Genomic DNA, 72089 nt, shown 5'->3' on the forward strand with positions numbered 1-72089 from the left:
ACCCCTAGCTGCCACTGCTATTCATTGGCGTAAAATAAAATAAAATATTTCGCTCCGGATGACGCAGCAAAGTATTATCTGTATTTTGATTTAGCGTACTGATCTTAAAGGTGCATTGAAAAATTTGATACTCCGACTGATGCTTCTGTTGTTGTGGAGTAACTCATGCAGCCAGCTACGGCTCTTGGATTTTGTGTTACGTTATTTATGTAGTTTATTGTAAAAATTCGGTCACAGTCCCTGTGATCACTGTTACGTTGCAATTATGGCTTTATTTTTTGGTGATTTGGAAAACTTTTTTTTGGTTTGGACATGTTTGTTTTGTTGTAGTACGGAGTTAGACTGACGGCCTTAATCTAAGTTTTCTTGTGGTTGTTGTGGTTTGACTTGCATCCCACTGGGATTTTTTGCACACAGCGTTGGTGTACGGTGCTTTTTTCTGGAATATTTTGTTGTTTTTTTTCATGGATTTTCTGTTTGCACAGTCACACATAGTCACTTTAAGATGTTGTTCTTGTTCGTGTTTTTTTGTTTGTTGTGGTGTTACCCGATTCAAGAGCCGAATGGCTCACAGGGCTATACCAAAATAAATATAAACTGAAAAAACTGAAACTAGTGGGTGATGTATCCTAGCTAGAGCGATGACGTCATTATATCTGTAGATTTGGGCGGTGGCTCGCGCTCACCCCGGAGTGACGTCATGTCGCTTTTATTTTATAGCGAGGGGCGTGCTTCGCGGAAATGACGCCACGGAGCCCCGAGTCAGGGCAGGAAATAACCGCGGGGGGTGGGAGGAGAAGAATCGATTTCGATTTTCAAACGCAAATAGATTACTACGCTCGAGATAACGTACATCGAATGACGTATTCGATTGCTTTCGATTATTAAACGCCGTGATTTATCCCGTACCTGGGACGCTCTCGAACCAAGCGTTGAGTTGGTACCGTACCCACAAAGCGCACGCGCACAAAACAGCAACCGATTCCCGCGGCCGTGCAATCGATCGGCCGCACGAAATCGAATTTCGTGAAATCGAAGGGGGGGGAGAGCGGACTGACGCGTGACGTCACGGAGACACGCGGAAGTGAAGCGGTGGGAAGTGGCTGAGCGGCAGCGGACGTTCGTGCAGCGCCTCGTTTCTTCCTCCTCCTCGTCTCCTCCTCCACCTCGTCTCTTCCTCCTCCTTGTCTCTTCCTCCTCCTCCTCCTCGTCTCTTCCTCCTCCTCCTCGTCTCCTCCTCCTCGTCTCCTCCTCCACCTCGTCTCCTCCTCCTCGTCTCCTCCACCTCGTCTCCTCCTCCTCGTCTCCTCCACCTCGTCTCCTCCTCCTCGTCTCCTCCACCTCGTCTCCTCCACCTCGTCTCTTCCTCGTCGCCGCCGCCGCCCGTTTGCCGTCATCATGCCGGTGAGACGGGGCGCCCGGGAGATGGAGGAGCGCTGTGTCTGGCTCGCGGCGTGACGGCGGCCCCCGTGGTCGACGCTGCCACCACGCCCCGGCCCCGGCCCTTGGCAGCGGGGAAGCGTGCGGGGAGCCTAAAGGGGAAAACATATGGGGCCGTCCATAAATGACGTCACGCACCTAGTAGGGGGGTGGGGGGGGTTAAACATGATGGTAGACTCGCGGACGAGGGATTCATATTCTTGGTTCTTTCGGTAAAGTCGCCACCGCGTAAGAAGGGGAAACAATAAAATAATAAAAATATAAAAGCACAAAAAAATTCTCACGACGTTTCGACTGCGACGCGAGCAATCGTCATCATCAGGTGTAAAAAACAAAAACCCCCACGGCATAGAAATATTTTTTTCAAAAAATTTGAATTTTTTTTTTAAATGTGAAAAAAAATTTTGCCGTCGTGAGAATTTAATTGTTTTATATTTTTTTATTTTTTTATTGAGTCTTAACGGTGTGCTGTGGTGTACGCTGGGCCTGCTTTGCACCACACGTAGCGGAGAGGGGAGGGATCTGCATGCAAAGCGGAAACGCGCAGAGGAGGAGGAACACGGACGGAGCGTGGAGAGTTCTAGAAGAATCACGGGGGGGGGTGGTGTAGCGGATGGGTAAGCATAGAGGGAGTCATCATCACCGTCATCATCATCACGGTCCTTTGCCCCGTAGATTTCCCACTGGACATTTCGTAATTCGGTTCCGCTTTCCGCAGCGTTGTGCCATTATGGTCGGAGTAGTGCCACGTCTAATAATAGAGGTTTTCCCCCGTTTTTTTCTGGCAACAAAACTGTAACCTTTTTTTTATATATACAAGGATTCATGTTACTGCATTAACCACAATACCTGCAGTCAAAATGCAAACAAAAAACATGCTATGATAGTATATGTGGCATTGTCCTTGAAACTGATTGGTCCACACCAAGGGACGGCTTTCTTTTGAGCCTCGACCCAATTGGTGCTCGACCAGATGACGCCAAAAGGCGTACAGCTCAAAGACAATGCCACTATACTCTTTGGTTTTATTCGGTAAAGTCACGTAGGTAGAAATAAAATAAAATCAAAGAAAACAATTAAATCACGACGTCTCGGAGGCAACGCAAGCTTCCGTCTTCAGGTGGAACAGTCACAGCAGAAGATCTGTGTTAAGTGCACAGCCCTCAGACGATCGGGTTTATATATATATGTTAAGGGTGGGTGGGAGGGCTGAGTCAAGCCACCTTTTGTTAAGCTGCAGGGGGGTCGGGAAGAGGCTGTGGGTGCCAACAAATGCGGGTAAAACCCCTTTTTGTTGTGCTGACGGGGGGTTGGGGGGGGGGGCAGGCGATGGCAGGCGAGTAAGCCCCATTTTTGAAAACGAAAAGATCTAAAGTTTGGCATACCACCACTGAAGATTGCTGTACAATTAAAAGGCAGCAAACGTTTGGCTTGATTCATAACATCTTTCCAATGGTTGCTTAATTTGAAACCATCCTCTCGGTTGAAGTTGTGTCTGTGTTTGTATATCTGGATGGCCTCGTGGACAAATCTCTGATGATAACCGGTAGGTTTGCAGAGTACCTTGACATCGGAGAAAACAATATCATGATAACCCACAGCGTTGTAACAGTGATCAGCTACGGCAGAAGAATTCTTTCTGCCGTGTTTCAAATCTGATTTGTGCTCGCGAATTCGGTCAGAGATATGTCGCTTCATCTCCCCGAATTCGCGAGCACAAATCAGATTTGAAACACGGCAGAACGAATTCTTCTGCCGTGGCTGATCACTGTTACAACGCTGTGGGTTATGATATTGTTTTCTCCGATACCAAGGTACTCTGCCAACTTACCGGTTATTATCAGAGATTTCTCCACGAGGCCATCCAGATATACAAACACAGACACAACTTCAACCGAGAGGATGGTTTCAAATTAAGCAGCCATTGGAAAGATGTTATGAATCAAGTCAAACGTTAGCTGCCTTTTAATTGTACAGCAATTTTCAGTGGTGGTATGCCAAACTTTAGATCTTTTCGGTTTTTTTTAAATGGGGCTTACTCGCCCGCCATCGCCTTCCCCCAAACCCCCCCGTCAGGACAACAAAAAGGGGTTTTAGCCGCATTTGTTGGCACCCACAGCCTCTTCCCGACCCCCCTGCAGCTTAACAAAAGGCGGCTTGACTCAGCCCTCCCACCCACCCACGCCCCTTTCTGACTCCTCCCCCCCCCCCCGAACCTATATATAAACCCGATGGTCTCAGAGCTGTGTACTTAACACAGATTTTCTGCTGTGACTATTCCACCTGAAGACGGAAGCTTGTGTTGCCTCCGAAACGTCGTGATTTAATTGTTTTCTTTGATTTTATTTTATTTTACCAACGTGACTTTACCGAATAAAACCAAAGGGTATGAATCCTTGCAGTCACAAAAGCTTCAAATCTAGAAACAATGCACTATGTTTTTGTTTGCATTTGACTGCAAGTATTGTGGTTAATGCAGACATGAATCCTTGTAAAAAGGTTTCAGTTTTGTTGCCAGAAAAAAGGAGAAAAACCCTATTATATTTTGGAACTGGCAAAGGAGATCTAATGAGATAGTGCCACATCTCTCTGGCACCAATCTCAAGAGGGGGGTATGGGGAGACACGGGGGAGCATTGACGAAGCATAGAGCATAGAGGAAGCATTGCAAAGCGTAGCGGGAGCATATTCTTGGTTCTTTCGGTAAAGTCACGATGAACGGAAACAATAAAATAATAAAAATATAAAACAATAAAAGTGGCCACTTTTTTCAAATTTTCTTGCTGTGGTTTTCACACCTGATGATGATTGCTTGTGTTGCAGTCGAAACGTCGTGAGAATTTTGTTGTTTTATATTTTTATTATTTTATTGTTTCCCTTCTACGTGGTGACTTTACCGACAGAACCAAGAATATAAATCCCTGCGGTCACGAAAGCTTCAAATCAAAATTTCGTAGGGGGAGCGTTGACGAAGCATGGAGGAAGCATTGGTGAGCAAAACGGGAGTGTAAGGGAAGCATTGAGGAAGCATTGCAAAGCGTAGGGGGAGCGTTGAGAAAAACCAAAATACGATCGATATTCTACCAAGTATTGCCCACTGAAGCTACATAAGCAGTTTTTTCAGAAGCGACCTGGCCACAAATGATAGCCCAATGAAGTGGCCTATCACGTGGCAATTTATAGCAGCCGAATACTCAAAACGCATGATTCTAAATATGAAGGGAAAAACCCGGAGGACTCGGAGAAAAATCCACGCAACCATGGGGAGAGAGACACCGCAAACTCCAAATAATACAGCAGGTTGTCAGGGTCGGGAGTGCGCCCTGTGTGTGTGCGTGTGTGTACGTGTTGGTGGAAGTTTTGGCATCTTTTCACGCGAATGCGGTGTTTGTGATGGTACACATGCTTGTGTGTTGTGGGGAGCGGTAATGTAGTGGTTTGCGCGCTGCGCTACGAACCCCGCACGGCCAGAATTCAGGACCCTCAGACAGTGGCGAATATTTGAACCGGTCCAGGGCCTCCCCTAGGTCGACCCGTCCTCAAATGAGTACCCAGAACGGTGTGTAAACATTGCCACTTGAGAGACAAGTTGTGGTGACCACCCACCCCGTCGTGGGTGGTCAGCACAATTTTCGCTAACAGCACTTGTCCCGAAAGTATGTTAATGCTATACGGGGGATCTTTGTCTTTTCGGATTCTCCATGGGGAGCGGTTGCGTAGTGTTTATCGCGCTGCCCTACGAACCCGGCGACCCGAGTAAGAGTCCTGCTCACGGCCAACATCAGCGGCCGTGAGCAGGACTCCAACATCATAGTCGCTTGCTAGCATCTTTGTGTGCTGTGTGCTCAGGCCTATCACTCGAGCCTGCAGGAGTCCGATAACCGGATGGTGGGGAATATGTCTTTACTCCCACTGAAGACCCAGTTCAAGGGCCCTGCTCCCAAAGAAAGTGAGTGAACCCCTGCACAATGATTTGCACACACCGCGGTGACGTTACCACAGTGATAGGTGCACCATGATGCCACGTAAAGTGTCGAAGGCTCACTGCTGGCAGGAGGTCATGGGACAGACCCAGGTGTTATGGGTTAGCTCTTAGAGATGACTGACAGATGCTCTCTCACCTGTGCCAACTTGCTGCATTGTAGCCGCCCAGTACTCCATTCATTGTGAGTGTCATTCTTCTGCCAATCGTTGTTGTTGGAGGGCAACTACCTCCAACTGCCCAATAGCATCCTTTAGGAGCCTCCTCCACAGAAGCTGATCTTGATCGCATAAGTACCAGCCATCGGCAAGTCCACTCAACTCCATATCCTCTTGTATCACATCAGCCCTTCTTTTCTTTAACCTGTGCCGCACCCTGTTTAGCCCCTTCTATCCAGCCAAAAAGAAGTTGTTTGGGCTTGCGGTGGCTGGGCATGCGGGCGATTTGACCCAACCAATGCAACTTCGCCTGCCAGAGAGCTCACTGATGGGACTGTGTCCAGATCTTTCAAGGATCTGTGAGCTCCTGACACAGTCTAGTCTGGTTATATCCAGGATTTATTGTAGGCAGGCCAGCCTAAAAGTTTCAATCTGGCCCAACACTGCATCACTGACTAACACACACAATATCTCAAATGAGTTTGATGCTTTCTGAATACAAACGTTTATGGAGTGACCGTCTATCACCAAAATTGGCTTCTCTCGCCTGGAAAACCACCACAAGCTGACTGTGGAAGCTCTGACATCACTTCTTTCCAAACACAACTTTCTTGCGAAGAAATCGTTTCGCATGTAGCAAATGTGGAGTGTTCAAATTATCCAAGATTGCCCCCCCCCCCTTTCCCCCCCTTCTCCCACCTGCATCCGTCAAGTTATTCTTCCCCTACCTTCCCCTCTACCACATAAGAGTCCATGTACCCCGCTCGCGGTCCCCACTGGGGGCAGTGAGCCAAACCTCTTCCCTCCTCGAAGTGTCGGAGCGCAGGAGAGTGTCTGGCCTGCTGCCCGCGGAGTTTCTGTATATCCCCTCCGCCGCATTACGCTTCGTGTTCTGTGACGGGCGCTTACTGAAATATAAATGAAACGTAATTAAATGCAGGGTTGTTTATCGAAGGCCTTGGCTGGAAGAGTGCAGGCTCTTGGCAGTGTTTAGGCACCGAGGCCAGACACTGGGGGTCCCTGACTTGAGCGTCTCCTCAAACAACCCATTTCCCCTTTTGAGTGTTAAAATAGAAATATCTGTCAAAGCGATCCCTGCTCTCCAATGCTTTCCAATGGGGGTGGGGGGTGAGGGGGGGGGAGAAGAATGTAAGTTCGATTTTTCTCAACGAATTTAAAGCCAACGTTTAACGTCTGTGTGCGCTGCGTTGAATATATCGGTGCATGCTGGGGATGTGAGGACGTTCATGGTAGGAAAGGGTGAGCGACTTAGGGGTTCGCAACGCAAAGTGGTAGGAAAGTGTGTAATCATCAAGCTGAGTTTGCAAGGAGTAAGGTAGGATGGAGGAAGACACGTTTCTGAGATCCTGGTATTTGTTTGGCACCGAGAGGGAGGTGATCGTGGGGAAGATTTGAAGCCGGATGGTAGTGGTGCTGATGACGTCACAGCGGCTCATTGGAGGTTTGATATTGACTTGTACGTGATTCTGTGTGTGTTTGCGTGTGGTACTTAGCTAGGGAGATGGACATCATTGATGAAGCCATCATGTACTTCAAGGCGAATGTGTTTTTCAAGAACTACGAGATCAAGGTGATACGTCCACCACATTTGCCATCGCCATCCTCGCCTGCATCACTATCGCCCACCATCAATGTCATCGCCATCGACTCCATCACCATCTACATCGCCATCATCCAAACCTTTATCGCCATCACCGCCATTTATATTAGCCATCACCAGTTTATATGTCCACATCAACTCAATCAGCATCTATTATAAAATATATCGCATCTGCGGCTGGATTGTGTGTGTGTGTTCAGATTCAGAGGGATCGGTGGTGTAATGGTTCGTGCGCCGCACTACAAACCTGGAAACCCGAATTGTCAATGTGTGTCTCTGTGTGTGTGCATGTGTCTCTGTGTCTATCTCCGTGTCTGTCTCCATGTCTCCGTGTGTCTGTGTGTGTGCGATAGTGTAAGGGTTAGTGCGCGCACTACAAACCTGGAAACCCGAATTGTCAATGTGTGTCTCTGTGTGTGTGCATGTGTCTCTGTGTCTATCTCCGTGTCTATCTCCATGTCTCCGTGTGTCTGTGTGTGTGCGATAGTGTAAGGGTTAGTGCGCGCACTACAAACCTGAAAAACCCGAATTGTCAATGTGTGTCTCTGTGTGTGTGCATGTGTCTCTGTGTCTATCTCCGTGTCTATCTCCATGTCTCTGTGTGTCTCCATGTGTCTGTGTGTGTGCGATATTGTAGCGGTTAGTGCGCCGTACTACAAACCTGGAAACCCGAATTCGATTCCCGCTCATGGCCAACACAGTGACGATTATCTGAACTGGTCATGGGCCTCCCTTAGGTCGACTCAGCCCTAAATGAGTACCTAGTGCGATGTGTAAACGTCGCCTCTAGGGAGATCAAGGCGGCCGGGCGTGGTGCTGGCCACCAACCCCTTCGTGTGCCGTACTGGCCTTCACAGGTGCTCACTAACAGCACTTGCTGCAACAGTCTTTTAAGGCTATACGGGGGATCTTTGTTTTTGTGTGCGTTTTCAGAATGAGGCAGACCGCACTCTGATCTACGTGACTCTTTACATCACCGAGTGCCTCAAGAAACTGCAGAAGGTGCGTGATGTTGGTGATGATGATGTTGGTAGTGGTGACGATGTTGATAGTTTGTTAATATTGGCTTAGTTGATGGGATGTTGGTGTTGATGGTGGTGATGTAGCGATTGGTGCGCTGCGCTGCGAACCCGATGACCCAGGTTCGATTCCCGCTTATGGCCAACACCAGTGATGATTATTGGAACCGGTCCTGGGTCTCCCTTAGGTTGACTCAGCCTCAAATGAATACCTGGTGTGGTATGTAAATATCACCACTGGGGAGACAAAGGTGGCCGGGCGTGGTTTTTACAAGCCACCCCCTCGTGTGCCGTGCGGGCCTTCATAGATGCCCGTTAACAGCACTTTCCCTAACAATCTGTTAAAGGCTATGCGCGGGATCTTTCATGTTGCTGATAATGATGACGACGATGCTTATGGAGTGGAAGTTGATAGAGTTGATGTGATATTGGTAGCGATGATGTCGGATTATCACCGTTGACGACGACGTTGGTGGTGACGGCGTTCACAGTCCTGACACTGATGACGTTCACGTTGATCCCGTTCATGTTGCTCGTCAGTCAGCGTTGTTGTGCCGGCATTATTTGCATTGGTCTTGATGTTGTTGGCCGCTGACGGGTGTCGATGTTGTCGATGGTGTTGGCGCAGTGCACGTCCAAGGGCCAGGGAGAGAAGGAGATGTACTCCCTGGGCATCACGAACTTCCCCATCCCCGGAGAAGGCGGCTTTCCCCTCAACGCCATGTACGCCAAGCCCAGCGGGCGCGCCGAGGAGGGTGAGGCACCGCCGCGCGGCCGCGCTACCGCACCCGACAACCCCCCGTCCGCTACGCGCCCGACTTGGAACGCGTTGTCGCGCCACGCCACGACGCCGGGGAGCGCGGCGTGGCAGGGCAGCCTGACACGAGGGCACGGGTTGTTGCGACGCCACGTGACAGCGCGATGCCACGCAGCACACTGACGCTGCGACGTAGCACATCGCGGCGTCACGACGAGATGCCGGGGAACGCAGCGTGGGGGCGCCGCGGTGACGAGATGTTATCTCCCTCGCCTGGTACGCAGTAGGGTCGTGGGTTTGGTGCCGTCCTTGACGCCTGTATAGTTTGAATTTGCGTGCTCTCCCGTGCGGGTCCTCCGCTTTTGCCCTCCACATTCACAAACATGTGCTGAGGTTATCTTGCTTGCTACTGTACATTGCCAAGTAGTGATAATTCGCTTTGATGATGAGCTACAACGTGTGGCCAGGTCTCCCTCTGAAAAAGAGCATATAGCTCGGTGAGCTTTACCTGGTCAATGAAATAGTTTAGTTTTACTCTAGGATGACGTAACATAATGCGGCAACACGGTGTTATGACGCTACCAGCTTGGCGGGCACTGCCTCACTGCCCTCTGCGGGTCCCAAAAGCAGTAAGGTACTGAGTGAACACCAGTGAGCAGTATGCTACAGTGCCCGCTTGGATGTGGTAAAGAGAGATAGAGAGAGAGAGAATTGGCATTGCCAACAGGCAACAAACACCTACCGATTCGCACAGTTGGCAGCGCACGGCGCAAAAGAAGTTCAACATCGGTGACAACGCAGTGGCACGTGACAACACGACATGACGCGCCGCCGTGGCACAGGGCGGCACAGAAGTGCGAAGCGTTGGGCTGAAGTTAAGCGGTTCCGCTAGAAAGTAGACAACCGTGCTAACCGAAGGTGGGGGTGTCTCCTTGGGTGTGGCCACAGCGCTCCCTACAGTGCTGCGCGCACTGTGTTGAATGTGTGATCAGTACACCTGTAGAGGTATACGCTTTGATTCTGTCGGTAAAGTCACGGAGGTATAAAATGAAATCGGCAACGACGTTTCGGGCGCAACACAAGCGTCCGTCATCAGGTGGGAAAGCGTGCCAAAGAGTGTGGAGTCCTGCGGTCTGTAGAAGTGTTGAGGGGCTACTTGTGTCTGTGCCGTTCACTGCACACTGTGCTTGCTGTGCGCTGTGTGTGCTGCACTTGTCTGTGTACTGTGGTTAATAGTGACTGCGTGTGCTGTGTTTGTAATGATGATGAGAGGTTACCTGTGTACTGTGTGCAGAGATGTTGAGAGGTTACCTGTGTACTGTGTGTAGACATGATGAGAGGTTACCTGTGTACTGTGTGTAGACATGATGAGAGGTTACCTGTGTACTGTGTGTAGACATGATGAGAGGTTACCTGTGTACTGTGTGTAGACATGATGAGAGGTTACCTGTGTACTGTGTGTAGACATGATGAGAGGTTACCTGTGTACTGTGTGTAGACATGATGAGAGGTTACCTGTGTACTGTGTGTAGACATGATGAGAGGTTACCTGTGTACTGTGTAGACATGATGAGAGGTTACCTGTGTACTGTGTGTAAACATGATGAGAGGTTACCTGTGTACTGTGTGTAGAGATGATGAGGGGTTACCTGTGTGCTGTGTGTAGACATGATGAGAGGTTACCTGTTTGCTGTGTAGACATGAGAGGTTACCTGTGTACTGTGTGTAAACATGATGAGAGGTTACCTGTGTACTGTGTGTAGAGATGATGAGAGGTTACCTGTGTACTGTGTGTAGAGATGATGAGAGGTTACCTGTGTACTGTGTGTAGACATGATGAGAGGTTACCTGTGTACTGTGTGTAGACATGATGAGAGGTTACCTGCGTGCTGTGTGTAGAGATGATGAGGGGTTACCTGTGTACTGTGTGTAGACATGATGAGAGGTTACCTGTGTACTGTGTGTAGACATGATGAGAGGTTACCTGTGTACTGTGTAGACATGATGAGAGGTTACCTGTGTACTGTGTGTAAACATGATGAGAGGTTACCTGTGTACTGTGTGTAGAGATGATGAGGGGTTACCTGTGTGCTGTGTGTAGACATGATGAGAGGTTACCTGTTTGCTGTGTAGACATGAGAGGTTACCTGTGTACTGTGTGTAAACATGATGAGAGGTTACCTGTGTACTGTGTGTAGAGATGATGAGAGGTTACCTGTGTACTGTGTGTAGAGATGATGAGGGGTTACCTGTGTGCTGTGTGTAGACATGAGAGGTTACCTGCGTGCTGTGTGTAGAAATGATGAGAGGTTACCTGTGTCCTGTGTGTAGAGATGTTGAGGGGTTACCTGTGTACTGTGTGTAGAGATGATGAGAGGTTACCTGTGTACTGTGTGTAGAGATGATGAGGGGTTACCTGTGTGCTGTGTGTAGACATGAGAGGTTACCTGTGTACTGTGTGTAGACATGATCAGAGGTTACCTGTGTACTGTGTGTAGACATGAGAGGTTACCTGTGTACTGTGTGTAGAGATGATGAGAGGTTAACTGTTTGCTGTGTGTAGACATGATGAGAGGTTTCCTGTGTACTGTGTGTAGAGATGATGAGAGGTTACCTGTGTGCTGTGTGTAGAGATGAGGGGTTACCTGTGTACTGTGTGTAGACATGATGAGAGGTTACCTGTGTACTGTGTGTAGAGATGATGAGAGGTTACCTGTGTACTGTGTGTAGACACGATGAGAGGTTACCTGTGTCCTGTGTGTAGACATGATGAGAGGTTACCTGTGTACTGTGTGTAGAGATGATGAGAGGTTACCTGTGTACTGTGTGTAGACACGAGAGGTTACCTGTGTACTGTGTGTAGAGAGGTTACCTGTGTGCTGTGTGTAGAAATGATGAGGAGTTACCTGTGTGCTGTGTGTATACATTTTGAGAGGTTACCTGTGTACTGTGTGTAGAAATGATGAGGGGTTACCTGTGTACTGTGTGTAGAGATGTTGAGGGGTTACCTGTGTACTGTGTGTAGAGATGTTGGGGGGTTACCTGTGTGTTGTGTGTAGACATGATGAGAGGTTACCTGTGTCCTGTGTGTAGAGATGATGAGAGGTTACCTGTGTACTGTGTAGAGATGTTGAGGGGTTACCTGTGTACTGTGTGTAGAGATGATGAGGGGTTACCTGTGTACTGTGTGTAGACATGATGAGAGGTTACCTGTGTACTGTGTGTAGAGCTGATGAGAGGTTACCTGTGTGCTGTGTGTAGAGATGATGAGGGGCTACCTGCAGCAGTTGAGGCAGGAGACGGGGCTGCGTTTGTGTGAGCGCGTGTTTGACCCGGCCACGGACAAACCCAGCAAGGTAAGATCACGCACAGTACATACTCACAGTGTGTGCACATGCACAAAGTATACCAAATAAATATAGACAAAGATTCCTCGTATAGCTAGCTTGTAGCAGACTGTTGGAGCGGCAAGTGCTGTTAGTGAGCAGCACCTCCGAAGGCCGGCATAACACACGAGGGGGTGGATGGCCAGCACCACGCCCGACCGCACAGAGTATACGCACACACATACTTACACTGATACACAAATATGCAGGGAAACTGTTGTGGTGAAATGGTGAGCACCGGGGACTTGAAATCCACAGTTAGCAAGTTCGATTTCATCTCCTGGCACGGAAATTGAAGCAAGGAGCAAGTTACATAAATCCCCCCTCCCCCCATTCACTGCGTGTTTACCCAGCAGTATAAATGGGTACTCCCACCTCTTACGAGATGTCTGCGCAGTGTGGAAGACTGGGGCGGCTATCCACCTCCTGGAGGGCCTCGCTGGAGCTTCCCCTAGTGGAGAGCCTTCACCCTGCAGTGGCGTGTGCACGCAAATTCCAGGGCTGCCCCCTTTACCTTTAAAAACATACGCGCGCACGTGCACCGCTCATTCATAAACGTGTGTGTATGTTGAAGTTCTTTCACACCGTATGTAGCCAACATGTTCATACGATACACACGACGTGGTATGTCCAACTTGTACACACATGCAGAGTACATGCACGATCTTGCACGTACTCACACGCACTATATGCTCGTGCACAACGAGTCCTGTACACGCACTACATACGCGCACACTTATTTGCACATATACATAAATAATATATAATGCACATAAATATCATAACATGTACATAAATCGCGTGCATTCCTGCCCCTTTCAAACCTTGACTAGATGAAAGCTTCACCATTCCGTATTGGTCAAGGGAGTTAGTTGTTCGACCATTCTTCACTTTGCTGGGCAATGCTGGTTGGTGAATAATAGGATCCAAGAGGAGGTCGGATATCACGCCACACTGATATTATCCACGGCCAAGCATCGGACTTCTTAGATCACGGGGTTTGTGGCGCACACAAGACAAAGATTCTCCAGTTTCCCCTTTGAATGGCACTTTGCCCCCAAGGGCCTGCTAAGGCTATACAGGGGATGCTCCGTTTTGTTTGTCCATGTGTGTGCTTCATTAGGCCACTTGTGTTGTGCACGCATTTTGTGCATTCGTTTGCTCGTTTAGTCTCACGAGCGCTTTGTGTGCACGTCCATGCGCGCCTGTGTGTACGTACATGCGAGTGCGCGTGCGTGTTTCCGTTTGTACGCATGCGTGCGGGGGAGCGGTGGGGGCCGGATTTTGCGCGCGTGCTTATTCGGATTTGGAGGGAGCGGTGGTGCAGCGGTTAGCGCGCTGCGCTTGAACTTGGCGACCCGAGTTCGATTGTCCGCTCACGGGCCAACACCAGTGACGATTATCTGAATCGGTCCTGGCCCCTCCCCTAGGTCGACTCGGCCTCAAATGAGTACCTATTGCGTTGTGCGAACATCGCCGCTAGGGAGACGAAGGCGGCCGGGGCTTGATGTTGGCTCCCCCACCCCCTCGTGTGCCGTGCCGCCCTTCGCAGCTGCTCACTAACAGCACTTGCCGAAACAGTCTGTTAAGGCGACACAGTAAAACCTTGGATTGCGAGTAACTCGGTCTGCGAGTGGTTTGCAAGACGAGCAAAACATTTTAAATAAATATTAATTTGATAAACGAGCGAGGGTCTTGCAATACGAGTAGTAGTACGTATCGACGCTTTGTACTGCCGAGCGTCACGTGATCACAACTGACATACGAGTGCTTTGATATACGAGAGCTTTGGATTACAAAACACGTTTCCGGAACGAATTCTGCTCGCGATCCAAGGTTTTACTGTATGGGGGGGGGGGGGGGGGGGATCGTTGTCTGTCTTCTTCTCAGTCGGTCAACCCACGGCACCTGGATCTGTCCTCTGACCTGCCAGCGGGCGTTAGACACTTCACGAGGCCTTGGAAGTGCGCACACAGCCTGGCACAAGCGCCGTGGCGATGTCACCGCCACTTAGTGGCAAATGGCGGTCGCTTATTGTGTCCTCGTGCGTGCTTGCGTTATACGCATTTTGTGTGCGGTCGTGAGTGCATCCATCAATGTTTGTGCGTTTGTATCCGTGTGTGGTGCGCGTGCGTGCGTGTGCGTGCGTGCGTGTGCGTGTGTGGTGCGTGCACGTGTTTATCGGTGTTGCAGTGGTGGATGTGCTTCGTGAAGAGGCAGTTCATGAACAAGTCCCTGTCGGCACCGGGACAGTAGCACAGTCCGGGCGGCACGGCGGAGACCGCGTCGGGCGTCACCCTGAGGCTTACGACAAAGCCCCGAAGCCTGGTTTCACACGACTCTTTACACCCTGCACTCAACCCAGCTTTATCCTAAACCCCGGCCCTAATTAATAAAACCCAGCTTTATCTTAAACCGCCCAACTCGATCTCAGCTTAGCTCTAACCACGGCCAATAAGCTTGGATTAACATTGAACCCAGTCCGTTGCTTGCACAATTAATCCTGGTGCTAATGCCAATTTAACGCATGTCTGGTTCTAACCCGGTTTATATTAAAACATACACCCAGCCCCCCTACCCTGGCTCTGCCCAGCATTAACCCCAGCTCATACAGACTTTAGCCATCAAAACCCGGCTTTAAACCTCTCAGCTCTAAATAAATAAACCCTGAATGTCCCTTAAACGGCCCTAAAATCTCTCTTTAACACCAAACCCAAGTCCATCCCTCTCCGCCAGACCAAGGTTTGGGCGATGTTGCCGCGGTGAGCAACGAGGCTGGGGTTGGGGTTAAGGGGCGATCGGGCGACGACGAGATGGGGCGATAAGGTGGGGCGATGAGAGACGTCTCCAGGACATGTCGTTCATCCAGCGTGTGTGTTGGTGTGCGTGTCTGTATCTTTGTACACTTGCGAACAATTTTTCAATAAACTCTGTCTGCTCGTTTCACAGCTCGATTCACTGACATGTTCCTTGTGCGCTACTGTGGGGGGGGGGGGGGGGGGGAGTCGTCGGTGCTGTTAACGTGGTAGTCGTGCACTTGTTTAAAAACGCACCAAAGCGCGCTCATCGTGGTGGTGCGACGCTCGCTTCGACAAACACATCCTGACCGAGGTTTTAACATTCCCATTCCACTTCTTTATTAACCATCAATTCCACCGTTCGTTCGTAAATGTACTTTTTTCTAGTTTTTTCCATTAAACCTTTTTAAAATGATCATCCCAAAAAAAAAAACCGCAAAAAAAACTCTACAGGGCAAGCAGCATGGAACAAAGCGGCGGGGTCCGCAACGAGCGACGGCCGGACATTATGAACAAGCCGGGCGGGGCGCGCACAACGCGTTACACACGCACTCGCGCGCTTTAAGACGTCTCGGGGTCTCCTGGCGGGGAGTTTGAACGCGGTTCGGCCACGCCGGGGGCCCCGTTGCCGCCCCGGCGTCAACTAGAAGCCTCCCCCACCCCCCCCGCCTCCCCTCGCCTAAAAACAAACGGGGAGAAAAAAAAAAATTTTCTCGCAACGAAAAACTTTATTTTTTTTGGGCAGCGACCAAACGCCCCCTTTTGCGTGGTTCATCGGGCATTTCAGTTCGGTTGCCGGCGATGATTTTTTTTTGTTTAATAAATAAATATTGTCTGGTTTGTTTCAAAGAGGAGAAACGGAAACGTGGGATTTTTTTTTATTTTTACGTCATCGGTGGACATGAAACTGAGAAGGCGAAAACTCTCCGAGGCCCTAAACCGTCGCCCGCCAAGAATATATATGGCACGGCGTCACAGTGGGGGGGGGTAGCTGTTTGTCCCGCATTGACCGTGCGCAGAGTGCGAGGTGGTTAGGGTTCGGGATCGGGGGTTGGGTTGGGGGCAGGAAAGAAGTTTGAGAGATTTGCATTTGAAATGCTTGAACTTTTCTCAGCATTTTCTTACACGAGACCCACACCCTGCTGATGAGACCCAGCAAACTCGATATCAACGTTTAACCCAGAAGAATGACCGACGGGGTCTGAACGGGATGATATTTTACCCATCGAGCAACTAAACAAATCTGTCCTTTTACATAATTACCTATTTTGTGATTCGTATCGAATTGTACGTTTGTGCATTTTTTCCCTGATGAATAAATATGGGCGGAATCACCGACGCAAGTCTGATCCCTCCCTTCCCCCCCCCCCCTCCCTTCCAGTGTCTTCCCAGGCTCCAGGCTCCGGGTTGTGGCCTCGCCCTGCCTCAGTTTTCCACTCCTCGGTCTCCACCTGCAGAGAGAGAGAGAGAAAGGGGGGAAATGCAGTCAGGGTGGCAGCAGTTGAGGCTGTGCAGGTCGGCTCGCCGCTGGGCCCATGACCGTGGAGGGGCGAGAGTTCGATTCCCCCGGCAGTCATCGTGTGGATGTTCCTGTGGTGATGTTCGCGGTGTAACCGCTGTTAATCCGACACCAGCTGTGTCCAGCCCGTCGTCTTAACAGATACCTAGTGTCACAAACAATCGACGTTTAAGGATGCAGCAGTCTCACAAACAATAGGGATGCAGTAGCACTCATCTCCGCTGGCAATTTGTAGCCAGTGGTGGAAATTCCACATTCCCATGGCGGGACAAGTTTTCCCATCATACCACCTTATTGTGGCTTATTTTGTCGAACCATTCCAGGGCCTGTGCTTCAACTGGAAACCTTCCAATAGTGAGTCCTGCATTATTACCGGACCAGTGGTTATTGATGTACATGGCCACCGCCGTGTTAACGAGTCTCAGTGAGAATTAAGATGGCGGCCCAGTGTCGTCTTGTTTATCACGCAAATGCCACTGGGAAACATTAATCTTTGTGTTACTTCTCAGTAATCTGACCCTTTGCCAACTGAGGCCATCATCATCCCACTGCAGTGTCAATAAAGCAGTAGAATGCAGTACCACTTTGCATTCTAAACTTTAAAATAAACATCCTCCGCCATAGGAAGGTGGAATTACCTCCACCAGCTCAGTACCCTTAGCAAAGACGACTGGCGCCCAACGCTCGTTGTATATAGGCTTTGTGTCATTATCATGAGCGTCTCCCACACGGAGATGATGCTGCTGCTCGTGCCAGTTGTGATTATGTTTCAGGATCTTGGTAAAACAACGCAAGGTTCGTAACATTTATATCCGTGGTGGGGATCCTTTTTCTGGATTAGGCCAACAATAGGACTTTCATATGCCCTTGGTGGACGAACTTTTTTTCCCTCCACATTTAGAAACATGCGTTTAGAGCATTTGGCTGCTATAAATGTCAACGTAATTGATAAGCCACTTCGTTGAGCTATGATTTGCAATAGCCAGGTTCGCTTCTGAAAAAGAGCTGTATCGCTCGGTGGGCCTTACCTCGTAAAAAAAAATAAAAAAGGGGGTTCAGTTTAACACGCACCTCAGAGATAGCCAATAATGGCAGGAAAAGCAACCGCGTGTGTGTCGCATACACGTCGCGTCCTCAACTCCCGAAATGATCTGCAGCCTTGCACGTGGGGGGGAATCGCTCTATCCCGTGCAGACGGAACAGGCGGAGTCCACATTGTGCCGCATTTCACCCGGCGAGCCAGGGTAACGGGGCAACCTTGACCCTCACGAGAAGGGACTTTCACAACACCAACCCTCGCTCGCTGCTGCTGCCTCCACAGCGCTGGATTCCATATATAGATAGATCCAACCAACTGGGACGTCTATGCTCTTGATAGACCATCATGGAGGGCCAAAATAAACAATGGAACTCCGCATAATACAGTAAAACCTTGGATCGCGAGCATAATTCGTTCCGGAAACGTGTTTGTAATCCAAAGCGCTCGTATATCAAAGCACTCGCATGTCAGTTGTGATAACGTGACGCTCGGCAGTACAAAGCGTATACACGTACTACTACTCGTATTGCAAGACCCTCGCTCGTTTATCAAATTAATATTCATTTTAATTTTTTTGCTCGTAATTGCAAAACACTCGCAGAGCAAGTTACTCGCAATACAAGGTTTTACTGTAATAGGGTTTTTCCCCTTTTTTTCTGACAACAAAACTGAAACCTTTTTTACAAGGAATCATGTGTGCATTAACCACAATACTTGTGGTCAAAATGCAAACAAACAACACACTGATAATATGCATTGTCCTTGAAACTGATTGGTCCACACCAGAGACGGCTTTCTGTTTGAGCCTCGACCCAATTGGTGCTCGACCAGATGACGCCAAAAGGCGTCACGCAGCTCAAAGACAATGCCACTATCAAAGTAATGAGGGCTCGGGGTGAGCATCTACATCAAACAAGGGGAAAAACCCTATTATTATATTTTGGTACTGGCAAAGGAGGTCTAATGATGGAACTCAGAATTTTGAGGCCTGGGCGAAGAGAGTTGATGACAATGTTAAAGAGCACGCCGCAAAGCACGTGCACCAGAGAGAGAGAGAGAGACAACGACGAGTGGGGGGCACCAGGATGGACCATCCTGGTGCCCCCCACTGTGCCAAGATCTGCAGCTCACGGATTGGCCTATTCAGCCATCTCCGGACCCATGGACAGCCAGGTCCACTTCACAACACAGACACGTGGTGACACCTGGAGGGAAACCATACTCGACTACGAGGGGTCCCAGAAGAAGAAGAATAATTCCAGGCATCGTGCGACACAATGCGTTTGCAATTCTTCCAATATAAACAATCGCCTTGCGAACAGCAAAAAAAATGTTGGGTGCGGGGGAGGGGAAACAAGCCGACAGGTGAAGAACGCGCGACAAATCTCGATGCTTTCTCACAATTGGCCCACATCGGTGTGGATGCATGTCAAAGAAGAGTGGTGGTGTTTCTATTGAGTATGCTACACTACCACTGGTTTACATCGGGCCCGGGGCTATGAAAGTGGGGAAATTGTTTCGTCGGGGGGGGGGGGGGGGGGTGCTACGGTGGCGAGATGTTAACTACCTCGCCTGGTATGCAGGAGGTCGTGGAGTTCAATTCCGACCCTGACGCCTGCTGCTGTATATTTGGAGTTTGCGGTGTCTCTCTCTCGAGCAACACAGGGCGATCCGTTTACAGACAGCAGTTGCATTTGGAGGCTTGCCCCCTCCTTTCTCTCCGCCTGATGAAGACCGCTTGTGTTGCGATCGAAACGTCGTGGTTTTTTTGCTTGAATTATTTTCAATTTATTTTTATTTAATTTGATTAACTTTTATTTTATTTTCTATCTACGTGACTTTACCGGAAGAACGCAGAATATGTACCATAGGTATGTTGAACTTCTTTCGCAACGTACGTAGCCAACCGTGCTAACCGGGGTGGAGTGGGTGGCTATGAACCTGGCGACGCCCAGCCACGGCCAACATCCGTGGCACGAGATATCCGAATCAGTCCTGGGGGCACTCTCTACGGCCTGCACTGAGCAGGATGGTGAAGAATGGTCAAACGAGACCCCATCCATGACTGACACGACGTGGGTAAGGAGGCAATAATGCAGCAGCGGATTGACAAGGGGCTGTAAATAATTATAATTATTTAATTTAAAATATATATTATTTACAGCGGACTGACATTGTGGACAATTGGCCCACTTATGATAAGGTGGGCAGAGAGATCTTCTGACTCGTAGCTGGCGATCGTGGCTTTAACTGCGATGTCTTAAAGCACACACACACACACCGGGCAATATCAACAGAGCCACGCTCAGCTTTGTTCGTGCTCAAATGGACTCCACCCCAGGGCTCAAGAGGAGCCGAACTGACAACCATCCCTTGTCATGCTTCGAGGGATACAACAGCATTGCCCAAAAAACCCTCCTCGCAGACAATAAACCACAGGCACATTTACATTCCTCCAGTTTTTGTTGTTGTTATCGTCGTGCAAGCAACCCGGTGGTTCCTTCGCCAGCAAGGGAGAGGAAAGGCAACCGAAGAAACTTCGGGAAAACAAACAAAAAAGAGAGCCGAGCCGAGCCGAGGCGCGTTCGAGCGACCTTGCCGCGGCTGAAATCTGACACGACGCAATTGCTCGGCTGACACCGCAACAAGGCATTTCTCAAACGTGCAGCATCAAGGCATGGGGCAGACGCGTCGAACCACGTGCTAAACGCAGAAACATTCGCAGGGGATCAACGCAGACGAGCCCCCCCCCCTCGCCCCAACCAAGGGCTCTCCTGCACGAGATGCACGTTCCGTCATGAAGCACGTTCCATCACACTGCGCGCACCAGGCGGGGTGGGTGGAGGGGTTGCAACCCCAACGTGGCCGGCTCAACAAAATGCACAGAGCCGGTCCGGGGCGAGCCTTGGCAGGTTCGCAATCCCGACCCCGTGGGTCTCCGGGTGCAGCAATTGCATGCACGCAACGTGGCAGGCATTGCAGGCAATGGGGTGGGTGGGGTTCGGTACCTGGAGTCGAACTGATGTTTGGAGGTGGTTAGGCTGTGAGGGGCAGAACGCACGCGTGGAATGGGAGGACACGCGGTGAGGTTAGGGTTTCACACAGTGCACACACACAGCACACACACACACACAGTGCACACACACACAGCACACACATACACAGTGCACACACACACACAGTGCACGTGGTAATGTTTACACACAGTACACACACAGTACACACACACACAGCACACACACAGTGCACGTGGTAATGTTTACACACAGTACACACACAGTGCACACACACACACAGCACACACACAGTGCACGTGGTGATGTTTACACACAGTACACACACAGTACACACCCAGTACACACACAGCACACACACACACAGTGCACGTGGTGATGTTTACACACAGTACACACACAGTGCACACACACACAGCACACACACAGTGCACGTGGTGATGTTTACACACAGCACACACAGTACACACCCAGTACACACACAGTACACGTGGTGATGTTTACACAGTAGACACACACACAGTACACACAGTACACACACAGTACACGTGGTACTTTTTACACAGTACACACACAGTACACACACTGCACGTGGTGATGTTTACACAGAGCATACACACAGTGCACGTGGTGATGGTTACACACAGGACACACACAGTACACACACACACACACAGTACACACACAGTGCACGTGGTGATGGTTACACACAGCACACACACAGCACACACACAGTACACACACACAGCGCACACACAGTGCACGTGGCGATGTTTACACAGTAAACGCCGTAGTCTAGGTTATGTACACACAGTACACACACAGTACACACAGTGCACGTGGTGATGTTTACACACAGTACACACACAGCACGCGTGGTTATGCACACACACCGTTTGATGGCTGGGATGGGAACGAACACAGGCGTAATGTATAGACCTCGGGGTGTATACATTAGATTAATGATCATTCACGCGTTTGGGTTTCCTGCTCGTACGTGGTACCACGCATTTGTGAGTCATCTCACGTCAGTCAACCCACGGCACCTGGGTCCGTCACCTGACCTCTTGCCAGCAGTGAGCCTTCGACGCTTCACGTGGCTTTAAGGTGCACCTAGCCTGGCACAAGCCACTTTGTGGTGAAGGACGGTCGTTGTTGTACAATGTCCTGCTTTATTTTTTGGTGATTTCGAAAGCGTTTTTTGGTTTGTACGTGTTTGTTTTGTTATAGTACGGAGTTAGACTGATGGCCTTAATCTAAGTTGTCTTGTGGCTGTTGTTGTTTGACTTGCATCCCACTGGGATTTTTTGCACACAGCGTTGGTGTACGGTGCTTTTTTCAGGAATATTTTTGCTGGGTTTTTTTCATGGATTTTCTGTTTGCACAGTCACACATAGTCACTTTAAGATGTTTCTCTTGTTCGTGTTTTTGTTTTTTTGTTTGTTGTGGTTGCACCCGATTCAAGAGCCGAATGGCTCACAGGGCTATACCAAAATAAATTAAATGAACTGAAAAAATGAACCGTACAGTGTACAACGCGTCCTATATGGGGAGCGGTGGCGCAGTGGTTAGCGCACTGCGCTACGAACCCCGGGAACCCGAGTTTGATTCCCGCTCACGGCCAAGAACAGTGGCAGCGAATATCTGAATCGGTTCTGGGGCCTTTGCCAGATCGACTCGGCCTTTAAATGCGTGCAGTTTTTATCAACATCGCCACTAGGGAGACAAAAGCGGCCGGGCGTGGTGCGGGCCATCCATCCGCGTTGCGTGCCGTGCTAGTCTTCGTGCGGTGCTCGCTAACAGCACCTGGCCCCCCACAAAAGTCTTGTTGAGGCTACACGGGGGGATATCTGTTTTTTTTTTGTGTGCGAGACCAGATTTACCCAACTTTATGTGACATGAAGAAGGGCCCTTGGCCGAAACGTCGCCGATTATTTATGTTCTGCTTTTAATGAACGACGTTAGAGGTGATAGACACAAAGAAAAAAAGAAACTTGAAAGAATATGCGCATTTAAAAAAATATATATATTTTACTTGTGGTCACACTGATTGATCTGGGCACTGAGAACGATCCATTCCGGTTTTTTTTATTCTTAATGTCCGTGTGTGTGTCTGTTGTGCTGTGCTTTAGGTTGGCACAGTAGGGGGCACAGGTGGTGCACCAGCCAGTCATCTCAGTCAGTCGACCCGTGGCACCTGGGTCTGCCCCGTGACCTCCTGCCAGCGGGCGTTCGACACTCCACGTGGCCTCAAGGTGCACATAGCCTGGCACAAGCGTCGTGGTGACGTCACCGCCACTTAGTGGCGAATGGCGGTTGTTGTTGTTGTGTGTTCAATGACTCTCCGTCTCTGCAAAGTGATTTCCTTTAGAGTTATGCGCCACTCCACCGCAGATTTTTTGTCCAATTGGCCAGAGAGATGGCGCTTGGTAAACGTTTATGATGGGTTGTTATTTCATACCCACCACCACCCCTACATATATAGAAGACGTAAAACATTATTTGAAACTAACGGCGATGCGTGAGATTGGTAAACAACAATACAGATTGATATTTGTTTTATGTTGTGGCTCTCACCCTCCAAGTAGTTTCGTGCGAAGCACTTCATGACCTCATCGATGAGGATGACGGGCAGGGATATCTTCATCACCTGGATCCATTTGGTCAGGTCGAGAGGACTCACTTGGAACACCATCTGTACACACACACACACGGTGCAGACGACATTACTACACCACCATCTATATGCACACCGCATAGACATTAGTACACCACCATATAAACATTACTATACTACCACACACACACACTGTGCAGGCGACATTACTACACTACCATCTATATACACACCGTATACACATTAGTACACCACCATATACACACACCGTACAAACATTACTATACTACCACACATACACACACCGTGCAAACTACATTACTACATCACCATCTATATACACACCATATACACATTAGTACACCACCATATACACACACATCATACAAACATTACTATACTACCACACACACACACCGTGGAGACTACATTACTACAAGAAGGCACAGATCTCCCGTATATTCTTAACAGACTATTGGGGCAAGTGCTGTTAGCGAGCACCTATGAAGGCTAGCACAGTACATGATCGGGTGGGTGGCCAACACCATGCCCGGCCGCTTTTGTCTTCCCCAGCGGCGATTTTTTTTTACACCGCACCAGATACTCATTTGAGACTGAGTCGACCTAGGGGAGGCCCCGGTTCAGATAATCGTCACTGGGTGTCATTGACCGTGAGCGGGCATCGAACTCGGATCGCCGGGTTCGTAGGGCAAGCGCGCTGACCGCTACGCTGCCGCTCCTCCACCACCTCCACCACGACTGCCTTGACCGCCACTGCCTTCACCACCACCACCACAGCCTTCACCACCACCACAGCCTTCACCACCACCACCACCACAGCCGTGTGTCCGCAAGGGCACTGCCTTCACCACCACGACTGCCTTGACCGCCACTGCCTTCACCACCACCACAGCCTTCACCACCGCCACCACCACCACCACTGCCTTCACCACCACCACCACCACTGCCTTCACCACCACCACAGCCTTCACCACCACCACCACAGCCTTCACCACCACCACCACCACAGCCTTCACCACCACCACCACCACAGCCGTGTGTCCGCAAGGGCACTGCCTTCACCACCACAACTGCCTTGACCGCCACTGCCTTCACCACCACCACCACCACAGCCTTCACCACCACCACCACCACTGCCTTCACCACCACCACCACAGCCTTCACCACCACCACAGCCTTCACCACCACCACCACAGCCGTGTGTCCGCAAGGGCACTGCCTTCACCACCACGACTGCCTTGACCGCCACTGCCTTCACCACCACCACCACCACCACGACTGCCTTCACCACCACCACCACAGCCTCCACCACCACCACCACCACGTGTGTCTGTACCGGCAGGGGTTCCACGTGAAGGATGAGGAAGTGCAGGGACATGGAGAGCAGCATGGAACCCAGAAGCCACAGGTTCACCCACGGCGGCATGCGCACCAGGGACTGGTTCTCCGACAGACTGCAGACACAAAGACAACGGCCATACATTTAGTACGTAAGCATGGAGGGGGGAGGGGGGGGGGGTTAACCCAAATGCGTACGCTTGCGTATGGGGGGGTCTACTGGCAATGTACGTATGCATAGCGGGCCGTCCATAAATGACGTCACGCGATTTTGGACGATTTTTGACCCCCCCCCCCCCGCGTCGTCATACGGCGTCACAAAAAGTCAGACCCGCCCCCTCAAATATGACGTCACACAGCTCTGCCCCCCCCCAAAATAAATAAAACATGCTTCAAATCGCTTTAAACTATTGTCATTGTAGTGCGTATTTAATGTGGCGCTGCACTCTGATGTTGCAAGAGAAAACATTTATTAAAAAGTCTATTTAATTAAGTAGAAAGTGTTGTCTATAGTTATTTAAAGTTGCGCATTTTGATGTGACGTCACATTTCTCACCCCCCCCCCCTCGTCACACATCGTCACAAATGTCTGACCCCCCCCCCCAGGCGCGTGACGTCATTTATGGACGGCCCCTTATGGTGATGGTGGTTGTCATTGGAGATGTTTCGAAAGGTTATAGTTATGATGGTGGTGGTGGTGGTGGTTGTTGTAGTTACTGTGGAGAGTTGTGGAGGCGGTAACAATAGTTTTGACGTTAGTTGTAGTTATTGCTGGAGGCGGTTGTTGTAGTTATGGTGGTGGTGGTTGTTGTGGTTATTATGGAGGGGGCAAGTGAGTAATGACGGCGGTTGTTGTAGTTACTGCGGAGTTAGCAGTTGGCAGTATTAGTAGCTGTGACGACGTTATTGTATTTCGATTTAAAGCTTTCGTGACTGCAAGGATTCATCTTCTTTGGCTCTTTCGGTAAAGTTACCACGTAGAATGAGAATAAAATAATAAAACAAAACAATAAAATTCTCACGACGTTTCGGCCACAACGCAAGCGGCCTTCTTCAGGTGAAAGGAGCAAACCTGTAGCTCTGTAGTCCCGACAGGTTTGCTCCTTTCACCTGAAGAAGGCCACTTGTGTTGTGGCCGAAACGTCGTGAGAATTTTACTGTTTTATTTTATTATTGTATTCTCATTCTACGTGACCTTACCGAAAGAACCAAAGAAGACGTTATTGTAGTTGCTGGTTTGCGGTGCCTGTGGTTGCTCGCCTGTTGAGGGCGTTGCACATCTCGATGGTGACGAGCACGGACAGCGCCATGGTCATGGGGACCGGAGACTCGAAGATCTCGCAGTCCTCCACGTCGTGGAACGCCGGATTGTCCGGGCCGCACTGCAGGAAGTGGCTCTGCAAACACATTGACCGCACCGCTCTGTGTCACACCACAGTCTCCGCGTCACACCAACTCCGCTCCTATTAACCGCTCTGCGTCACACCGCAGTCTCCGCGTCACACCGACTCCGCTCCTATTAACCGCGCTGTGTCACACCGCAGTCTCCGCGTCACACCGACTCCGCTCCTATTAACCGCTCTGCGTCACACCGCAGTCTCCGCGTCACACCGACTCCGCTCCTATTAACCGCGCTGGTCAACACCGCACCCTCCGCGGTTGGCTGTGTATGGTGCGAAAGAAGTTCAACATGAAACTAAACCATTTGTATTTTACCAGGCAAGGCCCACTGAGCTATGCGGTTCTTGTTTCAGAAGCTCCCTGACGACAAATGATAGCCCAACGAGGTGGCTTATATCGTCGCGTAGACATTTATAGCGGTAGCCAAATACTCCGAGCGGCGTGATGATGTTGAGTCTAAATGTGGAGGGGAAAACCCAGAGGACTCGGAGAAAAATCCACACTACCACAGAGAGGGAGAGAGAGACACCGCAAACTCGGGGTGGGGATCGAACCCACGACCTCCTGTACGTCAGGCGAGGTAGTTAACATCTCCTAGCCACACATACATAGATGCACCAATCTCACCCCTCTTAATCACACTGTGTTAACTGCACGTAATTAACAACAGTGCTGCTTGTGTGGTTGTTTGTGACCGTTTGTGTGAATGATTTTGTGTGTGCATTGTCCGTGTGGTTGTGTGTGTGGTTAACTGTGTGGCTGTGTGATTGACTGTGTAGTTGACTGTGTGGTTGACTGTGTGTGGCTGTGTGTGGCTGTGTGGTTGACTGTGTGGTTGACTGTGTGTGGCTGTGTGGTTGACTGTGTGTGGTTGTGTGTGGCTGTGTGGTTGATTATGTGGCTGTGTGGCTGACTGTGTGTAGCTGTGTGGTTGACTCTGGTTGTGTGGTTGACTGTGTGTGGCTGTGTGGCTGACTGTGTGTGGCTGTGTGGTTGACTGTGTGGCTGTGTGGTTGACTCTGTGTGGCTGTGTGGTTGATTGTGTGTGGCTGTGTGGTTGACTCTGTGGCTGTGTGGTCGACTCTGGCTGTGTGGTTGACTCTGGCTGTGTGGTTGACTCTGTGGCTGTGTGGTTGACTGTGTGTGGCTGTGTGGTTGACTGTGTGTGGCTGTGTGGTTGACTCTGTGTGGCTCTGTGGTTGACTGTGTGTGGCTGTGTGGTTGACTGTGTGTGGCTGTGTGGTCGACTCTGTGGCTGTGTGGTCGACTCTGGCTGTGTGGTTGACTCTGGCTGTGTGGTTGACTGTGTGTGGCTGTGTGGTTGACTGTGTGTCGCTGTGTGGTTGACTGTGTGTGGCTGTGTGGTTGACTGTGTGTGGTTGTGTGGTCGACTGTGGTTGTGTGTGGCTGCGTAGTTGATTCTGTGGCTGTGTGGTTGGCTGTGTGTGGCTGTGTGGTTGGCTGTGTGTGGCTGTGTGGTTGACTGTGTGGTTGTGTGGTCGACTGTGTTTGGCTGTGTGGTTGGCTGTGTGTGGTTGTGTGGTTGGCTGTGTTTGGTTGTGTGGTTGACTGTGTGTGGCTGTGTGGTTGACTGTGTGTGGTTGTGTGTGGCCGTGTGGTTGACTGTGTGTGAGCTGTGTGGTCGACTCTGGTTGTGTGGTTGTGCGTGGCCGTGTGTGTGTGTGGCGATCACCACGCACCAGCTGGTAGTAGCTGAGGTGGGGCCCGTCCTCGGCGTACATGAACCACCAGGCGGCCGCCCCCACTGTAGCGCAGCCCACATAGCCTGGTGCACGGGGGAGACATTCGAGTCGGATGACGAGAAGGGAGACACAGGGAGGAGGAGGAGGAGGAGGAGGGAGACACGGGGAGGACGAGGAGGAGGGAGACACGGGGAGGACGAGGAGGAGGGAGACACGGGGAGGACGAGGAGGAGGCAGACACGGGGAGGACGAGGAGGAGGGAGACACGGGGAGGACGAGGAGGAGGGAGACACGGGGAGGACGAGGAGGAGGGAGACAGGGAGGACGAGGAGGAGGGAGACACGGGGAGGACGAGGAGGAGAGAGACACGCGGAGGACGAGGAGGAAGGAGACACGAGGAGGACGAGGGAGACAGTGGAGGAGTAGGAGGAGGGAGACACGGGGAGGACGAGGAGGAGGGAGACACGGGGAGTCTCGACAACGCGCAGCAAAACCCACCACCGCTCAGGCCCTGTCACAGGGACACCAATGACGGACCACCCCCTCTGGACCTCTCCCACGACCCGACGGCCCACGGACGCCCTCACCTCCGATGGCCATGTATCTGAAGAAGAGCCAGCCGCTGATGAGGCCCTCCTTGGGGCTGCGAGGAGGCTTGTTCATGATGTCCAGGTCGGGGGGGTTGAAACCGAGGGCGGTGGCCGGGAGGCCGTCCGTCACCAGGTTCACCCACAGCAGCTGCACGGGGATCAGGGCCTCGGGAAAGCCCAGGGCGGCCGTCAGGAAGATGCTGAAGTGGTGCGGGTGGAGGACAGGCAGGGGGAGAAGGGAAAGAGATCGTGACTAGAACTCGGACGTATAGAAGCACGGAGTTGCGGGTTGCGGGTTGGGGGCATGGTGAGGACATCTGAGATATGGAGACAGGGGATATGAGAGAGATCTGGATATGCAGGAGGGATATGGCGAGGATGTGAAGACAGGACGTAAGGGATAGATATGGGAAGGTACATGTGGATGCTAAGAGGGCACTGAGAACGTGGGGCACGAGGAGACGAGGTCACGGGGACAAGGAGGGAAAGTGGGGCATGAGGACACAGGGACACACAGAGCCGCGGACAGAGATAGCCAGGGAAAATTATTACACAACAGGGGAGACAGAGAGAGAGACGGGCACACCGAGACAGCTAGGGGCACAGAAAGAGACGTGGATACAGGGACACAGGAAGACAGAGAGACATCCCAGGGACACGGGGAAACGGAGAGACGCGGAGACAGGAAGATAGAGATGGGGGGGGGGGGGGGGGGGGTGGGCACACCGAGAGATGTCCCAGGGACACGGGGAGACGGAGAGACAGAGAGAGACGCAGACACGGGGGATGTTTAGGGGGGGGGGGGGGGGGGGAGAGACGGGCGCATTCGTCAGTGGGCTCCTCACCACACCACCTCGCCCACGTTGGAGGAGATGAGGTAGCGGATGAACTGCTTCATGTTGTTGTAGATGGCGCGGCCCTCCTCGACGGCGGACACGATGGAGGCGAAGTTGTCATCGGCGAGCACCATCTCGGACGCCGACTTGGCCACGGCCGTGCCGGAGCCCATGGCGATGCCGATCTCGGCCTTCTTGAGCGCTGGGGCGTCGTTCACGCCGTCGCCCGTCTGACGGGGGGCGGGAGACGCGACACATGGGGAGAAGCGGCTGGCACGATCGCCGCTGCCACCACCGGCAGCAGCAGTACCTCCACCACCACCACTATCATCATCACCAATACCACTGCCACCACAATCATCATCGCAGCCATTACCGCCACCGTCACTACAAGCAGCTTCACAATCACCGCCGCCAGCGGCGGCGCCTCCACTACCGCCACCATCATCAGCCCTGGCACTAAAATCATCATCGCAGCCATTACCGCCACCGTCACTACAAGCAGCCTCACAATCACCGCCGCCAGCGGCGGTAACCCCACTACCGCCGCCATCATTATTCATACCACTGCCACCACAATCATCATCATCGCAGCCATTACCGCCACCACCACTGCAAAAGCAGCCTCACAATCACCACCGTCGTTAGCACCACCACCACCAGCACCACCAGCTCAACAATCAACACCACCGCCCCCGCCGCCCCCGCCCCCGCCCCACCGGTACGTCACGCTCACCATGGCGGTGATCTCGTCGTATCCCTGCAGGTACTCCACGATCTTCGACTTGTGCGAGGGCTCGACACGGGCGAAGCAGCGCGCGCGCATGGTGGCAGGTCCCTTGTCCGAGCTGGGCAGGTCGTCAAACTCGCGACCCGTGTACGCCTTCCCTTCCACGTCCTCGTCCTCCGTGAAGATGCCGATGCGACGGCAGATGGCCACCGCTGTGCCCTGCGCGTGGTCGCGGCGTGTGAGGGACGAGAGGGAGGGGAGAGAGAGAAAAACAAAACGCGGGACCCGTCACGGGAAGAAGAGGAATGTCTCTTGGTGAATCCGTCATCGCCCTCGAGGCAAGCGAGGGCACCACGGCGTTGAGATGTTAACTACTTCGCCTGCGATACAGGAGGTCGCGGGTTATCGAAACCGATTGTGACACCTGAATATTTGGAGTTAACGCCGGTTCCTCCGGTTTTTCCATCCACATTTTTGAAATCAACATTCGTTACTATTATAAATGTCCACGTGATAAGCCACTTCGTTGAGCTATCATTTGTGGCCAGGTCACTTCTGAAAAACAGCTATATAGCTCACTGGGCCTTAGCTGGTATAATAAAACAGATACACATATATAGTTTTAAATAGTTTAGAGTACTCGTCACGCGACAGACACAAAATATTAGATGTGCAATGACCCCCTCGGAGAAGATTTCCCAAGAGAGCCACCTCACTCGCTAAGAGGACCATTCTGGCACAGCTGGGTTATGGTGGCGAAGCGCACTGCGCCAGGAACCTCGCAGGCTGAATTGGATTGCTGCTGACGGCCACCATCAGTGGCATATATATATACTTTATCTATAAACCGGTCCTGGGAATCCCCCTAGGTCGATTCAGCCTCAAACGTGTACCCGGCACGGTGCGTAAACAACAGCACCGGGGAGACAGAGGCGGCCCTAGTTCGCCGTGCAGCCTTTTCGTAAGGTGCTCACTAACAGCACTTGGCTCAACAGGCTAGTCAGGCAATACGGGGGATCTTTGTCTTTTGTGTGCCCATGCACTCGCTCGTATGTGTGTGTGTGTGCCGGTGTAACGTGTGAGCGCGTGTGCACGCACGCACCTTGTTGTCGCCGGTGATCATGATGACCCTGATGCCGGCCTCCCTGCACAGTATGATGGAGCCCATGACCTCCTTGCGAGGAGGGTCCAGCATTCCCACGCAGCCCACGAACGTCAGGTCCGCCTGCGGCAGGAAAGAGGCCGATCGTTTCACATGTTAGGCATCCAACCGGCTCGCACGCTCTTGTGCCGCGTGAATACCGCTCTATGCGGGGTGGGGTATGTCCACGTACGTACGTACGTCCGTCGACCTTTCTTTTGACGCCGTACGTAACCAATGGTGCTAAATCAGAGGTGCGGCATTGGGCGCTAAGGACAACACGATAACTAAATGGGGCGCCTCGAAAGCGAGGCGTTAAATGCCTCGCCTGGTATGCAGGAGGATTCGTGGGTTCAATCCATAACCCTGAACGCCTGTATATTTGGAGTTTGGATGTCTGTCTCTCTCTCTCTTCTCCCCCCGTGGTCACGTGGATTTACCTCCACATTTAGAATCAACGTGTGTTTAGAGAGTTTGGCTGCTGTACATTTCCAAGTGATGAGGCACTTCAGGTCGCTTCTGAAAAAGAGCCATATAGCTCAGTGGAACCTTACTTGGTTAAATAGAAAAATATATAGTTTAACTATAGGGACCGTCCATAAATGACGTCACGCGATTTTGGAAGATGTTTTGCTATCCCCCCCCCCCCTTTCGTCACACGACGTCATAAAAAGTCAGACCCCCCCCCCCAAAAAAAATATGACCCCCCCCCAAAAAAATAAAACATGCTTCAAATCGCTTTAAACTATTGTCATTGTAGTGCGTATTTAATGTGGCGCTGCACTCTGATGTTGTAGGAGAAAAACATTTATTAAAAAGTCTATTTAATTAAGTAGAACGTGTTGTCTATATTTATTTAAAGTTGCGCATTTTGATTCGACGTCACATTTCTCAACCCCCCCCCCCCCTCATCACACATCGTCACAAATTTCTGACCCCCCCCCTCCCCCCCCGCTAGGCGCGTGACGTCATTTATGGACTGCCCCTTACGGTGATGGTGGTTGTCATTGGAGATGTTTCGAAAGGTTATAGTTATGATGATGGTGGTGGTGGTCGTTGTAGCTATTGTAGTTATTGTCCCCGGCTTAGTGCACGGGGCAGTCCCTCGGGTTACGAACCCAATTAGCTCCCGAGGCCCGTCCGTGCGTATTCTTTTTGAGTTTAAACGCGCGCGGGCGAACCTCATAGTTGCCGAACTTGGTGGAGTCCTCCAGAACCATGTCCTCCTTGCGCGGCGGGGTGTCGCGCGTCGCCAGCGCCAGGCAGCGCAGCGTGTCGCGGCCCGTGCCGTACTCGCGGATCGTCGACATGATCCGGTCCTTCACGCCGGGCGTCATGGGCACCTTGGTGGTGCCCACGCGCACGTGGGTGCAGCGGTCCATCACGCCCTCGGGGGCGCCCTGCGCGTGCGTGCCGTGGGGGGGGGAGGAGGAGGAAGGGGGACGGAGAGGAGGAGCAAAGGAGGAAGGAGGGGGGAGTGGAGGGGGGGGGGGTAGAAAGGAGGAGGGGGAGTGGGAAGAAGAGGGAGAGAAGGAAGGAGAGGGTGGGGGGAGGACGAGGGGGGGGGGGGTGACAGAGGTACGACCAGTATAAGGATAGGCTCAGAATTGAGGATGAGCCATAATCCTGCTTTGCCAGAAGATGATACAGTAAGAAATGTGGACTCCACCTGTTCTGTCTGTATGGGATATAGCGTCGCCCCCCCTCGCACGCGTGTGTTTTCTCCGGACACTTTAAATCATCATAAAGGATGAAGGAACAAGGCGAAGAGTTGGCGTTAGGGGTTGGGGTCAGGGTTAAGCCTCCAAATCGATGGGATAAATATCGATCAAAGGCGGGGGGGGGGGGGGGGGCAGAATCTGTCATCCGCTTGTGTGGGCGAGTGGGCTTGGACCGGGAGACGATGCTAGAACGTGTGTGATGAGTGCGGCCTTATGATCACGATGTATTCGTGTGGATCGCGCGCGTGCGTGCGTGCGCGTGCGTGGGTCCGTGCTGACCTTTACGAAGAGCTTGGGCCCCACGGCGGAGCGCGTGGGCTTGGTGGGGACGCAGTAGACCGACATGGACTTTCGGTCGCGCGAGAACTCCAGCGTGAACTCCTTGCGCATGAGTTGCTTGATGACCTGGGGGCGGGGGGTGGGCGCGAGGCGGTGGAGGGTGGCGGGGGGGGTGAAGTGGGGGGCGGGGTGGAGGGGCAGAGCGGAGGAGGGCGGGGGGAGAGAGGGGGCTCGGTTAGCTACGTATAGTGCTGAAATAAGTTCAATATTAAAAAGTTTTTTTATTTAGCGTCAGTACAAATATGCGTTTACGCCATCTAACCCCCCCCCCAAAAAAATATATAACGTTATCACGGACACTATTGGTTGCGAAAGCCTCCGTGTTAAAGCGTAACATCCATACAGACCCCCTGTCGTTCATTCGTTCAGCTCGTTCATCCGTTCACTTTGGATCCCACGTTCATTTTTTCTCAGTCGGTTGCTCGCCCGGTGGCTCATCCATTCGCTCACGCGTTCACTCAAAGCAATCTGTGCGGACCGGCACCGATCGTCGATTTACCTGCTCACCCGTCGGTGCGTTCGTATTACCGTTCGCTGGCTCGTTCAATTAATTGACTTCACAAGTTCACTCTTTGAGACGTCGCTTAATCCCTTTGTTCGTTCACTGGTGCATTTGCGAGGACGTCCGCATCGGTGGCTGAGCGGAGCGAGCGAGCGAGCCGGGGTGTGGGTGAGGCTCACGTTATTGCAGGCGTTGGCACGCTCCACTTTGGTGAGCCGGTTCACGTCGGTGTCGAACACGTTCATCTTCTCCACGAGGCACGTGAGCGCCGTCTCCGTCGCCTCCCCCACCTTCTCGAAGATTCCCTTGGCCTGAGAACATCACGCCGCCGCAAACCGTCATCACCCCCACCACCATCACCAAAGCGTCCACTTGTTCCACCTCCACTTCCGTCGACTCCTGCCTCCCCCCCCCCCCCGTGTCTCCCCGTGTCCCCCTTTATGAGTCCCCGTGTCTCACCGTGTTCTCTGTATTTCTCCGCATCTGCCCATCTGTTCTTGTGTCTCCACGTGTCTCCCCGTGTCCCCTCGTACACCCCCTGTGCCCCCCACCCCCGTGTCTCCCTGTGTCCCCTCGTGCATCCCCTGTGCCCCCCCCGTGTCTCCCTGTGTCACCTCGTGCACCCCCTGTACCCCCCACCCCGTGTCTCCCCGCATGCCTCCCGTGTCCACCCGTGTCTCCCCCTGCGTCTCCGCGTGTCTCTCCGTACCCCTCCGTGTCTCCCCGCGTGTCCCCATCACGCTTTGTATTCCCGCATGCGTCTCGTGCCTTGAACGTGTCACTCGATGGGTACCCGTGTCTCTGTGTGTCTCTCTTAAGTCTCGCCCATCTCCCCCATGCCTCGTTGTCCCTGTGTCCCCCCCCCCCCCCCCCCGTGCATGTTCCCCGTGTCCCCAGCGTCTCCTCGCCTCGTTGAAGTCCAGGGAGGAGTCGTTGCAGAGCGCGCAGATGGTCGCCAGCTCCACCAGGCCGTCGTACTGTCCTGTGCGCACTTTGCTCTCGTTCTTGTACCTGCGGGGTCACAAGGTCACTCGCTCATGGGGCCGCTCGGGCACCGGGAGCCATCTGTGCGTGAAGGCCGATGGGCGCGTGGGTGCAAAGAAGTCGTGGGGCCTCAAGGTTGTGGGGGTCATGGCGGAATGAGGTCAGGAGGGTAGCCAGTGGGTAATGAGGCGACGTGCAGATCGTGAATGCATGGAGTGGTGTGCGTGGTGTGTGGATGGTTGTGAGTGAGTTGTATGATGGTGTGTACGGTGTGCGTGCTGTGTGGATGGTTGTGAGTGAGTTGTATGATGGTGTGTACGGTGTGTGTGGTGTGTGGATGGTTGTGAGTGAGTTGTATGATGGTGTGTACGGTGTGTGTGGTGTGTGGATGGTTGTGAGTGAGTTGTATGATGGTGTGTACGGTGTGTGTAGTGTATGCGCGCGGGGTGTATGTGGGGGGTGTGTGGTGTGTCTCTGTGTGTCGTGGGGTGTATGTGGGGTGTGTGTGGTGTGTCTCTGTGTGTCGTGGGGTGTATATGGGGGGTGTGTGGTGTGTCTCTGTGTGTCGTGGGGTGTATATGGGGGTGAGTGGTGTGTCTCTGTGTGTCGTGGGGTGTATGTAGGGGGTGCGTGGTGTGTCTCTGTGTGTCGTTGGGTATATGCGGGGTGTGTGTGGTGTGTCTCTGTGTGTCGTGGGGTGTATGTAGGGGGTGCGTGGTGTGTCTCTGTGTGTCGTGGGGTATATGTGGGGTGTGTGTGGTGTGTCTCTGTGTACCGTGGGGTGTATGTGGGGGTGTGTGGTGTGTCTCTGTGTGCCGTGGGGTGTGAGGCGTACACATCTCCTTCTGGCGCGTATGTGGACCCCGTGATGTGGAACTCGGCCAGGGAGCACGAGTCTCCTTCAACCTTGTCCAGCACGAACATCTACAGCATCACCACCATCGACATCATCAACAACACAGCCATTACGAACATCACCATGATCATCACCAACATCACGATCATCGCCAACATCATCAACACCACGATCATCACCAACATCATCAACTCCACCACCGCAGACATCATCGCCTCCTTCATCTCTACCAACACCTTGACCACCACCTTCATCTCATCACCACCGCCTCCACATGCTCCCCAAATAAAACAAAAACGAAAGATTACCCCGTGTAGCCTGTTGGGGCAAGTTATGTTTTTTGGCGAGCAGCTGTGAAGGATCGCACGGCTCACGAGGCGTGGGGGGGGGGATGTCAACCCCAAGCCTGGTTTACCTTCCCCCCCCCCAGCGGCGACATATCATACACACTGCACCAGGTGCTGTCCTCGTTTAAAGTCGAGCCGATCCAGGGGATGCCCGGGACCGGTTCAAATATTCGCCACAGTTCTTATTGGTCGTGATCGGGAATGGAACTCGGGTCGCCGGGATCATAGCGCAGCGCGCTTAATACTTCCCCCGCCCCCCCCCGCACACACACAACAACAACCGCCGTTCGCCACTAAGTGGTGGTGACGTCACAATGGCGCTTGTGCCAGGCTAGGTGCACATTGAGGCCACGTCAAGTGTGGAAGGGCTCGCTGCTGGCAGCAAGTCACGGGACAGACCAGTAGCCAGGTGCCACCATCCATGGGTTGACTGACCGAGACGAGTGGCAGATACTGCTGTGAAAATATCTCACGCACTCCTCTCTCTTCCCTATTAAAGAGAGACGAAGATCCCCCCCCCCATACATCGCAAACATCGCGGCCGGCAAGGTGGGGGTGGGGGGAGCGGGGCAAGCAACCGTTAGCGAGACGCAACAGGCCGTGCCGTGCGCTCCGCTCACCCTGCACACGCTCATCTGGTTGGTGGTGAGCGTGCCGGTCTTGTCGGAGCAGATGACCGAGGTGCAGCCGAGCGTCTCGACGGAGGGCAGGCTGCGCACGATGGCGTTCTTCTTGGCCATGCGGCGCGTGCCCAGCGCCAGGCACGTGGTGATGACGGCGGGGAGGCCCTCGGGGATGGCGGCCACGGCCAGTGCCACGGCGATCTTGAAGTAGTAGACGGCGCCGCGGATCCACGAGCCGCCGTGCACGGGGTCGTTGAAGTGGCCGATGTTGATGAGCCACACGGCGATGCAGATCAGAGTGATGACCTGGGGGGGGGGGGGGGCGGGGGTGGGGAGAGAGCGCGCACGATGTTGTCAGCTGATGGAGGAGGAGGACAGAGGGGACAACGGTTAGGAGGAGGAGGACAGAGGAGACAATGGAGGACAGAGGGGAACAATGGAGGAGGACAGAGGGGAACAATGGAGGACAGAGAGGACAATGGAGGACAGAGGGGACAATGGAGGAGGACAGAGAGGACAATGGAGGAGGACAGAGGGGACAATGGAGGAGGACAGAGGGGAACAATGGAGGACAGAGAGGACAATGGAGGACAAAGGGGACAATGGAGGAGGACAGTGGGGACAATGGAGGAGGACAGAGGGGAACAATGGAGGACAGAGAGGACAATGGAGGACAGAGGGGACAATGGAGGAGGACAGAGGGGAACAATGGAGGACAGAGAGGACAATGGAGGACAGAGGGGACAATGGAGGAGGACAGAGGGGACAATGGAGGACAGAGGGGACAATGGAGGAGGACAGAGGGGACAATAGAGGAGGACAGAGGGGACAATGGAGGAGGACAGAGGGGACAATGGAGGACAGAGGGGACAATGGAGGAGGACAGACGGGATAATGGAGGACAGAGGGGACAATGGAGGGGCACAGACGGGACAATGGAGGAGCACAGAGGGGACAATGGAGGAGGACAGACGGGACAATGGAGGAGCACAGAGGGGACAATGGAGGACAGAGGGGACAATGGAGGAGCACAGAGGGGACAATGGAGGAGGACAGACGGGACAATGGACCATTGATGGTCATGTTGCTGGCGGTGACCACGGTGGTCGCGAACACGTGGAGGTGTTCGTGGTGGCGACGGTGACGATGGTCGTGTTGCTGGCGGCGACCACGGAGTGTCACACTGCTGCTCCTGCTGGTGGCGGCGGGTGAAGGAGGCCACGGTGGGGGAGGGGAGAGCGAGGGGGAGAGGGTGGTGAGTAAGTCACCTTGGAGAGCTGCTCCCCGAACTCATCGAGCTTCTGCTGCAGAGGAGTCTTCTCCTGCTCGGTGGCCGCCATCTGGTCGCGGATCTTGCCTATCTCGGTATTCACGCCGGTCGCCACCACCACGCCGATGGCCTTGCCGGCCGCGATGTTCGTACCCTGTGGGGTGTGTGTGTGGGGGGGGGGTGTTGGGGTCAAACGACGACGAGGTCAAGCTCAGTCGTGGCGCAACACTTTAGCACACTGGACGTGCGAGCCCGAAGGTTGTGCGATTCCACCTCCGGTGCGGATATGCGAGCGTGGGGAGTTTTAACGTGATGTTTTTTCTGCTTGTTTGTTTGATAAGTAAATTGCAGCCAAATTTAGATTGAAAGCTTTCGTGACCGCAAGGATTCATCTTCTTTGGTTCTTTCGGTAAAGTCACGTAGAATGAGAATAAAATAGTAAATTAATAAAGTAAAATAACGCAATAAAATTATCACGACGTTGTACAGTATATTTTTTCAAGTAGTGGTATCCCAAACTTTCGCAGCAGCTTAAATTCCCTATTCACACCATCAATATGTAAACTCCCCCTCCCCCCCTCGCCGACCTGCACATGTTCACCCCCTCGACACCGTTCAATCATGCTAAGTCCGCCAATTAAATGCTAATTTGTTATGCTAATTCCTTTGTCAAGGCGCTCTGTTTCTTCTCACACAGCTTAAAGGTCGCGGTCTGAGCTTGGCTGTGTTCGCTCCAGCGCTGTCCTCCAGACAGTCTCGTCCCTTCACCTGATGAAGGCCGCTTGTGTTGTGGCCGAAACGTCGTGAGAATATTGTGTTATTTTATTTTACTAATTTATTATGTTATTCTCATTCTACGTGACTTTACCGAAAAAACCAAAGAAAATTGCAGCCAGTCGTCAGGACGCCCCGCTTGTTCGTTGGCGGTGGTGTCGTTGTGAATGGCAATGGGCCCCTAGGTGCGAGGGAGTTCAGACGAAACTTTTTTTTTTATTTTACCAGGTGATGCCTTCTGATCTGTACAGCTCTTTTTTTTCAGAAGCGACCTGGGCCGCAAATGATGGCTCAAACAAAGCGGCTTGTCGTCGTGTGGAAATTCACAGCGCATTTCCAAATGTGGAAGGGGAAAAAATCGGAGGACCCGGAGAAAAATCCACGCGACCACGAAGAGAGAGAGAGACATCGCAAATTCCAACTAAACAGGCGCCAGGGTCGGGATAGAAACGCACGACCTCCTGCACACCAGGCGAGGTAGTTAACATCTCACCACCGCGGCGCCCCAAAGTATGCGTTTAAGAGTGTTTGGCTGCTACAAATTGTCCACGCGATAAGCCACCTTCGTTTAACTATGGTGTGCGATAGCCAGGCCGCGTCCGAAAAAGACCTCTACGTAGCTCAGTGGGGGCCTTGCCTGGTAAAATTCGAATGAAACCCCCCCCCCCCGCATAAAGTGCGGCCAAACAACCCCGGGGGACGACGGGGCGTTGTTCATCGAGCGGCGCGGAGACTCACGGAGAAGAGCATGTTCTTCTTGTCCTGGTTGACAGCGCGGGGGTCCGGCACGGGCTCCGTGTGCTTGATCACGGACACCGACTCTCCTGCAGTCGCGCGGGTGACAACGGGGCCAGAGCGAGTGGGGAGCGGCGGCGCAGTGGTTAGCAGCTGCAGTGCACCGCTACCGAACCCGGCAAAAATCCCCGATTCGATACCCGATCACAACCAATTACGTGCAGTGGCGAAGCATCTGAACTGGGTCTGGGCCACCACCTCTAAGTGGGCTGAGCCTTAAATGAGTACTCAGTGCGGTGTGTCTTAAACGTCGGCATTGGGAAGATGCAGGGCGTGGTTCTGGCCATCCACCCTCTCGCTAACAGCACTTTGCTCCAACAGTCTTGGGGGGTGGTCTTTGTATTATGAACAGTGGTTATTGGACTGCATGTATCAAGCTGGCGACTCGGTAGGCGAGTAATTGTGCGTGCATACGCGCTTGGTGATGGAGTCGGTCAGTTGGTGATGGAGGTGGTGATGCAGGCGGTTGGTTATGGAGTTGGAGTGTGCACGTGCGCGCGCGTGCGAGAGTGTTGTCGCTGGCTGACTGGCGGCCTTCATAGGTGCTCGCTGACAGCACCTGTCCTCCCCCCCCCACCCACCAAACAGTCTGTTGAGGGCCATACGGGGGATATTTGTCTTTGTTTTTTTTTAAATCTTGGCTCACTGTGGGGCGATGGCGGTGTTGAGTTGGTTGGTGAGCGGTGGGTGAGCGAACTCCCGTACCGGTGAGGATGGACTGGTCGACGCGCAGCGTGGTGGACTTGATCTCCGAGAGGCGGATGTCAGCCGGGACCTTGTCTCCAACTGCGGTTGGGGGGGGGGGAAGAAGCGGCAGCAGCAGCAGCAAGGCAGAGATTATTAGTGGTCACGCTCCTGGTGGAGTGTTATGCTGCTGCTGGTGCCCGCCGCTCGTGTCGAAGGGCCTGTTTGAGGTGGCGTTACCGACGGAGTAGCATTGAAGGTGGTTGGTGATGGAGTTGGTGAGGTGCTGATGGAGGTGCTGATGGAGGTGGTGTTCGAGGCGGTTGGTGATGGAGTCGCTGAGGTGGTTATGGAGGTGGTTGGTGATAGAGTTGGTGAGGTGGTTATGGAGATAATTGTAGAGGTGGTTGGTGATGGAGTTGGTAAAGTGGTTATGGAGGTGGTGATGGAGGTGGTTGGTTATGGAGTTGGTGAGTTGGTGATGGAGGTGGTGATGGAGGTGGTTGGTGATGCAGTTGCTGGGATGGTGATGGAGCTGGTGATGGAGGTGGTGTTCGAGACGGTTGGTGATGGAGTTGGTGAGGTGGTGATGGAGGTGGTGATGGAGGTGGTTGGTGATGGAGTTGCTGAGGTGGTGATGGAGGTGGTGTTCGAGACGGTTGGTGATGGAGTTGGTGAGGTGGTGATGGAGGTGGTGATGGAGGTGGTTGGTGATGGAGTTGGTGAGGTGGTTATGGAGGTGGTGATGGAGGTGGTTGGTGATGGAGTTGGTGAGGTGGTGATGGAGGTGGTGATGGAGGTGGTTGGTGATGGAGTTGGTGAGGTGGTGATGGAGGTGGTGATGGAGGTGGTTGGTGATGCAGTTGCTGGGATGGTGATGGAGCTGGTGATGGAGGTGGTGTTCGAGACAGTTGGTGATGGAGTTGCTGAGGTGGTGATGGAGGTGGTGACGTTGGGCTGTGCGTGCCACGCGTGTCTCCCTACCGGCCACCTCCACCAGGTCCCCGGGCACGAGTTCGCGCGCCTTGATTCTCTGCACGGCCTGGCGGTCCTGCCTGTACACCTTGGCGATCTCGGGCTCGTATTCCTTCAGCGCCTCGATGGCGCTCTCCGCATTGCGCTCCTGGCAGCGCGCAGGGCCACGTGCAGCACAGCATTACACACAGTACACACACAGTACACAGTACACACACACAGCACACAGTACACAGTACACACAGTACACACGCAGTAGACACAGTACACACACACACAGCATACACACAGTACACACGCAGCACACAGTACACACACACAGTACACACACACAGCACACACGCAGCACACAGTACACACACAGTACACACACACAGTACACACGCAGCACACACGCAGCACACAGTACACACACAGCACACACACACAGTACACACACACACACAACACACACAGTACACACACACAGTACACAGTACACACACAGTACACACACACAGTACACACGCAGCACACACGCAGCACACAGTACAAACACAGAACACACACACAGTACACACACACACAAAACACACACAGTACACACACACAGTACACACAGTACACACACAGTACACACACGCAGCACACACGCAGCACACAGTACACACACATCATTACACAAAGTACACACGCAGCACACAGTACACACACACACAGTACACACAGTACACACGCAGCACACACGCAGTACACACGCAGCGCACAGTACACACACACAGTACACACGCAGTACACACGCAGCACACAGTACACACAGTACACACGCAGAACACAATACACACACAATACACACACAGTACACACAGTACACACGCAGTACACACGCAATACACACGCAGCACACAGTACACACATACACAGTACACACAGTACACACGCAGAGCACAATACACACACAATACACACACACAGTACACACACACAGTACACACACAGTACACACGCAGCACACACGCAGCACACAGTACACACACAATACACACACACAGTACACACGTAGCACACACGCAGCACACAGTACACACACAGTACACACACACAGTACACACACAGTACACACACAGTTAACACACACAGTACACACAGTATACACACAGTATACACACACAGTACACGCACAGTACACACAGTACACACACAGCACACACACACAGTACACACACAAACACAGTACACACAGTACACACACAGCACACACACACAGTATACACACAGTATACACACACAGTACACGCACAGTACACACAGTACACACACAGCACACACACACAGTACACACACAAACACAGTACACACAGTACACACACAGCACACACACACAGTATACACACAGTACACACACAGTATACAGCACACACAGTACACACACACACAGTATACAGCACACACACAGTACACACACACAGTATACAGCACACACACAGCATTACACACAGTATATACACACACAGTACACACACACAATATACAGAACACACACAGTGTACACACACACACACAGTCCACACAGTACACACAGAACACACACACAGTACACACACACAGTACACACACAGTATACACACACAGAACACACACAGTACACACATAAACACAGTATACACACAGTACACACACACACAGTACACACACACAGTATACAGCACACACACAGTACACACACACACAGTATACAGCACACACAGTACACACAGTACACACACAGTATACAGCACACACACACAGTACACACTCACAGTACACAAACACAGTATACAGCACACACACAGTACACACACACAGTATACAGCACACACACAGTACACACACACAGTATACAGCACACACAGTACACACAGTACACACACAGTATACAGCACACACACAGTATACAGTACACACACAGTACACACATAAACACAGTATACACACAGTATACACACAGTACACACACAGTATACACGCACACAGCATTACACACAGTACGCACGCAGCACAGTACACACACAGAGAACACACACACAGTATAAACACAAACAGTACACACACAGAACACACACACAGTATACACACAAACAGTATACACACAGTATACAGCACACACATAGCATTACACACAGTATATACACAGTATATATACACACAGTATACACATAGTACACACACACAGTATACACACACACACAGTACACGCACACAGTATACAGCACGCACACACACACAGCACACACACAGTATACAGCACACACACACAGTACACACATAAACACAGTACACACACAGTATATCTACACACAGTACACACACAGCACACGCGCAGTACGGCATTACACACAGCACACACACAGTACACACACAGTATACAGCACACACGCACAGCATTACACACAGTACGCACGCAGCACACACGCAGTACACGCACACACAGTACACACACAGCACACACACACAGTATACAGCACACAGTACACACACACAGTATACAGCACACACGCACAGCATTACACACAGTACGCATGCAGCACACACGCAGTACACGCACACACAGTACACACACGCAGTATGCACACACAGCACACACACAGTATACAGCACACACAGCACACACAGTACACACGCACACAGCATTACACACAGTATGCACGCAGCACACACGCAGTACACACAGTACACACGCAGCACACACGCAGTACACACACAGTACACACACAGTGCATACAAGTATACACAGCACACAGCATACCCAGTACACACACAGCGCTCGCACACACAGCACACGCAGTACACACACAGCGCACACACAGTAGTACACACAGTACACACACAGCACACGCAGTATACAAACACACACCCCCAGCACACGTAGTCCACACGCAGCACGAACGGAGTATACACACAGCACACAACGTACACCCAGCACAGCATTACACCCATCATTACACACAAAGTGCACATCACTCTATACAGGTGTGTGTGTACAGGTGTGTGTGTGTACAGGTGTGTGTGTGTGTGTACAGGTGTGTGTGTGTACAGGTGTGTGTGTACAAGTGTGTGTGTGTACAGGTGTTTGTGTACAGGTGTGTGTGTGTGTACAGGTGTGTGTGTACAGGTGTGTGTGTACAGGTGTGTGTGTGTACAGGTGTGTGTGTCTACATGTGTGTGTACAGGTGTGTGTACAGGTGTGTGTGTACAGGTGTGTGTGTGTACAGGTGTGTGTGTACAGGTGTGTGTGTACAGGTGTGTGTGTACAGGTGTGTGTGTACATTGTGTGTGTGTCTACATGTGTGTGTACAGGTGTGTGTGTGTGTGTACAGGTGTGTGTGTACAGGTGTGGCAAAACAACCCCCTACCTCCTCGCGGTGCCGGACGGGCAACTCTGTCGTGGACAGCGCTGTGGGGGGAGATCCAATTTTGATTGGCTCCTCCCCTCATGGCATATGTGTCCACCACAGGGGCTAAACGGGGGCTCTGGACGGGTGCGAGGGGCTGGTAACCCCTCCACCTTCAATTAATTACCACGAAACTACGAATGAAATATGTAACAACTAAGCTTGTGCCGGAGGCCCCGGGGGGCCAGGCGTCTATGACGTCTCCTGGCCAAACCCCAATTGGCGGAGCCAGGAGATTGAATACCTACCCTCGGGGCTACTCCAGAAACAACGAAAAGCCACTACGGTTGGCCACGTGGAATGTTCGAACGCTCACTGCAGAGGAGAGGCTGCCACTCCTCTGTCGGGAGCTGGACCGGTACCGCCTGGATCTATGCGGCATTCAGGAGGTCCGGTGGACCGGCTCTGGCTCCTGCCACCATGAGGGGTGGACAGTCCTCTACTCGGGGCAGCAGACTGCCAAACAACAGGGTGTGGGTCTTCTTTTGAACAAAAGAATGAAGGGGGCGTGGGAGCGTGGCGGTGAGGTGTGGGAAGCTGTAAGCCCCAGGCTACTTTGGGCTCGCCTTCCCATCAACCGGAGGCGAGGAATGGTGGTCGTGGTTACTTATGCCCCCACCGAAGATGAACATCCGTGGAGGGATGCAGGCAAAGCCGATGAGTCAGATGCCTTCTATGACCTCCTGTCACAGGTGCTGGCTAAAGTGGCCCCTCGGGATAGAGTCATCATGTTGGGTGACTTCAATGCCCGAGTTGGTCATGATACTGGCACCTGGTCTGGAGTGATTGGAGGGCATGGGCCAGATCAGCTCAATAACAACGGTAGGAGGCTGCTAGATTTTTGTGCAGCCCATGGGCTTGTAATTACCAACACGCTGTTCCGGCATTGGCGCATCCACACAACATCATGGATGCATGCCGGGTCCAAGCAAGAACATCTGCTGGACTACATAGTGACGGACCAGCGAATGCGAGCCCATGTCCTTGACACCAGGACCTACCGTGGAGCTGATCTGCCCTCTGACCATCGACTAGTCATCTGTAAGATGCGCCTGCCATTCTTCCACTCCGGTGGTGGGTGTACACCCAGGACCCCATTCCAACCTAAAGTGGCCTGGTCTCAGTTATCTGATGAAAGTTGCAAGCGAGAATTTCATCATCGCTTGCGGCTGGGATTGGCATCGTCCCCGACTCCTCCTGATGTCGAGGGTAAATGGGCGAGGTTTAGGACTGTGACTCATGCAGCTGCAATGGCTGCTTTGGGTACGCGGTCCAGACCTCCCCAGACACCCTGGATGACAGAGGAGTTGTTCAGGATGGTTGAGAAAAAGCGACAGGCCCACTGTCATCGGCTACAGAATCCCACGTCAGAGAATGAGGAGGCTTACCGCAGCCTTCGCTCGGAGGTTCGGAGAGCCGTGAGGCGCTGCAAGGATGGGTGGTGGTCGCGGGTTGCTGAGGAGATGGAGTCTGCCTCAGTGGCCCGTGATCACAAATCTCTATTTAACTCCATCAAAAAAGTAACCTGCAGCGCCACACCTATTACCATCATTAGGGGAAAAAACGGTGATCCAATTTCCGACCCCCAGGAACAGGTTCGCAGATTTGCTGAGCATTTCTGTGAGGTCCTGGGGGAGGGAAAATCCCTCAGCCAGGAAAACATCGCGGCACAAAGTGAGGATGACCCTGCTGAGGCTGCGGTGCCTCAAATATTGGATGAAGTCACCCCCTGTGAGTGGCTGGCTGAGGTGCCATCTGCTGAGGAAGTATTGAAGGCGATCCGGAGTCTGAGACCAGGAAAGGCAGCGGGCAGAGATGATCTCCCAAGCGAAATGCTGAGGGAGGGTGGCGTTTGTGCACAGACTGCCCTATATGACATCATAACAACAGTCTGGACCACTGGACGGGTTCCGCAGGATTGGAAGGATGCCCTGGTGGTCCCCCTTTTTAAGAAGGGGGACCGCACAGACTGTAACAACTACAGGGGCATCTCACTCTTCAGTGTGCCGGGAAAGGTCCTGGCAAGGATTATTCAGCATCGCCTTGCCAGGCACGCTGAGGAGAGGCTTGCGGAGCCCCAATGCGGTTTCAGGAAAGGGCGGTCCTGCACAGATGCCATATTTTCTGTCCGTCTGCTACAGCAGAGGTGTAGGGAATTCCAAATAACATTTAGGCTGGCCTGCCTACGATCCATCCTGGGTTTAACCAGACTGGATTGTGTGAGGAGCTCACAAATCCTTGAAAGATCTGGGCAGGGTCCCATCGGTGAGCTCCTCCGGCAGGCAAGGCTGCGATGGCTGGGTCATGTAGCCCGCATGCCCAGCCACCGCATGCCGAAACAGCTTTTGTTTGGCCGGATTGAGGGGGCTAAGCGGGCGCGACACGGGCTAGAGAAGAGATGGAGTGATGTGGTACAGGAGGACGTGGAGCTGAGTGGACTTGCCGATGACTGGTACCAGCGGTGTCAAGATCGGCCTCTGTGGAGGAGGCTCGTGAAGGATGCTACTGGGCAGTTGGAGGCAGTCGCCCTCCAACAACAACGGAGGGCGGAGGAGCGACGCTCACAACAGCGAGCGGAGCGCCGGGTGGCTAAAGCACAGCAGGTTGGCACAGTAGGGGGCACAGGTGGTGCATCAGCCAGTCATCTCAGTCAGTCGACCCGTGGCACCTGGGTCTGCCCCGTGACCTCCTGCCAGCGGGCGTTCGACACTTCACGTGGCCTCAGGGTGCACATAGCCTGGCACAAGCGTCGTGGTGACGTCACCGCCACTTAGTGGCGAATGGCGGTTGTTGTTGTTGTTGTTGTGTACAGGTGTGTGTGTACAGGTGTGTGTGTGTGTACAGGTGTGTGTGTACAGGTGTGTGTGTACATGTGTGCGTGTGTATACAGGTGTGTGTGTACAGGTGTGTGTGTACAGGTGTGTGTGTGTGTACAGGTGTGTGTGTACAGGTGTGTGTGTACAGGTGTGTGTGTACAGGTGTGTGTGTGTGTGTACAGGTGTTTGTGTGTGTGTGTGTACAGGTGTGTGTGTACAGGTGTGTGTGTGTACAGGTGTGTGTGTGTGTGTACAGGTGTGTGTGTGTGTGTACAGGTGTGTGTGTGTGTTTGTACCTGCCACACGCCCACGATGGCGTTGGCGATGAGGATGAGCAGGATGACGAACGGCTCCACGAATGCGGTGACCGTCTCCTCGCCCTCCTCGAACCACGCGAGCACCTGGCGGACACCACCACAGGGTCAGGGTCACGGGGTCAGGGTCAGGGTTCCTGGGAGTATATTATTCATTGGGTCAGGGTCACTATCATGGTGATTGCGTTAGGGTCAGTGGGTCTTGTGTCAGAGCCCCTGGATCAATCTAGTGTAATCAGCGGTCACTTGGTCAGGGTCACTATCATTGTTATTGGGTCAGGGTCAATGTCATTGTTATTGGGTCAGGGTCAATGTCATTGCTGAGTCATGGTCGTTGTTGTTGGGTCAGGGTCAATGTCATTGTTTTTGGGTCAGGGTCAATGTCATTGCTGGGTCATGGTCGTTGTTATTGGGTCAGGGTCAATGTCATTGTTTGTGGGTCAGGTTCAATGTCATTGCTGTGTCATGGTCGTTGTTATTGGGTCAGGGTCAATGTCATTGTTTTTGGGTCAGGGTCAATGTCATTGCCGCGTCAGGGTCATTGTGATTGGGTCAAGATCAATGTCATTGTTATTGGGTCAGGGTCACTATCATTGTTATTGGGTCAGGGTCAATGTCATTGTTATTGGGTCAGGGTCAATGTCATTGCTGAGTCATGGTCGTTGTTATTGGGTCAGGGTCAATGTCATTGTTTTTGGGTCAGGGTCAATGTCATTGCTGGGTCATGGTCGTTGTTATTGGGTCAGGGTCAATGTCATTGTTTGTGGGTCAGGGTCAATGTCATTGCTGTGTCATGGTCGTTGTTATTGGGTCAGGGTCAATGTCATTGTTTTTGGGTCAGGGTCGATGTCATTGCCGGGTCAGGGTCATTGTGATTGGGTCAAGGTCAATGTCATTGTTATTGAGTCAGGGTCACTATCATTGTTATTGGGTCAGGGTCAATGTCATTGTTATTGGGTCAGGGTCAATGTCATTGCTGGGTCAGGGTCGTTGTTATTGGGTCAGGGCCAATGTCATTGTTTTTGGGTCAGGGTCATTGTCATTGCCGGGTCAGGGTCATTGTTATTGGGTCAGGGTCAATGTCATTGTTGGGTCAGGGTCGTTGTTATTGCGTCAGGGCCAATGTCATTGTTATTGGGTCAGGGCCAATGTCATTGCTGGGTCATGGTCATTGTTATTGGGTCAGGGTCAATGTCATTGTTTTTGGGTCAGGGTCAATGTCGTTATTGGGTCAGGGGCAATGTCATTGTTGTTGGGTCAGGGGCAATGTCATTGTTGGGTCAGGGTCGTTGTTATTGGGTCAGGGTCAATGTCATTGTTATTGGGTCAGGGTAAATGTCATTACTGGGTCATGGTCGTTGTTATTTGGTCAGGGTCAATGTCATTGTTTTTGGGTCAGGGTCAATGTCATTGTTAGGTCAAGGTCGTTGTTATTGGGTCAGGGTCAATATCATTGTTATTGGGTCAGGGTCAATGTCATTGCTGGGTCATGGTCGTTCTTATTGGGTCAGGATCAATGTCATTGTTTTTGGGTCAGGGTCAATGTCGTTATTGGGTCAGGGGCAATGTCATTGTTATTGGGTCAGGGTAAATGTCATTACTGGGTCATGGTCGTTGTTATTGGGTCAGGGTCAATGTAATTGTTTTTGGGTCAGGGTCAATGTCATTGTTAGGTCAGGGTCGTTGTTATTGGGTCAGGGTCAATGTCATTGTTATTGGGTCAGGGTCAATGTCATTGCTGGGTCATGGTCGTTATTGGGTCAGGGTCAATATCATTGTTTTTGGGTCATGGTCAATTTCATTGTTTTTGGGTCGTGTTCAATGTAATTGCCGGGTCAGGGTCATTGTTATTGGGTCAGGGTCAATGTCATTGTCGGTCAGGGTCATTGTTATTGGGTCAGGGTCAATGTCATTGTTATTGGGTCAGGGTGAATGCCATTGCTGGGGCATGGTCATTGTTATTGGGTCAGGGTCAATGTCATTATTTTGGGTCATGGTCAATGGCAGTCAGGGTCAATGTCATTGTCGGGTCAGGGTCAATGTCATTGCGTCAGGGTCAATGTCATTGTCGGGTCAGGGACATTGTTTTTGGGTCATGGTCAATGCCATTGTTTATTGGTTGGGGCAATAAACTACCAGGTTCTCCCGGGTCAGGGACATTGGAACAGGATCAGGACCACTATTATAGTCCAGGTAATTGCCATGGTCTGGACAGTAGGGGTCACAGGTTCAGTATAAACGGTCAAGGGTCACCATGGTCAGGGTCACAGGGTTAGGGTCACTGCCAAGACAAATGTCCCTGATTATAATAATGTTAGGGTGATAATAAGGTGGAAATCAAGGCTAAGTTTAAAATTAGAATCAGTGTTAAAACTCGGGGCTAGGTTCAGGGTTAGCATTTGTCCAAACAGTCTGCTTAAAGGCTATACATATTTGGTGTGATGTATCCTGTGGTGTGATGTGAGCTCACAAAGGAGATGCAGGCAGCCAGAAGCAGAATCCTCACGAGCAAATCCTCAAACTGTTCCACCACCAGGTCCCACAGGGACTTACCTACACAGCACCACCATCAACACCACCACCACCACCATCATCTCGTCAACCTCACAACCAACACCACCAACCACCAAGGGCCGGCAATGTTATAACGCGTGCGTCCATTAGGGGGTGGTATACACTCTTAAACCACTGGTTAGTGCTGTTCAAAGGTGTCTCCACTGGGGGTGCTATGCCATCCTTATCCACCGGGAGCTGTTGTTCCATGTGTCACCCACAGGGGTGCTAATCGCTGTCCAACCGATAGGGGTGCGATGTCACCTGTCACTACTGGGGCGCTATTTTAGACGCGTCCACTAGAGGCCCCAATTTCATCTGAAACCATGATGGGGGTGGGGGGGTTATTCCAGTTGCATTCACGAATGGTCTCATGCTGTGTCCATTAGGTGGCGCTATTCTGTTCGTGCCAACTGGAGGCGCTTATTCCATGTCACCATTTAGGAGTGCTATTCCAGCTGTAATTCACTGGGGATTCTATTCCAACTATAATCCATTAGGGGTTCTATTCCGACTGTGTCTGTTAGGGGGCGCTAGGTCGTGGCTTGCAGACCTCTAGAATCATAATCTTTATTTGTACCGGACGAAACCAATGAGCCATGAAGCTCTTTTTCGCAGACGTCAGAAGGTTACGACAGCAAACAATACAGAAGCATGATAGGGGTGCAAAGTGTTGGAAAGGTAGGCAAATCGCTAACAACAAAAAAACTCATTTGACTAGGCGAAGCCCGCTGAGCTATTTGGTTATATTTCATAATCGACCTGGCCGCAAATGATAGCTCAGCGGAAGTGGCTTATCACGTGGACGTGCACAGCAGCCACCAAGTCATGGACATTGTAGTATTGCTGCCGTGCGCACGCTAAGTGGGCGGCTACACCGGCCCGGGTTAGTCTCTGCCGGGTGATGCTGTACTCCGGTGTTGGTCTGCTAGGGGCGATAGGAGCCGTGCGCCGCACGAGTTACTACTCACCCTCCTCCGCCGGCAATTCTGCGGAAACAAAACACAAAGAAGAAGGAAAGGCGATTAAGGAGGATTCCAGAGAAAACGGTCAGGGTCAAGATCGAGGTCAATTGTAATCGGTAGAGGTCAGGGGTTAATGGTCAGGGTAAAATAACACAGCGGTGCTATACTCTTTGGTTCTATTCGGTAAAGTCACGTAGGTAAAACATTAAATAACAAAAATCACGACGTTTCGGCCACAACACAAGTGGCATTCATCAGGTGAAGGGACCGTGCTGTCATGAGGACAGCGTTGGAGTGCTGTATGGATCCTTGCAGTCACGAAAGCTTCAAATCTAGAACAGCGGTGCTAATTGAGCGTAACTTTAAAGTGTTTTCCCCCCCTAATTAACGAGGATTCACGCGTGTGGGAAGACAGACCCGGGGTATACTACGGAGCCCTTGGCGAGCAGCTATCATCCACAAGGGAAGATTCTGTTCCGCGTATTTTTGGGTTCAGAGTCTTCAAGTGCGGAGTGAGGTCGCATCTGTGCCACTGCATTGGCCAAGCCGATCCGTCTCAACGGAAGCTGATCTCACAGGTCGAATCACCCGCCACCTGCTGGTCGAGTGAGATTGATTTGGATAGCTGATAACCGGTGCCAGAGACGCACGCCACACACGCGACCTCATTGTATATCGCCGTCAGCTCGGTGGTTGATTTTATTCTAGCAACGTTTTGCTCAAATTCGCTGCTGCTGCTACTGCTGATAGGTTGGTAGTGGTGCACAATTAACAACAACTCAACACATTCGGTAATAACAAGACTGTGGCCTTAAAATCGATGGGTTTTTTTTAGTATGTAATAGGAGACTCACAGAAATGCGCTTTGAAAAGTGGCATTCCCTGAAACGTCGCCTATTATATTATCTTTTTTCAGTTGCCGCAGATTATGTGGCCCGATTACATCTGCCACTCTGCCCCCCCCGTCCCGTGTAAAACACGCGTTTGATCGGTAATTTAATATAATTAATAATATTTCTTATCATCAATATTATTCATAATTATTCCCAGCCCTTTGCTAATCCACTGCTGGACGATGAAGGCTTTTTCCCATGCTGCGTTGAGTCATGAAGGTTTTTGACCATACTTCACCACGCTGGTCAGTGCGAGTGGGTAAACGAATATCACCACTAACGTCTCAACTATTTTTAAAATATATATATAATATTAACCTGTTATACTCGTTAAATTGAACTCATTGGGTGGGGCGCAAACCAATCATTGCACAGCTGCGCCACACCTCAACCCCATATCCCGTTACGCGAATCTAAATATGTCTCGGTGTAACTCTCTGCGTTTCTATGCAAGTCTATGCGTCTCTATGTAAGTCTGTGGGCCTCTATGTGAGTATATGCGTCTCAATATAAGTCAATGTGCCTCTGCGTGAGTTTGTGTCTCTCTGTAAGTCTCTCGGTTGCTATGCGAGTGTCTCTGTGTCGGTCTGCGGGTCTCAAGAGACGCTCGAGAACGAGCGACGTGTACATTTTTTCCAGAGGGCTTAAGAAAGTTCATGCCCGCGACAAATATATAGCTGAAACCCAAAGCTTATCACTGGGATAGAAGAAAAAAAAACTTCCAAAGACATTAATTATGCCTATTTAACACGTAGGCTGTCGCGACCAATATTATTCATAATAAAGGTTTTTGGGGGTTAGATCGCGTAAGTATAATTATGATTAATTATGCCGATTTGGGCCCAACAAAAAAAGTACAACACCATTTGCTGTTTTATTTCTTGTAGGGTAGGATCTCCTAAAAAAATCCCAACATTTATCTAAGCCTCTCGATCATAAAATTAAAACGTATCTACGACGTTCATCGTCATCATCATCATCATCGGTGAACCAAGTTATTTTCCCTCCTGTGGAGTGTGACATTTACAAGGTCAATAGGACCCACACATAAGCCAGACATCCCTCGTGTAGCCCTGAGTAATCTATAGGAACAGGTGGCTGCTGGCGAGCACCTATTAAGGCTGCGTCCAGTCAAAGTCAAAACTTAAACCTCTGCATCTCCCATTTCAAGCCATTGGAAATTCCTCATTCCTTAGGACGAGGATCAAATCGCAACACAGAGGACAACCTCTGCCGATGTATTTATATTTATCATAACATTGTGTGGGTGGCCTTAAAAGGAAAACACTGTAGACGACGTTTCTGGCATTGACCCTTCTTCATAGCGCGTAAATAAAGTGTGGCGATACGCTTGTTCAATAAATATGGCGTATGTGGTGGTTGCGGTCAGAATATTGAGTCCAGCACATTTGAGGTCATAGTTTCGAACGCCTGCCATTCGGATGTCGTTTACTGAGTTCAGAATGCGGCGAGTCACCACTCTGGAGGAATCCGATGAGCTATAAGGCTCTTTTTTTTTTTTTACAAATGCCCAGTGGAGACCTTGTGTTCTTCGAATTCGGGTCTCAGGCACGCGAAATTAAACCGGCTTCCCAAGTGTAAGCGAGTTGAAAGGCAGAACATATAAAATATGAATATAAAATCATCTTGAAAGATGTCTTTCTTTGGAACCATCCGTTAGAATTAATAAATAACTATGACGATTGCATTTATCTGTCGAGGAAATGCCCTGTGAGTCGTAGGTATTTTTTATTTATTTATTCATGATGGTCCTGCAAATGATATATTTTGGCCAACGCGTTTTCAAGAGGGAGCGAGAGAGAGAGAGAGAGCGAGAGAGAATTGTTTTGTGTGGGAAGAAGCCGCACGACCTGAGAATTAAAAAAAAAACTCTCACCAAGCAAGCATACGAGGCGATAAAACACTCAAAAGGGTCACCCTGGCACATACTAGTTTGCGAACCTATACTTGCTGTTACTACCGTACATTATCCTCCTCGCGTCCAAGAAAAGGGCAGTGATAATCACTCAGGTTATCCACCAACCCGAGTGCCTTACCACAGCGCTGGATCACAGGCACGTGTGCGCCGTCACTACGCGCGGCCTTCAATTCATGGAAACGTTTCGCTGAGATCAACTTAAGTTAATTCTGAGGCCAGTTGCTCTATCGTGGCTCCACGTCACGGGGACACGGACGCAATCGATCGAAAACTCCAGCAGAGCAGAGCTACTCATCACCCCAGGACGACCGCCTCTCTGAGATCCCCATCCTGTTGAGCGATCCTCATCGTCGTCGTCGTCATCATTATCCACTTCCATGAACGCCACGAGAGAGCTACGTTTGTCGCATGCCAGAGTTGGATTGTATCATCCAATTAAATTGATTGATCGGCTCATTCGTTTATTGACAACTTAAGAGTCATCCATTGAAAGCCTGATATTCAATGTGAATGACTGGGTGACTGGGCTTGAAGTAATCGACTCTTTGCACTTGAGAATATCTTGAGCCATGTGGCTACCCACGTTGTATTTGCTCTCCCCAACCAGTGATACAAGACTGCTTCCGCTCATCAACCATATTATCATCATCTACTTCGGGTTGATAAAATAGGTACCGCGATTTTTTTTTTGGACGGGACATCAACACTGTGAATTAACTGACTCCCACCTTCATCCCCCATCCCCTACCCACCCACCATAGGAAAATGCAAAATTTATATCCCTGGGCTCGATGATCTAAATAAATTAAACGCTTGTGACCACGCGGCCTTCCATGGGCTGCCGCCAGTTGCTATTCTCAGTGTCAACGAAGTCTCCCCGCGTCTCTCCATTTGCTCCGTGTCCGTATGCATGTACGCGTGCGTGCTGAACTTCTTTCGCACCGTACGTAGTCAACCATGCTAATCGGAGGTGCGCTGTGCACGTGGCACCCAACAAACAGCAGCGGACCAATCAAATCGCGCGAGCGCGCTGATGGCTTTTGAAACGCCGTTCCAAATGTTTGTTAAAATGCACTCCACACCACGCGCTTTCGTTTCATTACTATCATTATTATTATTTAAAAACAGTATTTTTTACGAAAACCAAACGTGGAACAGAAAAATCTGACAGATCGTGAAAATTGTCACTTGCATTGACAATCGTCGCCACCACCATCACCACCACCACCATCGTCACCATCGTATAATGTATACGTCAGAACGTACAATGTATGGGATTGCCAATAAAGATTATTATTTCATTTAAACATATTTACAATTCCCGTGAATTCTATTTGAATGCTCGACGACTCGTAGAGCCGAACTGCAGGGCGCGTGTTTGCATCCCCACGTCACAGGTGTGGCTTGCGTATCCACGTGGGTGTCTGTACGGGAGCTCACCCCTTAAGGTGGGGGGGGGGGGGGTGTCTAGGTCACAGTGAGCGGCGTGTTCATGCCCATCGCTGTGTTCGGGGTGGCTCGTGTTGATGGTGGTGATGGTGCGCATGCCGATGATGGTGGTGGTTGGCGGTGGTGGTTGGCTGCGGTGCTATCGGTGCCCGTACCGATTGATGGTGGTGGCTATTCGTATTTTGGTGGTTGCGCGTGTTCCGTAGTGATGTTAATGATGCTGGTGGTGGCGGTGGTGGTGCTGATGATGATGTTTATCCTGGTGGTAGTGATGATGCTGTTATCGTTTCTCATTCTGGCGCGTCACGATGGTGGCGATGGTGATTATGCTGCTGATGATGGTGATTATGCAAGTTTTAATTGGTGCATATGAGTTTTCTTCTGCAATTAATGATGATGCACATATTTACGATGCGCACTTCTCTCCTCGATCTTACAGCTTCCCCCCTCTCTCTCTCTCATTCCCCGGGCACCGCTCAAACCACCTCCAGCACCTCCACTACCACCACCACCGCCACCTCCTCCCCGTGTATCTCCACCTCGTGCTCACCGTTGGGTCCATGCTTCTCGCGGAGTCGCCGCACCTGCTCCAGGGACAAGCCCTTTTGCGGATCGACGCTGAAGAACGACACAACCTCGGACACCTCCTTCGCGTGGCCCTGATCCATGGTGGCTGCTTAAAGCGACCTTCTTTCCAGGCTCGCACCGTCCCGGCTCAGCACACCACACGGCTCCTCCTTCTCCTCCTCCTTCTCCTCCTCGGCGGCAGCAGCACTCAACCACCCACACCGACCCGGCTTTGTCCACCCTTCCTCGCTTGCTCCACCAAACTCACCCTCCCCCCCCCCCTCTCCTCTCCACCACGGCCGCTGTGTCCCGCGCGCGCGCGCGCGCACGCTGGAGTATAAGCCCACACCGGGATGGTTTCCCCTCTTTGCTGTCTTCGTCTTCCTCTTCGCACTGTGCTCCAGGTGCACGCGCGTGTGCGTGTATTGTGTGTGCCTGGAAGGCGTGTAGAGGTGCGCGTGTGTGTGTGCGTGTGTGTGCGCGCGTGGGAGGTGTGTGCGGGGGTGTGCGTGTGTGTGTGTTGTCTGGACTCCACGCTATGCGCGCACACAACGCACGCTCGCGCCTCGTACCTGCTTTATAAACGCCACTCTTCTTTTTTGGGTACCGGTGGCGGGGGGCGGTGCGGGGGGGGGGGGATGGTGGTGGGGGTGGGTGGTGGTTTGGGGGGGCTGGTGGTGGTGGATGGTGGGATCGCGGGGTGGGTAGGTGGGGGGGGGGGCAGTCAGGGGGGGGGGGGGTGTGATGGTAAAAGTTGGAGCCTAAATTTAGAAAAGTTCTACTCGAGCAGAAAACTGAGCCGCAGCTCTGAGATTGAGCACGCATGTGAGACGGGGGGTGTGTGCGGGTGCGTGTGAGTGCGTGTAAGTGTGAGTGAGTGTATGTATAAGTGAGTGTGAGTGAGTGTGAGTGTATGAGTGAGTGTGAGTGTGTGTATGTATAAGTGAGTGTGAGTGAGTGTGAGTGTATGAGTGAGTGTGAGTGTGTGAGTGTATGTATAAGTGAGTGTGAGTGAGTGTGAGTGTATGAGTGAGTGTGTGTGTGAGTGAGTGTATGTATAAGTGAGTGTGAGTGAGTGTGAGTGTATGAGTGAGTGTAAGTGTGAGTGAGTGTATGTATAAGTGAGTGTGAGTGAGTGTGAGTGTATGAGTGAGTGTAAGTGTGAGTGAGTGTATGTATAAGTGAGTGTGAGTGAGTGTGAGTGTATGAGTGAGTGTAAGTGTGAGTGAGTGTATGTAGAAGTGAGTGTGAGTGAGTGTGAGTGTATGAGTGAGTGTAAGCGTGAGTGAGTGTATGTATAAGTGAGTGTGAGTGAGTGTGAGTGTATGAGTGCGTGTGAGTGTATGTATGAGTGAGTGCGTATGAGTGTATGTATTTGTGCGTGTGAGTGCGTGTGCGTGTATGTATGAGTGCGTGTGAGTGCGTGTGAGTGTATGTATGAGTGTATGTATGAGTGCGTGTGAGTGTATGAGTGCGTGTGAGTGTATGTGTGAGTGAGTGTGAGTGTATATATGAGTGAGTGTGAGTATATGTATGAGTGAGTGTGAGTGTATGTATGAGTGAGTGCGTATGAGTGTATGTATTTGTGCGTGTGAGTGAGTGTGAGTGTATGTATGAGTGCGTGTGAGTGTATGTATGAGTGCGTGTGAGTGAGTGTGAGTGTATGTATGAGTGTATGTATGAGTGCGTGTGAGTGCGTGTGAGTGTATGTATGAGTGTATGTATGAGTGTATGTATGAGTGAGTGTGTGTATGAGTGCGTGTGAGTGAGTGTGAGTGTATGTATGAGTGTATGTATGAGTGTATGTATGAGTGCGTGTGAGTGCGTGTGAGTGAGTGTGAGTGTATGTATGAGTGCGTGTGAGTGAGTGTATGTATGAGTGAGTGTATGTATGAGTGTATGTATGAGTGAGTGTATGTATGAGTGAGTGTGAGTGTATGTATGAGTGCGTGTGAGTGAGTGTATGTATGAGTGAGTGTATGTATGAGTGTATGTATGAGTGAGTGTGAGTGTATGTATGAGTGTATGTATGAGTGTATGTATGAGTGTATGTATGAGTGCGTGTGAGTGAGTGTGAGTGTACGTGTGGGGAGCTGGTTCACGGCCGACAACAGTATCGAATATTTGAACCTGGGACTCAAACTTTTGTCTGTTCAGCCTCAAAGAAGTATTTTTTGAAATGTGTAAATATTGCCACTGGGGAGACAAAGGCGGCCGGGCGTGGTGCTGTTCACCCACCCCCTCTTGTGCCGTGCCGGCCTTCATATGTGCTTGCTAACAGCACTTGCCCCAACAGTCGGTTAAGACTATATGTGGGATCTTTGTGTGTGCGAGTGTCTACATGTAACTATGAGCGTGCGAGTAAATGTGCATGTACTCGTGTGTGCGCGCGTGAGTGTTGAATCGGGAGCGGTGGCGCTGTGGTGAGCGCACTCGGCTGCTAACCTGGCGACCCGAGTTTGATTCCCGCTCATGGCACAAACGCCAGCGACAAACATCTGAGCCGGTCCTGGGCCTCCCCTTGGTCGATTCAGCCTGTAAACTTTAGCACTGGGGAAACAAAGGCGGCTGGCCTGCCGGCCGGCCGGTCGTTAATGCTGGCTACACACGTCCCTTCTAAGTGTGCCCTTTCCGGCCTTCACAGGTGCTCGCCGACAGCACTTGCCCCAACAAAACAACAAAAGCTCTACGGGGGGGAGAATCCTCGCGTTACGTGGTGTGTACACGTGTACGTGTGTGTGTATATTACGTTTTGTATGTATCGGTATGTACCCGTCGTGGGTATGTTTCAACGGCACCACGGCTAAAATCACTTGCATCTGAATAGTGTAATCGTTGCTGTTCATAGGCCGTGGGGGAAGGAGACGTTTCACCCTCGTGGCCTCGCGAAGCGACGACCCCATCACGATGGAGCCCCTGCGAACGAGCCGCTGACGTAGCTCCATCGCCTGTCGGCGGTGGACGACCTGTAGGGCACGGTCGCCTCCTCCTTTGGCTTCCACTTCAATGGTTGCTCTTCTAGCCCACCCGGTGATGTGTATGTGTTTGTTGAACTTCTTTCGCACCGTATGTAGTCAACCAACCGCACTAATCGGAGGTGCGGCGTTCGAGGTGGGGGTGGAGGGGGGGGGGGGGGTGAGCAACGGACTAAACACAAAAATCAGTTCGAAAGAAATGATCCATAAAAAAAAATTGTTTTGGGTTAGATCGCGTAAAAATAAATGTGTCGTTACACCCGCCACCACCCCGGACATAGCCAATTAGCAAGGTTTGTCACGAAAACTAAATGTGCCCATTACGACTTCAACACGCCGGCGTATTGGAGAGTAAACCGACAACATTTACAAGTCGATGACGACGTTTCGCTGGTGATTACAACCAGGCGCATCAGGCCACATCCATATAATGAATTTTCAATCTAGATTTCAAAGTGCTTCCTCGTATCGGAAAAAAGAACGTTCCAGACGGCTGTCATCATCCCTTCCAGCCACGTGACCTGCACCAGCACATTTTTTTTTTCTAAACGGTCAATGGGATGATGACGATGATGTATCCAACTTTTTGGATGTTCTCTTAATCCACGTGTTCCTCTTCCTAACTCCAGGTGATGACACGGTGTTGCTGTATTGTGCACGTACGTTGAACTTCTTTCGCACCGTACGTAGCCAACCGTGCAAAATCGGAGGTGCATGCACGTGTGCCCTATGTATGTGTACTTGCTTACGTGGAGATGCCTGGTCACGCGTGTGTACTGTGTGTGTACGCGTGTGCAATACGTTTGCACGTTACATACGTGTGTGCGTGTGCGTACGTGTAGGTTATTCATGTATAATGTATGCGCGTGTGGATCAAATATACACATGCACGTGTATTTGTGCGTAACAGCCTCGGTATGTATGTTTTTTTTTATATATGTAAATGTGTTTATGTATGCATGTATACGTGTACGATGTGTGTGTGTGTGTAACTGCGTTGTGCGTCAAATGAGTACCTGGTGCGGTGTGTAAACATCGCCACGAGGGAGACAAAGGCGGCCGGGCGTGGTGTCGGCCACCCACCCCCTCGTGTGCCGTGCCGGCCTTTGTAGGTGCTCGCTAACAGCACTTGCCCCAACAGTATCGCTGTGATGATGTCTCCTTCGTATTTGTAGACCGGGCATTACGTCGTTATATGTTGCATAGTCTGATCTGGACAACCACACAGTCGCACGCTATTGGAGAGTTTTTAATCTTCCATTGATGCATCAGGTATCCGCAACTGCCATGATTAGTGCGGATGCGGTTTAGGGTGGACCATGAGCTTCGTGGAAGATCAAACCCAGGGATCTTCTGCGTTGGGTCTTTCACAAGAAGGTGTTTGTTTTGCTAGTTCTGTTGAACTTCATTCAGCTCTCTTTAAAGCGTTCGTGACTGCAAGGATTCATCTTCTTTGGTTCTTTCGGTAAAGTCACGTAGAATGAGAAAAAATAATAAAATAACACAATAAAATTCTCACGACGTTTCGGCCACAACGCAAGCTTCAATGAAGCTCTGTCGTCCCGACAGGTCTGTTCCTTTCACCTGAAGACGGCCGCTTGCGTTGTGGCCGAAACGTCGTGAGAATTTTATTGTGTTACTTCATTATTTTATTCTCATTCTACGTGACTTTACCGAAAGAACCAAAGAAGATTCATTCAGCTCTCCCAGCTTTATCGACGGTTGAAGTAGCATTGTTGAAGGTTCAGCGCACGTGACTTCAAGCGGTGACAAGGGACGTTATTGAGGTCCTGATGAATTGGAAGGCGACTGGTTCCCTCGATTCGCGGGACTTCCCGGAGGGTTGCAGCGTTGCAGCGGATGGGTGGGGGAGATAAGTTGTTGACGGCACGGGCAGCCAAGGCGTTGAGGTCAACTTGAGTCAACGTAATCAACAACATACTCGATATGTATTTTACACAGTCCATCGGCCCCACTGCCTTTCTGGGAGTGCATCATTTCAGCCCGACTCGGCTGATGAGACAGAGTTATGTTGAAACCGGTCCAAGGTTTTGCTTGTGCTTTGGGGCGCTGCGGTTGGTGCGATTTTAACTCTCTCCTCTGGTATGCAGGAGGTCATGGATTCGATCCCGACCCTGATGCCTGTATACTTGGAGTTTGCATGTTCTTCCTGTGGTCACGTGGATTTTTCTCCGGGTCCTCTGGTTGATTCTCTCCACATTTAGAAACACGTGCTTAGAGTATTTGGCTGCTATACATTTCTACAAATTAAACCGCTTCATTGGGCTATCATTTGTCGCCAGGTCGTTTCTGAAAAAAGAGTTACGTAGCTCAGTGGGTCTCATCTGGTCAAATGAACAAAAATTGTTTATATTAGAGGAGGCGCAGCTGGTGCTGATAGATCCAAATCCAGCACCAATCACCACCACCGTCCTCTGCAATGCCAGACCAGCCACGTCGTCGAGCTATCATATGTGGCCAGGTACGCTTCTGAAAAGCAGCTAAGTAGCTCAGTGGGCCTTACCTTGTAAAATAAAAATGAATGTATAGTCGTTTTGAATCAATGCTGCTGAATCGAAATTACGTACTCCCAGAAGGCCGTGGGGGCTGTTGTGGGTTGCTCGTGTTTTTGTGTTTGTTTGTTTGTTGCGGTTGCACCCGATTCAAGAGCCGAATGGCTCACAGGGCTATACCAAAATAAATGAAACTGAAACTGAAATGAAATGTGTAATCAAAAACACGTTTACATTTTATATGAAGAGGCAGATATGATAGCAATGAGACGAATTTCCTGCCTATCTATTTTGTGCAATATGTGCAATTGTTGAAATGAAACAAACGATATTCTTAGCTCTTTCGGTAAAGTCACGTTGAAGGGAAACAATAAAATAATAAAATATATATAAAACAATAAAAATTCTCACGACGTTTCGACCATAACACAAACGGTCATATATTTTATTGTTTTATTGTTTCCCTTCAACGTGACTTTACCGAAAGAGCTAAGAATATGAATTACTGCAGTCACGAAAGCTTTAAATCAAAATGAAACAAACGATATTACACATTCCATGGACAAACAATAAGAGTCTTTCGCACATTACGTAGCCAACCGTGGTAACTGGAGGTGCGGAACAAGGGCAACAAACTAAAAGCAAAGAAGCAATTAGAAAGAAATTCGTTTTCAATTTCGCGGAGCAAACGTATAACGGATCGCAGCACGTACAACAAGAACATTAATGTTGAATAAATCAAAGGAAGGCGAGTTTAACACGTAGGCTTTCGCGACCAATATCATTCGTAATAAAGGGTGTTTTTTTTTTGGGGGGGGGGGGGTTACATCGCATAAATATAAATGTGTTAACGAAAGCGTCTATATTTACACCATCTAACCCCCAAAAATGACTTTATTAGAGGAAGGCAAGTTTGATTTCTTGGACATGTTCAGTTTAATAAGTTTCTGAGCCAGCTTGGCCAGGATTTGGCAAAACTTCGCCCACTTGTCAAGCGGGCAACTGCAGAGCGCTGATTGAGTGTATCTATAACATAACATGGAATCGAACAATAACATGTAAAAAAATTACAGTTAAGAAACAAATAACGTATATACTTTTGATTTAAAGCTTTCGTGACTGCAGTAATTCATATTCTTAGTTTTTCGGTAAAGTCACGTTGAATATATTTTATTATTTTGTTGTTTCTCTTCAACGTGACTTTACCGAAAAAACTAAGAAAACGTATATACTATTAAGGGATCGTCCATAAATGACGTCACGCGATTTTGGACGATTTTTGACCACCCCCCACCCCCCCTTTGTCACACGGCGTCACAAAAAGTCAGACACCCCCCCCCCCAAAATAAAACATGCTTCAAATCGCTTTAAACTATTGTCATTGTAGTGCGTATTTAATGTGGTGCTGCACTCTGATGTTGTAGAACGTGTTGTCTATATTTACTTAAAGTTGCGCATTGTGACGTCACATTTCTCAACCCCCCCCCCTCCCCCCCCCCTCGTCACACATCGTCACAAATGTCTGACCCCCCCCAGGTACGTGACGTCATTTATGGACAGCCCCTAAAACAACACATGGTACATGTATAATATGTATAAATTAAAGGAACAACGAGAAATTGGGGAGTACAGCGAATCACGCGATACTGAGCAATTTGAACAACACGATGCAGGTGGGAGGAGTATCCGATGCACAGTTCTTGAGTAAATGTCACGGACAGAGCCGAATGTAAGTTGGACTACCGTCGACACCTTTGAGAAGGGACACGCGAACTCTGCTCATCCTCGCAGCAGCAGCGGCGGCGGCGGCTTTTGGCTCGCCAGCGAACAAAGGCAACAGTGACCGCGTCGCGCGCTTTCAGATGCGCTTCTGCGGCCGTCTGGAACCATCTCCCGTCCGATATCAGGAAGCAACTGGAGCTATGCCGCTTTTAGATTTTACATTGAACACTCATCTCTTTGGAATTACCGTGCGTGTTCAGTTTGTTGACCTCGCAACGCACCTCCGATTAGCACGGTCGGCTGCGGGCGGTGTGAAAGAAGTTCAACATCCAGAGAGAGGCAGAAATAAGGTAACCCTCCGATCGTCTTTGCCGTCAATAATTATTGGTGTTTCACAAGGCCCCGTTTAGTCTCTAAAATGATTGTATTCTCTTCATAAGTAACTTTTCACTTTCTCAGAATCGACGTGATCCATTTTTTTCATTTCTACGTGCAACCTTGTTCTTACGCATATACGTTGGTTACTCTTTGGGTCCAGCTTAGACGCAGTATCCTCCTGTAGCAATATATTTCTAAATGCCAATATTTTATCTCTGTCGGTCTTTTGTTTTAATGTCCAAATCTCGCAGGCATGCAAAGCTGTACTGCTGAACACGGATGTTCTTAAGATGTTCCGTTTGGTCTTGCAGCTGATTTTCTTGCTTCTCCGGGTGTTGTTGAATGCTGCCATTGCTTGCCCCTTTTGCTTTTGCGATCCTCGCTCTGATGCCTTTCGTGCAGTCGTTGTCCCATGTCAGTCAGTAAGACTTCCCAAGTCTACAAATTCCTTTACATTCACAATCTTGCTGCATTCTACTATTAATTCTTTCTCAATGTCCTTCATCCTCCGATAACAGATTCCATTTCCCCTCTCGTTTTCTTTGTTCCGAATCTTCTCGATCTCTCTCTCTGTCTCTGTCTCTCTTTTAATGCTTTGCTTTATGTAACCCCCCCCCCCTGTTTAAATAAAAGATTTAACAAAATATGTATTGCTCTGCTCTCCTTACCGCTTCCCTCTCTATCTACCCCCATCTCTGCCCCCCCTCTCTCTCTACCCCCTCTCTTGCTACTCCATGTCGCCCTCTCTCACTCTCTCGCTCTCTCCCTCTCGCTCTTTTTTTTTAAACTACGACAAGTGCTGCATCTGCACGCAGCCCTTCCCGCAGTCCATCGGCCTCCGACGGGTAGCTCAAAATCAGCACGCACAGAGCTCTCCGTCATCTGCCACCGAGCACACGGCCCTCCTCCAGCTGCCCACACTGCTCCTTGAAGGCCGGCACGGCGTGGGTCAGCCGCGCACGGCGGAACTCCGGGCCCACACAGCCTGGCTCCGACCAGAGCGCGGAAGATGCCCAGGCTGCTGGCCGGACGTTGCCCCTCCAGGGCCACCCTCCTCCGTGTGACCAATACCGTTTTCGTTCCTTCTCTCCCCTTGCACCCCTCCGCTGGAATAAACTTCCCCTGCAAAGGGCTGTCCAGGTGTCTTGTGACCACCCCCCCCCCCCCCCCCATTAAAATGTCCCCTAACATTTAGTTATTTTCCCTTTTCTTATTCCTTTCTGTTTTAAATGAACCTCACTGAAAACGTTCAAGTTTTAGGGAATTAAAGGGCGGGGGGGGGGGTCACAAGACATCTGGACTACCACCCCTGTACATTAAGCAGTCCTGAACCTCCTTTCGCTGCCCTCTTTAAAAAAAAACTCGCCTTTTTTCCATCGCACATTCTCTTCCTCTTCTCTCCTCTCACCCCTCCACTCCTTCCCGTCCCTCCCCCTTACCCTGCCGTGGTCCCCAAGTGCCCGTCTATCGCTCTCGCCCATTCCTCAATCCTTGGAGCACGCCCTTGGCCACCGAAATCATTCGATTCTCTCACCGTGTTGGAAGCTACGTCCGTGAGCCTTGAGCGAAGGCGCCCTATGAATATGAAAGAGATTGGGTCGACTCGGCCTGTGTGTAAAGGCATCGTCAGCGGGGGAGACAAAGGCGGCCGGGCGTTGTGTCAGGCAAAGCGACGGCCTTAATAGGTGCTCGCTAACAGCGCCACTGCCAATCAGTGCATTGCAGGATTCATATTCTTGCTTCTTGAACCAAAAATATGAATTCCCTGCAGTCACGAAGGGCTTTAAAGTCGGAACATTGCAGGAATCGTGAGAGATGGCGGTGGCTTTGGGGAGGCCTTCATCTAGCAGTGGATTGACCATGGCTGCTGCTCCTGAAATACAACAGTATTTGACTTGTTGAAGAGTCTCAATGAACACTGCACAGGTTCTGTCGTCCTTCCCGATCCCCCCTCGATTCCCCCCGCCACGGCTATCGAGAGCGACCACGTGAGTACGGGATTCCCCAATATGACGTCACTTGCTGTGGTGTCTCCCCCCCCCCGCGTGGGCCCCTCCCCTTCTTACCCGCCCCCCACTCCCCCAGCGTTTACCAAAACCCTCTCCCCTACCAACACTTGGTGGTTAGGGAGGGTGGCGAAGGAGATGCGATGGGATAATTGTGAACTGACATCCACCGCGATAAAAAAATGAATCACGACGTTTCGATCGCAAACACAAGCGCCCGAAACAACGTCGTTTGATTTATTTTATTTTAATTTTCTACCTAACCTATCGTGACTTGACCGAAATAACCAAAGAGTATAGATCCCTGCAGTCACGAAAGCATCAAATCAAGATTGCTACTAAAGCTATAAACAAAACAAAAAAACGCAAAGATCTCCCGTCGCAGCCTTAAGTGCTGCTGCTAGCGAGCACCAATGCAGTACGGCACGGCACACGAGGGGGGTGGGTGGCCAACCCCGCGCCCGGCCGCCTTTGTCTCCCCAGCGGCGATGTTTACTACACACCGCACCGGGTACTCACTTGAGGCTGTTGAGTTGGACTCGAACTGGGAATTTTGCACGCAGCGTTGAAATACGGTGGGGGGTGGGTTTTTTTTCCTGTAAGATTTGCTGGTTTATCCCAGGATGTTTCTGTTGCGCGTCGTCGCTTTAAAAAGATGTTTCTCTGGTTCATGTTTTTGTTTGTTGCTGTTGCACCCGACTCAAAAGCCGAATGGCTCACAGGGCTATCTCCATATAATATATATACAAAGGCGAAGGTGTGATTGTGTGTGTCTGTTCAAAATGTTTAGCGTACTTCCCTACATACTTTCCAGACTGTACACCATACAAAAATTATAAAAATACTTTTTTTGGGGGGGGGGGAGCTCAATAATGCATTTATTTTTTGCACGGCAAGTGAGCTGTGACGTCAAATCTGTCACGTGACCCTCGCATGTGGAAGCGTAACGCATTGTAGTGTAGTAGTTAGCGCGCTGTGTGTGTCTGTCTGTGTGTCTGTGTGTGTCTGTCTGTGTCTGTGTGTGTGTCTGTCTGTGTCTGTGTGTATGTGTCTGTCTGTGTCTGTGTGTGTGTCTGTCTATCTGTGTCTGTGTGTGTCTGTGTGTGTGGAAGCGTAACGCATTGTAGTGTAGCGGTTAGCGCGCTGTGTATGTGTCTGTGTGTGTGTCTGTGTGTGTGTGTGTCTGTCTGTGTCTGTGTGTGTGTCTGTCTGTGTCTGTGTGTGTGTCTGTCTGTGTGTGTCTGTGTGTGTGTCTGTGTGGAAGCGTAACGCATTGTAGTGTAGTGCTTAGCGCGCTGTGCTACGAACCCGGCGACCCGAGTTCGATTCCTGCTCACGGCCACCACCGGTGACGATTATTTTAACCGGTCTTGGGCCTCCCCTAGGTCGACTCAGCCTCAAACGAGTAACTGTTGTGGTGTGAATATCGCCACTGGGGAGACAAAGGCGGCCGGGTGTGGTGAATCCAAGTCCCGGGCGAAGCCTGGTTGTAGAGCTAGTACCTAATAAAATTAAACTTGAAACTTGAACTCAGGTCGCCGGGTTTGTAGCGCAGCACGCTAACCACTATACCGCCACCCCTTACAAACGCTTAATAAACAGAGATTCATTGTCGCTTCTGAAAAGGAAGCTAATAGCTCAGTGTGCTTTACCTGTTTAGATTAAAAAAAATTGTTGAATTTTTATTGGAAAATGTTAAAAGTGTTTTTTTTAGGATAACATAATGATAATAGGGTTTTCCCCTGTACATTATGATTTTTTTTGTTCTATTGGGTAAAGTCACGTAGGTAAAAAATAAAATAACAAAAATCACGACGTTTCGGCCACAACACAAGTGGCCTTCATCGGGTGAAGGGACGAGACTGTCGTGATTTTTGTTATTTTTTTTACCTACGTGACTTTACCCAATGGAACCAAAGAGTATGGATCCTTGCAGTCACGAAAGCTTCAAATCTAGAACATTATGATTTGTTTACGTTTCCTACACTTTGCACTGCTATCGTGTTGTCTTGTTGTAACGTTCTGACCCCCCCTACTGGACATCTGTGCAAAAAAAAAAGCTTTATAGCTCATCGGATTCCTCCAGTGTAAATACACATTCTGGCTGATGTAAATTCTACTGATGTTTCGCGAAGAGCCGAGGAAATGCTTATAAATATGAAAACTCACGAAGCGAATGCTCTCCCGACAGTTTTTTGGGTGCCGAAATATGTACGGCTCGGAGGTCGATTAATTGTACTCATAAAAGGCATCGCCAGCCTAAATTTAGTCGACAGTCTGCATTATGGACTGCCAGTATGCTCACCGAGGTTAAGAACCAGACTACAGTCTACATTATAGACTGCCAGGACAGTCTGGTTAAGAACCAGGCTACAGTCTACATTATAGACTGCCAGTACACTCACCAAACTTAATAACCAGGCTACAGTCTACATTATAGACTGCCAGTACACTCACTCAGCTTAATAACCAGGCTACAGTCTACATTATAGACTGTCAGTACACTCACCCAGCTTAATAACCAGGCTACAGTCTACATTATAGACTGCCAGTACACTCACTCAGCTTAATAGCCAGGCTACAGTCTACATTATAGACTGCCAGTACACTCACCCAGCTTAATAACCATTGCTACAGTCTGCATTATAGACTGCCAGTACACTCACCCAGCTTAATAACCAGGCTACAGTCTACATTATATCACTCAGCTTAATAACCATTGCTACAGTCTACATTATAGACTGCCAGTACACTCACCCAGCTTAATAACCATTGCTACAGTCTACATTATAGACTGCCAGTACACTCACTCAGATTAATAACCAGGCTACAGTCTACATTATAGACTGCCAGTACACTCACTCAGGTTAATAACCAGGCTACAGTCTACATTATAGACTGCCAGTACACTCACCAAACTTAATAACCAGGCTACAGTCTACATTAGTGTTTTTATTATTATTTTATTTTTTCTATCTACGTGACTTTACCGAAAGAACCAGATAGTATACATGTACACGTTCAACAGCAACACCTCATCCGATTCAGAGGATCGGCGGACCAAGTAATTTGCCTCCCGTGGAATTTGACGCTAAAGTCAATTGAAAGCGGACCAATACCCGCTGATAGTGTGCTCGTAATTAAAAAAGTAGAGACAAAGCATCCCCGCGGTGTAAGCGAGACTACATGTATTGTGGGGCAGTCCATAAATGACGTCACGCGATTTAGGATGATTTTTGCCCCCCCCCTCGTCACACGGCGTCACGAAAAGTCAGACCCCCCCTCAAATATGACGTCATAAAGCTCTGCCCCTCCCCCCAAACCATATTTCCATTTTGAAAATAAAACATGCTTCAAATTGCTTTAAACTATTGTCATTGTAGTGCGTATTTAATGTGGCGCTGCACTCTGATATTGTAGGAGTGTTGTTATAACAATTAGTGTTGTTGTAACAATTCTATATTCATTATTCCTGGTTCTTTCGTTAAAGTCACGTACAAGGGAAATAATAAAATAATAAAAATAAAGCATGATATCTTTTATCATATTATGTTTCATTTTTAAAACATAATATATTTTTTATTATATAATGTTTTATTTTAATTATTTTATTATTTCCCTTCTACGTGACTTTACCGAAAGAACCAAAAAAACATGAATTCCTGCAGTCACGAAAGCTTTAAATCGAAATTCTATATTTATTTAAAGTTGCGGATTTTTACGTGACGTCACATTTCTCAACCCCCCCCCCTCGTCACAACATCGTCACAAATGTCTGACCCCCCCCACCCCCCCTCTAGGTGCGTGACGTCATTTATGAACGGCCCCTATTGGGGTAAGTCCTGTCAGTGAGCGCCAGCGGTGGGATACATGAGCTGTGTGATGTGACGGATGGCCATGCGATGTGAATCGACACTGGGCGATGTAATTAACGTGTTTCCGTGAAGCGGAGTCAAGTCATTCGAGGAGGATGATGATGTTGCGCTCCTCGTTGATGTGACGCAAACGCGTAGTGTCATGCGATGTGAGGCTCCCTGATGTGCTGCTGTGATGTGACTCGTGGTGACGTTCTGTTGTGATCCCCCACCCACCCACCCCCCCCAATGGTGATGTTGTGTGACTCGTGATGACGTTGCGTGATGTAATTATTTGACGATGTGATTACGTGATGTTATTATGGGACGTTATGATCGTGTGATTGTTTTTAATTGATGGTAGGTGAGACGTGATGTATCGATGCGTTTCGAAGCGACTCTGCATGGTGATGCTGGAGAATATGTAATACGAAATGATACGATGATGTAATGTGATGATGTAATGTGATGATGTAATGTGACTCTTCACATTGCGGTATTATGATGCGATGGCGAGTATAATGTAAAGTTATTCATCCAGCAACGCTTCACTGGATCTCAAGACTCCTTATCGGGAGGGCGCACGGTGGCTAGGAGATGTTAACTTCCTCGCCCGGTATGCAGGAGGTCGAGGAGTTCGATCCAGACCCTGATGATGCCTGCTGTATATTTGGAGTTTACGTGTTCTCGCCGTGATCGCGTGGATTTTTCTACCGTATCCTCTGATTTCTCCCTCCACAGTTAGGAACACGCGTTTGCTGCAATATTTGGCTTATATAAATTTCCACGTGATAAGCCGCTTCGTTGATATATCATTTGTGACCAGGTCGCTTCTGAAAAAGAGTTATATAGTTCAGTGGGGCCTTACCCGGTAACATTTTTGTTTAAAGTTTTAATCGTTTTAGTTTACATTGGGATGTTGGGAAATGCCACTTAATTAATATTTTATACTTCTGATTTAAAGCTTTCGTGACTGCAGGGATTCATATTCTTGGTTCTTTCGGTAAAGTCACGTAGAAGGGAAACAATAAAATAATAAAAAATATATAAAACAATAAAATTCTCACGACGTTTCGACTGCAACACAAGCAATCATCATCAGGTGTGAAAACCACACAGGTGTGAAAACCACACCTGATGATGATTTCTTGTGTTGCAGTCGAAACGTCGTGAGAATTTTACTGTTTTATATTTTTATTATTTTATTGCTTCCCTTCTACGTGACTTTACCGAAAGAACCAAGAATATGTATCCCTGCAGTCACGAAAGTTTTAAATCAAAATTTAATATTTTATACTTCGTTAAGTAGGACACCGAAGACACCATAGAAAGCCGACGAGGTGACACTTTAAGCCCCACACAGATAGATTAAACAATCTATTGCTGGTCTGCCATCTCCTGGCCACCTCACATCGCGAGCATAAAACAGTTCTGGTATTCCCAGGCAGCAAGTATTCACCAGGCTCGTAGCCTGGTTATAAACATTTCGAGATGTTACGAAATCGATGGCATGAAGGCTGATTTGGTCGTAGGCTGCAATGATGATTATGTGGTTCTTGATGATGCGATGTCGATCGTGTTCATCGTGATGATAATGAGATTTGTGACGATGATGATGTGGCTCTTGCTGTTGATATGGTTCACAATGATGATACGACTCGTGTTGATGTGACTCGTGATGGTGTGATGCAAGTTATTGGCCATGGAGTCAACATTTGGGGGGACCAAATCTTCCAGGGGGTCTGGGGGTCAACCCCCCCCCCCCCCCAGAAAAAAAGTCTTAATTTGAAAACGAATTTCCATGTAATATGAACACATAGAATGGACTTTTTATGTTTTTACAATAATGTCTAATAGTGTATTGTATTACATTGCTCTGTGTTTTTTTAAATTTTTTACCTTGTTTCATTGTATGTCATGTCTGAGATTAGGGATTAATAAAGTACAACCATAACCACAATCATATAAACAGAAATCAATTTTATAGCAATATATTGGGGAGGACATTGGGACGGGGGGGGATGTGTGTACCCCCCCCCCATATATATTATTATTATTATTACGGCCTTGGTGTGATGTCGATCGTGTTCGTGATGACGATGATGAGAATTCACCCCCTCCCCCCCATTGGCCCCCGGTCACGTGAGCAGCGCGAATGGACAGCTCGTCCTGACCCCTGTGGTGAAGGAGGGCGGAGGTGGGGGGGGTAGAGGGGAGGGGCGGCATGGAGGGGGGAGGGGTCCCGGGTAGCGAGTGACGGGGGAAGGGAGGGGGGGGTTCGCGTGAACGCGCGCGCGCGCGCCGCGTGTTATGCAACTGGTGTCCACATAACGTTGCCATGGCAACAAATCCCACACAAGAAACAACACACCATCACACACACACAGACGTACACTAACACACACGTTTATATACTGTTACGCACACTTATACACTTACACACACATACACTATCACACACACACTTGTATAAACACCCACGTTTGCACTATTACACATACACACTTATACAACAACAACAACAACCGCCATTCGCCACTAAGTGGCGGTGACGTCACCACGACGCTTGTGCCAGGCCATGTGCACATTGAGGCCACGTGGAGTGTCGAACGCCCGTTGGCAGGAGGTCACGGGGCAGACCCAGGTGCCACGGGTCGACTGACTGAGATGACTGGCTGATGCACCACCTGTGTCCCCTACTGTGCCAACCTGCTGTGCTTTATCCACCCGGCGCTCCGCTCGTTGTTGTGAGCGTC

The 72089-nt window shown here is 50.5% G+C and overlaps 2 protein-coding genes across 4 annotated transcripts; one reads left to right on the forward strand and one right to left on the reverse strand.

Moving 5' to 3' along the window:
* Positions 1–1107: 1107 nt before the first annotated feature.
* Positions 1108–15310, forward strand: ARPC3 (actin related protein 2/3 complex subunit 3). Of its 2 annotated transcripts, XM_032958037.2 has the most exons (7): positions 1108–1404; positions 5289–5388; positions 7094–7170; positions 8134–8202; positions 8848–8974; positions 12238–12332; positions 14556–15310. In XM_032958037.2, exons 1-7 carry the CDS (start codon positions 1399–1401, stop codon positions 14616–14618), a joined length of 537 nt encoding a protein of 178 aa, XP_032813928.1. In that variant the 5' UTR covers positions 1108–1398; the 3' UTR covers positions 14619–15310. The 2 variants fall into 2 exon arrangements, with proteins under 2 accessions (XP_032813928.1, XP_032814003.1); XM_032958112.2 differs by lacking the exons at positions 12238–12332; positions 14556–15310 and adding an exon at positions 10609–10754 and having other exon boundaries at positions 1289–1404.
* A 1066-nt stretch (positions 15311–16376) lies between these two features.
* On the reverse strand, positions 16377–56131 carry ATP2A2 (ATPase sarcoplasmic/endoplasmic reticulum Ca2+ transporting 2). 2 transcript variants are annotated; one of them, XM_076061136.1, is made up of 24 exons: positions 55869–56131; positions 51044–51061; positions 49990–50072; positions 47502–47606; positions 40989–41127; positions 40026–40106; positions 39264–39349; positions 37750–37905; positions 36479–36787; positions 35491–35579; positions 34580–34682; positions 33851–33982; positions 33110–33235; positions 32291–32509; positions 31071–31193; positions 29975–30187; positions 29248–29468; positions 28400–28602; positions 27810–27895; positions 25969–26105; positions 24707–24824; positions 23310–23427; positions 20727–20759; positions 16377–16611 (listed from the first exon to the last, which is right to left on the reverse strand). In XM_076061136.1, the coding sequence occupies exons 1-23, from the start codon at positions 55984–55986 to the stop codon at positions 20755–20757; spliced, it is 2988 nt and encodes a 995-aa protein (XP_075917251.1). In that variant the 5' UTR covers positions 55987–56131; the 3' UTR covers positions 16377–16611; positions 20727–20754. The 2 variants fall into 2 exon arrangements, with proteins under 2 accessions (XP_075917251.1, XP_075917248.1); XM_076061133.1 differs by lacking the exon at positions 20727–20759.
* Positions 56132–72089: the final 15958 nt, after the last annotated feature.

The sequence above is a fragment of the Petromyzon marinus genome, chromosome 1 (assembly GCF_048934315.1).
Source record: "Petromyzon marinus isolate PM22_M1 ecotype Great Lakes invasive population chromosome 1, UKy_Petmar_22M1.pri1.0, whole genome shotgun sequence".
Classification (NCBI taxonomy): Eukaryota; Metazoa; Chordata; class Hyperoartia; order Petromyzontiformes; family Petromyzontidae; genus Petromyzon; species Petromyzon marinus.

Excerpts from the sequence above, each read along its gene's own strand:
- ARPC3 (XM_032958037.2), top strand. Across the intron at positions 7,171-8,133 it reads TCAAGAACTACGAGATCAAG|AATGAGGCAGACCGCACTCT; the intron begins GTGATACGTCCA and ends GTGCGTTTTCAG. Across the intron at positions 8,203-8,847 it reads GCCTCAAGAAACTGCAGAAG|TGCACGTCCAAGGGCCAGGG; the intron begins GTGCGTGATGTT and ends GTGTTGGCGCAG.
- ATP2A2 (XM_076061133.1), bottom strand. The coding sequence starts at position 55,986 with ATGGATCAGGGCCACGCGAAGGAGGTGTCCGAGGTTGTGTCGTTCTTC. Across the intron at positions 41,128-47,501 it reads CCATCGTGGGCGTGTGGCAG|GAGCGCAATGCGGAGAGCGC; the intron begins GTACAAACACAC and ends GCGCGCTGCCAG. Across the intron at positions 40,107-40,988 it reads GGACCTGGTGGAGGTGGCCG|TTGGAGACAAGGTCCCGGCT; the intron begins GTAGGGAGACAC and ends CCCCAACCGCAG.